The 72,089-nt window shown below is 44.1% G+C and overlaps 1 protein-coding gene across 9 annotated transcripts; it reads left to right on the top strand.

Moving 5' to 3' along the window:
* Positions 1-25,246: 25,246 nt before the first annotated feature.
* Positions 25,247-53,356, top strand: LOC109731583 (putative elongation factor TypA-like SVR3, chloroplastic). Of its 9 annotated transcripts, none has more exons than XR_012187679.1 (14): positions 25,247-25,615; positions 26,299-26,405; positions 27,069-27,272; positions 27,507-27,683; positions 27,793-27,945; positions 29,192-29,281; positions 41,413-41,547; positions 41,633-41,749; positions 42,155-42,306; positions 42,389-42,473; positions 48,563-48,657; positions 48,862-49,027; positions 49,494-50,763; positions 52,937-53,356. XR_012187679.1 is itself a non-coding variant. In XM_020290758.4 (14 exons), exons 1-14 carry the CDS (start codon positions 25,411-25,413, stop codon positions 53,071-53,073), a joined length of 2,019 nt encoding a protein of 672 aa, XP_020146347.1. In that variant the 5' UTR covers positions 25,247-25,410; the 3' UTR covers positions 53,074-53,356. The 9 variants fall into 9 exon arrangements, 4 of the variants coding, with proteins under 4 accessions (XP_020146347.1, XP_020146346.1, XP_073357457.1 ...); XM_020290758.4 differs by having other exon boundaries at positions 50,568-50,763; XM_020290757.4 differs by having other exon boundaries at positions 26,296-26,405; positions 50,568-50,763.
* Positions 53,357-72,089: the final 18,733 nt, after the last annotated feature.

The raw sequence follows: 72,089 nt of genomic DNA, 5'->3' as shown, positions 1-72,089 counted from the left end.
CAAGTTCACACTTTGATCATATCCCTTTCATACCCAGTTTTTATGCATTAGTTTCACCGTCAAACATTGCATGGTTAGGAATTGATAACATGTGGGTATCGGGAAGTAGTTGATGAGGTAGGAACCTATTGCCCTGCATTCAAACCTTGGGAGTTACTATATGTTATGCTTATATTGCCATGCTATGCTCGTAGACGTGGATTGGGTTTGAGTGTATCCATGACAGATGTGAGATTGTTAATTAATGGTTCAACTTAAGGTGGCAACTTTAATACACATCTGGGTGGATTGAGGCACCTGGGGAACCCAGTGATTGCCTGTATTTTTTTGGAAATCCCAGGGTACCGTGTGATTCTCCTATGGACTGCCACCCAGGCTCAAAGGGATCATAAGATTTTTCATGCTAGAAACTTCCGTGTGCAGCCACGAGCTATTACGGGCTCTAGCATAGTTGATTAAGTCGGTTGAACTCTTACAGTAGTAGACTAGCAGATGTAGGGGATGTAGGTGTACCGGTCTACCCATCGTAAGGTGCTAACGCTTCTGAAAGACTGTGTCTCGGTCATCCGTTTCTCAAACACCTTGTAGTGCGAGAAATCCATCGGAGGAGATCGAGTCTTGTGGGGAAAAGTGCACAAACCTCTGCAGAGTGTACAAACTAATCATGATTAGCCGTGTCCCCGGTTATGGACATCTTGAGTATCTGGTTCTTGGATTATCATATTGATCTCATCACGTTACTTAAATAATTTGTTGGGTTGTTAATCATTACTTTTAATTGGGATTGAGAGGGGGTTTACCTTCTCAATATTTTCCAACCAACTTTGTAGTTAAACAAATTATATTCCTTTGCAGTAGGGAAAAATTGGCTTTTCGCAAAAATATTATAACCATAGAGCTTTTCCACCAGCCATATATGCATGTAGTGATAGCCATATTTCAGCATTGCTCTATGGTGTGAATTTTCCAGTACATTCAATGTACTGACCCTTTGTGGCTGCAATGTCTCATGTTGCAGGACTTCTTTCGACGAGTAAGTGATACGTTAGGGTTACGATTTTCTACACTCAACTTTGCCGTTGGTGTTGATGGGAATCCACAACCTTGTTACTTCCGCTATTTGGATTGAGGTAATAATATTTACGTTACTTTATACATGTGATTTACCTCTGTTATAAATCCTCGAGTACTGTGTGTGTCAGCATACCGATCCAGGGATGACACTTAAGCACAGAGACTTGACCGTCTGAGGTCGGGTCGCTATAGGAAATAAGCTAACAACAGAAATTAGTTGTCAACTATTTGTGAATAAACAATATCAAAGACATAAATATGGTTGAGAAACTCACATAATGGTATAACTGGAGGCATCTGCACATCGACCCAGATGTCGATATTACCTTCAATATCATCTTCTGGACGAATATCAAAAGTGATAACCATATGAGGCTCAAATGCATAAGTCTTGCATAGTGTTTGCCAAGTTTTGCATCCAAAATAGGTGTAGTCGTCTGCGTTTTATAATTTTGCGTGGAAAATACAACCATGCTCGGCTTTAAGTAAACTCTCTTTACCTCCATAGTACGACTGAAACCTATCTTATCCAAGACAAAAACTCTTGCATGGCAGGGGATACGCTAGTAGAATAGTAAAAAAATTTAAATTATAAGTTGAAGCAAATGAAGCACATGTCATGCTTAATTACAAAAAGACTTGTCGTTGTGACTTACTGTATCCACTTCGAAGTTCTCGTCCAGCTTGATGCTGAAGCGCCTATCATCATCTAGGAAGATTCCGTCGCACAGGCCGTGCTCGTCTTCGCAGTATTTGCAAATACCGAAATCCTTTTCGTCGTCAGACATTTCCTATGTTCATAGTTGAAACATTAATTGAAAATCGATCGAAGACAACTACCAGGATACTCAACACAAAAATCCGGGGCACCTAATATTTCCTACATATTCTGGCACTAGTCATGCCAAAATTCATGGAAAAATCCGGCATGACCTTTGCTAAAATAGGACATATCGAGCGCCTGAAATTTGCTGGAACGGAAATGAATCAACACTCCGGCAAAACATAGGCCACTCGGAGGTGTAACCTGCAAACATGACCGGCCACTTGGGCAAGCACATATCCATTTCAAAATATCTTATAGGACTCATATTGACATGAGCATTCAATAAGCAAAACCAAATCATAAAATAAATAAGTATTCAAATTGGCATGCATTCAATAAGCAAAAGTAAATCATCTCATGCGTCTGTACATCATCGAATAGTATCACTAATACATCCCGAATAGTATCATACATATAACATCACTAATACAACTAAAACCCTAGCGCACGATGGGTATCGGCGCGGGCGGTGGACACCCAAAGAGAAGGAACCATCACAGGATCATAGCTCCAGTGAGATCCCTCGAGAACCTGCCAGGTATTGGAGAACATGTGCTCCAACGCAAACAAGTAGCGACGGACATGCACGTCCTCCTCGCTGACACGGTGATGTACCACCTCCGCGGGGTCCTCAAGCCTCTGCACCATCACTGGCCCACGCGACCGCCACCAAAGAAGGTTCGGGTCAACGATGGGCTGGCTCCTCACCAAGCTGCGCCCCCCGGTAGGTAGCGCCTCCCAGTACCAGCCCGGCGGAGCCCAGTCCCGGACATGGCCCATCTGGTCAAGTAGGTGTCCTCCGCCGAGTCGACGACGAGGATGCGGGATAGGCATCGTCGACGTCGATGCGGGAAAAATTGCTTTAACTAAAAAAATAACAACAAGTTCTTACTAACTAGTTCTATTAATTCAACTAGTTCTTACTAAAAATAAACTTACTATACATAAAAATAAACTAGTACCTAATTAGTACCTAGTTCTTACTAACTAATTACTACCTAGGAACTACTGCCCTAATTACCATCTAATTCGATGAACCTAGGGGTGGAAAGTGGTAGCGGATATTCCAATTATCCAACTTAAAAGTGAAATAAGTGGTCAAATTTTACTCGTTTTATTATGCATTACAATAGTGTTTATTCATCATCTAAGAAAACATCCGAGCCGCATCTGTATCCGATAACATCCACATCTGATTCATTTCCACCCATAGATGAACCCTAACTAATTTGATGCAACTAAAATTTGAAGAACCCTAGCTAGGCAGAGGTAGGCGAGTGCCTGCGGCGAGGGAGGGGCAGGCGGCATCGAGATCGGGGTCAAGGCTCGGGCGCGCGGCGGAGGGCGGCGTCAAGGTCGGGGTCGGGAGCGGGGTCGGGGGCGGCGTCGAATCCGGGATCGGGGCGGCGTCGAGGGTGTGCGAAGAGCGACGGGAGAGCGCGCGGCGGCGGCGACAGCGGAGGAGTTGGATTTGGGGGAAGTGGCCGTGGAGAAGAACGACCGTGCGGTTAAGTCAGAAGTTGCAGTAGCGCGTTCCAGGAAGTGCGCTGCTGCTAAGCTAGCTACAGCGTTTTCCTCGATACGCGCTACTGCTATTCCTTTCTCTTTTCCCCCCTTTTTCATTTATTTTTCTTCACATTTTATTTTTTTCCTTTCACCTTTTTCATTTTCATTTACTTTTCTATTTGCTTTCCATTTAATTTTATTTCCTTTAGCAGCAGCGCATTTCATCGTAAACGCGCTGCTACAAAGCAAGTAGCGGTAGCGCGGTTCTACGTAGATCGCTACTACTATGTGTAGCCTATCGGCTAGGCCGTGGGAAATTTAGTAGTAGCGCTTTTATCTTCAGGCGCGCTGCTGCTACAATTGTATCTGTAGCATAGTTTACACCAGCGCGCTACTGCTACTTAGCACCAGCGTGCTTTTTTAACACGCGCTACAGCTAAAGTTCTGTCTATAAGGTTTTCCCTAGTGGTGGCATAAACTCAAGTAATATGATATAAACCCCATCTTTTTATCCTCGATGGCAACAATACAATACGTGCCTTGCTTCCCCTGCTGTCACTAGGAAAGGACACTACAAGATTAAACCCAAAGCTAAGCACTTCTCCCATTGCAAGAAAGATCAATCTAGTAGGCCAAACCAAACTGATAATTCGAAGAGACTTGCAAAGATAATAAATCATACATAAAATAATTCGGAGGAGATTCAAATATTGTTCATAGATAATCTTGATCATAAACCCACAATTCATCGGATCTCGGCAAACACACCGCAAAAAGAATTACATCGAATAGATCTCCAAGAAGATCGAGGAGAACTTTGTATTGAGATCCAAAGAGAGAGAAGAAGCCATCTAGCTAATAACTATGGACCCGAAGATCTATGGTAAACTACTCACACATCATCGGAGAGGCTATGATGTTGATGTAGAAGCCCTCCGTGATCGATTCCCCCTCTGGCGGAGCGCCAGAAAAGGCCCCAAGATGGGATCTCACGGGCACAGAAGGTTGCGGCGGTGGAAATAGGGTTTCGTGGTGCTCCTGGATGCTTTTGGGGTATATGGATATATATAGGAGGAAGAAGTAGGTCGGTGGAGCTGCGAGGGGCCCACGAGGGTGTGGGGGCGCGCCCAGGGGGCAGGCGCGCCTCCCTGCCTCGTGGCCTCCTCGCTTCTTTCATGACATACACTCCAAGTCCTCTAGATCATGTTTGTTCCAAAAATAACTCTCCCGAAGGTTTCATTCCGTTTGGACTCCGTTTGATATTCCTTTTCTGCAAAACACTGAAATAGACAAAAAAACAGCAATTTGCACTGGGCCTTCGATTAATAGGTTAGTCCCAAAAATAATATAAAAGTGCTTAGTAAAGCCCATTAAACATCCAAAACAGATAATATAATAGCATGGAACAATCAAAAATTATAGATACATTGGAGACGTATCAAGCATCCCCAAGCTTAATTCCTGCTCGTCCTCGAGTAGGTAAATGATAAAAATAGAATTTTTGATGTGGAATGCTACCTAGCATATTTCTCTAAGTAATTCTTTTATTGTGGCATGAATGTTCATACCCGAGAGATTCAAAATAAAAGTTTAATATTGACATGAAAATAATAATACTTCAAGCATACTAACAAAGCAATCATGTCTTCTCAAAATAACATGGCCAAAGAAAGTTATCCCTACAAAATCATATATTCTGGCTATGCTCTATCTTCATCACACAAAATATTTAAATCATGCAAAACCCCGATGATAAGCCAAGCAATTGTTTCATACTTTTGATGTTCTCAAACTTTTTCAATCTTCACGCAATACATGAGCGTGAGCCATGGACATAGCACTATATGTGGAATAGAATGGTGGTTGTGGAGAAGACAAAAAGGAGAAGATAGTCTCACATCAACTAGGCGTATTAACGGGCTATGGAGATGCCCATCAATAGATATCAATGTGAGTGGGTAGGGATTGCCATGCAACGGATGCACTAGAGCTATAAGTGTATGAAAGGTCAACAAAAGAAACTAAGTGGGTGTGCATCCAACTCGCTTGCTCACGAAGACCTAGGGCATTTTGAGGAAGCCCATCATTGGAATATACAAGCCAAGTTCTATAATGTAAAATTCTCACTAGTATATGAAAGTGACAACATAGGAGACTCTCTATCATGAAGATCATGGTGCTGCTTTGAAGCACAAGTGTGGCAAAAGGATAGTAGCATTGTCCCTTCTCTCTTTTTCTCTCATTTTTTTGTTTGGGCCTTTTTCTCTCTTTTTTTATGGCCTCTTTTTTTTCTTTTTTTCGTCCGGAGTCTCATCCCGACTTGTGGGGGAATCATAGTCTCCATCATCCTTTCCTCACTTGGGACAATGCTCTATTAATGATGATCATCACACTTTTATTTACTTATAACTCAAAAATTACAACTCAATACTTGGAACAAAATATGACTCTATGTGAATGCCTTCGGTGATGTACCGGGATATGCAATGAATCAAGAGTGACATGTATGAAAGAATTATGAACGGTGGCTTTGCCTCAAATATGATGTCAACTACATGATCATGCAAAGCAATATGACAATGATGGAGCGTGTCATAATAAACGGAATGGTGGTAAGTTGCATGGCAATATATCTCGGAATGGCTATGGAAATGCCATAATAGGTAGGTATGGTGGCTGTTTTGAGGAAGGTATATGGTGGGTGTATGATACCGGCGAAAGGTGCGCGGTATTAGAAAGGCTAGCAATGGCGGAAGGGTGAGAGTGCGTATAATCCATGGACTCAACATTAGTCATAAAGAACTCACATACTTATTGCAAAAATCTATTAGTTATCGAAACGAAGTACTACGCGCATGCTCCTAGGGGGATAGATTGGTAGGAAAAGACCATCGCTCGTCCCCGACCGCCACTCATAAGGAAGACAATCAATAAATAAATCATGCTCCGACTTCATCACATAACGGTTCACCATACGTGCATGCTACGGGAATCACAAACTTTAGAACAAGTATTTCTCAAATTCACAACTACTCAACTAGCATTACTCTAATATCACCATCTTCATATCTCAAAACAATTATCAAGTATCAAACTTCTCATAGTATTCAATGCACTTTATATGATAGTTTTTATTATACCCATCTTGGATGTTCATCATATTAGGACTAATTTTATAGCCAAAGCAAACTACCATGCTGTTCTAAAAGACTCTCAAAATGATATAAGTGAAGCATGAGAGATCAATTATTTCTATAAAATAAAACCACCGCCGTGCTCTTAAAAGATATAAGTGAAGCACTAGAGCAAAATTATCTAGCTCAAAAGATATAAGTGAAGCACATAGAGTATTCTAATAAATTCCGATTCATGTGTGTCTCTCCCAAAAGGTGTGTACAGCAAGGATTATTGTGGTAAACTAAAAAGCAAAGACTCAAACCATACAAGACGCTCAAGCAAAACACATATCATGTGGTGAATAAAAATATAGCCTCAAGTAAAGTTACCGATAGACGAAGACGAAAGAGGGGATACCTTCTGGGGCATCCCCTAGCTTAGGCTTTTGGTTGTCCTTGAATTTTACCTTGGAGTGCCTTGGGCATCCCCAAGCTTAGGCTCTTGCCACTCCTTGTTCCAAAATCCATCAAATCTTTACCCAAAACTTGAAAACTTCACAACACAAAACTCAACAGAAAATCTTATGAGCTCCGTTAGTATAAGAAAACAAACCACCACTTCAAGGTACAGTAATCAACTCATTATTTATTTATATTGCTGTTAAACCTACTGTATTCCAACTTCTCTATGGTTCATACCCTCCGATACTATCCCTAGATTCATCAAAATAAGCAAACAACACACGAAAAACAGAATCTGTCAAAAACAGAACAATCTGTAGTAATCAGATTTGTTCGAATACTTCCGAACTCCAAAAATTCTGAAAAACTAGAAAACCTGGAAAATTTGTACATTGATCTATTTCAAAAATAATTGATATTTTATCACGTCCTGTTTAATTTTAACAATTATTTTCGTGAGCACAAAGTTTCTGTCCTTTTTAGCAAGATCAAACAACTATCACCCAAGAAGGTCCTATTGGTTCTACTTGGCACAAACACTAATTAAAACATGAAAACACATCTAAACAGAGGCTAGATGAATTATTTATTACTAAACAGAACCAAAAAGGAAGAAAGAAAAATAAAATTGGGCTGCCTCCCAACAAGCGCTATCGTTTAATGCCCCTAGATAGGCATAAAGGCAAGAATAGATCTAGGTATTATCATCTTTGGTATGCAATCCATAAGTGGCTCTCATAATAGATTCATAAGTCAATTTAATTTTATTTCTAGGAAAGTGTTCCATGCCTTTCCTTAACAGAAATTGGAATCTAATATTCCCTTCTTTCATATTAATAATTGCACCAATCATTCTATGGAAAGGTCTACCAAGAATAATAGGACATGTAGGATTGCAATCTATATCAAGAACAATGAAATCTACGGGCACATAATTCATATTTGCAACAATAAGAACATCATTAATCCTTCCCGTAGGTTTCTTAATGGTGCAATCCGCAAGATGCAAGTTTAAGGAACAATCATCAAATTCACGGAAACCTAACACATCACACAAAGTTTTTGGAATCATGGAAACACTAGCACCCATATCACACAAATCATAGCATTCATGATCTTTAATCTTAATTTAATAGTAGGTTCCCACTCATCATAAAGTTTTCTAGGGATAGAAACTTCTAATTCAAGCTTTTCTTCATAAGATTGCATTAAAGCATCAACGATATGTTTAGTAAAAGCTTTATTTTGATTATAAGCATGAGGAGAATTTAGCACAGATTGCAACAAGAAATACAATCTATTAAAGAACAATTATCATAATTAAATTCCTTGAAATCCAAAATAGTGGGTTCATTGCTATGTAAAGTTTTGACCTCTTCAATCCCACTTTTACCAATTTTTGCATCAAGATCTAAAAACTCCAAATCATTGGGACGCCTTTTAACTAAAGTTGACTCATCTTCAGTCCCATCATTATCAAGATTCATATTTCAAAAAAAATATTTAATAGGAGACACATCAATCACTTTTAGAACTTCATCCCTATTATCATGAAAACTAGAAGAACACGCTTTTACAAAGCAATCTTTCTTAGCACGGATCCTAGCGGTTCTTTCTTTGCACTCATCAATGGAAATTCTCATGGCTTTGAGAGACTCATTGATATCATGCTTAGGTGGAATAGATCTAAGTTTCAAAGAATCAACCTCAAGAGAAATTCTATTCACGTCCTAGCCAACTCATCAATCTTAGGCAATTTTTCTTCAAGCAAAGCATTGAAATTCTTTTATGAAATCATAAGTTCTTTAACACTAGTCTCAAAATCAGAGGGCATCTTATTAAAATTTCGATAAGAGTTGTTGTAGGAATTACCATAATTATTAGAAGAATTACTAGGAAACGGCCTAGGATTAAAGTTTCCTCTATAAGCGTTGTTACCAAAATTGTTCCTACCAACAAAATTAACATCCATAGATTTATTATTATTCTCAATCAAAGTGGACAAAGGCATAACATTAGGATCAATAGGAGCACTCTTATTAGCAAACAATTTCATAAGTTCATCCATCTTTCCACTCAAAACATTAATCTCTTCTATCGCATGAACCTTTTTACTAGTAGATCTTTCGGTGTGCCATTGAGAATAATTAACCATAATATTATCTAGGACTTTAGTAGCTTCTCATAAAGTGATTTCCATAAAACTGCCTCCTGCGGCCGAATCTAAAAGATTTCTAGAAGCAAAATTCAATCCGGCATAAAAATTTTGTATAATCATCCATAAATTCAAACCATGTGTAGGGCAATTACGTATCATTAATTTCATCCTCTCCCAAGCTTGCGCAACATGTTCATGATCAAGTTGCTTAAAATTCATAATATCGTTTCTAAGAGAGATGATCTTAGCGGGAGGAAAATTCTTAGAGATAAAAGCATCTTTGCACTTATTCCATGAGTCAATACTATTTTTAGGCAAAGACGAAAACCAAGTTTTAGCACGATCTCTAAGCGAAAAAGGAAATAGCTTCAATTTAACAATATCGTTATCCACATCTTTATTCTTTTGCATATCACACAAATCAATAAAGTTGTTTAGATGGGTAGCGGCATCTTCACTAGGAAGGCCAAAGAATTGATCTTTCATGACAAGATTCAGCAAAGCAGCATTAATTTCACAAGATTCAGCATCGGTAAGAGGAGCAATTGGAGTGCTAAGAAAATCATTATTGTTGGTATTGGAAAAGTCACACAATTTAGTATTGTCTTGAGCCATCGTGACAAACGATCCAACACACAAGCACACAAGAAGCAAGCGAAAAGAGGCGAACGGAAAAAGAGGGCGAATAAAATGGCAAGGGTGAAGTGGGGGAGAGGAAAACGAGAGGCAAATGGCAAATAATGTAATGCGAGGGATAAGAGTTGTGATCGGTACTTGGTATGTCTTGACTTGACTTGACTTGGCGTAGATCTCCCCGGCAACGGCGCCAGAAATCCTTCTTGCTACCTCTTGAGCACTGCGTTGGTTTTCCCTTGAAGAGGAAAGGGTGATGCAGCAAAGTAGCGTAAGTATTTCCCTTAGTTTTTGAGAACCAAGGTATCAATCCAGTAGGAGACTACACGCAAGTCGCCTCGTACCTACACAAACAAATAAGAACCTTGCAACCAACGCGATAAAGGGGTTGTCAATCCCTTCACGGCCACTTGCAAAAGTGAGATTCGATAGAGATAATAAGATAAATATTTTTGGTATTTTTATGATATAGATTGAAAAGTAAAGATTGCAAAATAAAATAGATTGGAAACTTATATGATGGAAAATAGACCCGGGGGCCATAGGTTTCACTAGTGGCTTGTCTCAAGATAGCATAAGTATTACGGTGGTGAACAAATTACTGTCGACCAATTGATAGAAAAGTGCATAGTTATGAGAATATCTAGGCATGATCATGTATATAGGCATCACGTCCGCGACAAGTAGACCGAAACGATTCTGCATCTACTACTATTACTCCACACATCGACCGCTGTCCAGCATGCATCTAGAGTATTAAGTTCATAAGAACAGAGTAACACATTAGGCAAGATGACATGATGTAGAGGGATAAACTCAAGTAATATGATATAAACCCCATCTTTTTATCCTCGATGGCAACAATACAATACGTGCCTTGCTGCCCCTGCTGTCACTGGGAAAGGACACCGCAAGATTGAACCAAAAGCTAAGCACTTCTCCCATTGCAAGAAATATCAATCTAGTATACCAAACCAAACTGATAATTCGAAGAGACTTGCAAAGATAACAAATCATACATAAAATAATTCAGAGGAGATTCAAATATTGTTCATAGATAATCTTGATCATAAACCCACAATTCATTGGATCTCGACAAACACACCGCAAAAAGAATTACATCGAATAGATCTCCAAGAAGATCGAGGAGAACTTTGTATTGAGATCCAAAGAGAGAAGAAGTCATCTAGCTAATAACTATGGACCCGAAGGTCTGTGGTAAACTACTCACACATCATCGGAGAGGCTATGGTGTTGATGTAGAAGCCCTCCGTGATCGATTCCCCCTCCGGTGAAGCGTCAGAAAAGGCCCCAAGATGGGATCTCACGGGTACAGAAGGTTGCGGCGGTGGAAATAGGGTTTCGTGGTGCTCCTGGATGTTTTTGGGGTATATGGATATATATAGGAGGAAGAAGTAGGTCGGTGGAGCTGCGAGGGGCCCACGAGGGTGGGGGCGCGCCCAGGGGGGCAGGCGCGCCTCCTGCCTCGTGGCCTCCTCGCTTCTTTCTTGACGTCCACTTCAAGTCCTCTGGATCATGTTTTTTCCAAAAATAACTCTCCCGAAGGTTTCATTCCGTTTGGACTCCGTTTGATATTCCTTTTCTGTAAAACACTAAAATAGGCAAAAAAACAACAATTTGCACTAGGCCTCCGGTTAGTAGGTTAGTCCCAAAAATAATATAAAAGTGCTTAGTAGAGCCCATTAAACATCCAAAACAGATAATATAATAGCATGGAACAATCAAAAATTATAGATACGTTGGAGACGTATCAGACACAAGAGACTCTTTGTTATTTGGTTGTAGGGTTGCTTGAGAGAGACCATCTTCAACCTACGCCTCCCACAGATTGATAAACCTTAGGTCATCCACTTGAGGGAAATTTGCTACTGTCCTACAAACCTCTGCACTTGGAGGCCCAACAACGTCTACAAGAAGAAGGTTGTGTAGTAGACATCAGATGTTCCGCGATGTCTCACGCTTCGCCAATCGGTGCTCTACATGCCGCAAAGCTAAGTCACAATCTCAATCCCATGGTTTACATATGCCTCTTCCTATTCCACATCAACCATGGGAAGATATTAGCATGGATTTTGTGCTTGGATTCCCTAGGACTCAAAATGGCAAGGATTCCGTATTTGTTGTTGTGGACCGATTCTCTAAAATGGCTCATTTTATCCCATGCAATAAGATAGAGGATGCTTCACATGTTGCAAATATTGTTTGTAGGGAAATCTTGAGGTTACACGGAGTGCCAAAGACAATTGTGTCGGACCGAGACGTCAAGTTCTTAAGCTACTTTTGGAAGACGTTATGCGCCAAGCTCAGAATCAAGCTACTCTTCTCCACGACATATCACCCTCAAACCGATGGCCAAACGGAAGTCACCAACCGGACGCTCGCTACTCTCCTACGCATGTTGATCAAGAAGAACATCAAGGAGTGGGAGGACTGCTTACCCATCATCGAGTACACCTACAACCGCCGCAACTCACTCTACTACCGGCAGGTCCCCCTTCGAGGTTGTCTACGACTTCAACCCTTTGTCGCCGTTGGACATCCTTCCTCTACCGCTACAAGAACGAGCGAACATGGACGCTAGCGCAAGAGCCACCTACCTCAAGAAGATGCATGAAGAAACAAGGTCCACGATCGGGCGTCAAGTACACCGCCTCGCCTCCAAGCTCAACATCAACAAGTCACCCATGGTGTTCCAACCGGGCAATCTTGTATGGTTACATCTCCACAAGGACCGCTTCCCCAAGGAGCGCAAGTCCAAGCTACTTCCGAGAGTCGATGGACCATTCAAGGTGCTCGCATGCTACAACGACAATGCCTACATGATCGACATTCCACGTGACAAGTACAACGTAAGCGACATCTTCAACATCAAAGACTTGGCCAAGTTCCATGGTGATGAAGATCACGATCCGCGGACGGATCTCTCCCAAGGGGGGGAGATGATGCGGAGCACCACTCGACCATCCCCATGGACACGCCATCACCACCGCAAGCACTAAGAGGACCAATGATGAGAGCCCGCGCACGTGCCATCAAAACCGAGGTTAACTCCTTCCTCTTCGAGCCCCAATCGAATTCACACGAGAGTTGGGTCCTACCTCAAACGAAAGTGTTATGCACGCTCAGGTATCAAGAACAAGACCGTGAAGAGGCAAGGACGGAGGTACAAGCAGCTATGGAGGAGGGGAAGGAAGAAAGGGGCGAGAAGGACGAAGAAGGAGAGCTCCTGGACACACCGGGTGCCCGGCCACTTTGGCCTCGGGTGCCTGGCCTCAACCTGGGCGTCACCCTGGGCGTTTTTTCCCGAACCCGAAGCCCAAACCCGAAAAACCTGTAGCCCGAACCCGTATAACCCGAACCCAAAACCCGAATGCATTTCTCGGGTGGCTGGTATGAAAACCCGAAATTATTTTGGGAAATTCAGGTTTTTTGTCCCGGTACCCGAACAGGCCAAAGCCCGAATAGCAAAAGACAGATCCCACTCCCTAGCCCATTTACCTTGGCCCAGTTTTGGCCTTCCTAGTTCCACATGCCACAGCGAAGCCAACTCCTCCCTAGTCGGCCAGTCCCCACGTTCCCCACTCACCCTTCCCCAGTCCCCCCTTCCCCGAGCCCGATGGCACTGTTCCTACCCTAGCCGCCACAAGCCACACTGCCCTGCCGGCTGCCCGCCTGCTCCTCGTCGGTCGCCACTGCAAGCCCACCGGTCTCAATCGCCGCTCGGCCGTCCCGTCGCCCTCCGTCCCGCCATCTGCTCTCCCGCCGTCCCGCCGATCATCGTCCCGCCGTCCGCCGTCCCACCATCCACCATCCCGTTCCGCCGTCCCCCGTCCCGCCGTCCCGGACTCCTGGTCGCTGGCCCACATCCCCGTCCCTGGTGTTGCATGGTTGGCGCGAAGGATCTTGGTCCCTGGCCATCGAAGCAGCGAAGGATCTTGCAAGTTGCAAGGTATATGTCGTTCTTGTACATATGTTCCTAATCCTCTGAAGTCTGAACTTGAAGCAGTGAAGGATGTTGGTGTTCTATTGTTTTTGACTTGTTGTTAAAAGCTTACTTTGCAGTCTGCACAATTGTTGTTATGCATGAATGTTGTTGTTGTTGGCTTGTTAAAATGATCCTGATGTTGCACGATTGTTGTTGTATGAAGTTAAGAAAACCTGTTCCAGATTTAAATGTGACTGAAACCTTGAAATATTTACATCTTCTTGTATGTTAGTGCAATTTTTTGGAGTTCACAATCTGTGACTGTGTGTTTACAATTATACCAAAGTGAGTGATGTTGCTGCTTTTTTTTCTTATAGATGACTCAACTTGATGATGATCAACACATAAAGATGGAGGAAGTGGGAACTAGTCATATGGCCACTCATAGCACAATTGTATCTGCTGAATGTTCTGGTTCACAGCCATCTTCCAAGGAGCAAGTTTGTGGTTCAGAACCAACTTCTCAAGAGAAATCGCCACTGGGGTCGTTGATTTGGAGAATGAGAAGGATAGTAACAAATTTCAGGGAAGGAGGGAGATGGCACCACGATCAAAGATGTGGGACCATTTCGACAAGATTAAGGATAAGAATAATGTGGTGAAGGCTGGTAAATGCAAATATTGCAAACGTGAATTGAAGGCCGACACAAAGGATCATGGTACTTCATCCTTGATCAGACACTTTGATGTGTGCAAGCGCAGCCCTCACAAGCTGGCCAAAGATCCGAAGCAGTCCACTTTGCAAGTAACTCAAGGAGAAGGTGTTGGGACCTGGAGGTTTGATCCTGATGATCTTAAGGAAGCTTTTGCTTAAATGGTCATTCAAGATGAGTTGCCCTTTTGTTTTGGTGAGAAGCCGGGCTTTAGGAAATTTATGTCCAAAGATTGCCCATGTTTCAAACCACCATCTAGAAGAACCTGGAGCAGAGACACTATGCACCTATTCTTTCGAGAGAAGGCGAAGCTAAAGAAATTCTTCAAGGATTCTTGTCAGCGAATTTGCCTAACAACAGATTGTTGGACTTCTCAGCAGCTAGATGGATATATGACTGTAACAGCAAGTTTTATTGATGAATCTTGGAGTCTCCATAAGAAAATCATTGGTTTTTTCTTAATGGGCATAAGGGAGATGACATCGGGAAAAACTTGGTTTGATGCTTGACTGAATGGGGTTTGGAGAGAGTAATGACTGTAACTATTGACAATGCAAGCAACAATGATGGTGGCATTTCTTATTTGAGGAGGCAGCTAAACAAAACAAACATAGCTAATGGCAAGTTCTTACACATGAGGTGTGCTGCACACATAGTTAACCTGATTGTTCAAGATGGCATAAAAGAAGTGGATGTCTCTGTGAAGCGTGTTAGAGCTGTTGTTAGGTATATTAGGAATGGTGGTTCAAGAGTGGTCAAGTTTAAGGAGATTGGCGAGGAAGAAAAGATGATCAGCAAGGCATCTCTGAAGATTGACGTCCCAACCAGATGGAACTCAACTTTCCTCATGCTCAAAGCTGCAAACATTTATGAGAAGGTGGTCATAAGGTTAGCCGAAGAGGATATCATTTACATTGATGATCTTTCCGAAGAGAATGCAAGCTTTGGTTGCCCTGAAGAGTCAAATTGGGAGAATGCAAAGAAGTTAGAAGTTTTTTTGGAACATTTTCATGACCTTACTGTTCATGTCTCTGCTACTCTTCATGTCACTTCAAACAGATTTGTTCATGAGATTGGAGAAGTGCGTTTGTTGATTCAAGCTTGGATAAACAGTCCTGATACTTTGCAAGCAGCAATGGGAAAAAGAATGAAAGATAAATTTGACAAGTACTGGGGACTTTGGCACACAAAAGAGCAGGACATGAATGACACAGAGAATGAAAAGGGGAAGGGGAAGGGAAGGGGTAAGGAGAAGAAGGAAAATGAGAATGTCAATTTACTGATTTTTGTTGCTGCAGTTATTGATCCAAGATACAAGATATCTCTGTTCACAAATGCTATTGTTGATGAAATATTTGGTGAGGAAAAGGGCCATCAAGTTTGGGAAGCTCTTAAAGCTTGTGTCCATGACTTATTTGATGAATATAGGGATCTTTATGCTCCAACTAAATTACCAAATCAAGTACCTGAACCAAGACAATCAAAGGGAGGCATAGGAGCCTTGCTCATTGATGTTATAAAAAAGAAGTTGAAGATGAACAATGGTTCGAGTATGTATGTCAAGTTAGAACTTGACAAATATCTTGCTGAAGATACCGAGGATATAGAGAGAGCAATGTTGACATTCTAGCTTGGTGGAAGAACAATGCCGCTCGATTTCCAATATTGGCACGCTTGGCCCGTGATGTACTTGCTATACCCATCTCAACAGTAGCATCAGAGTCTGCTTTCAGCACAAGTGGGCGTATTTTAGATGAATTTCGTACATCCCTTACTCCATTCATGTTGGAAACTCTGGTGTGTGCACAAGATTGGCTGAGAATGGGAACACCTATTGACATTCAAGAAAATATGGAGGAGTTGACGATGATCGAAAAAGGTATAACATTGTTGGTCTTTTTGGAAACACAATAGTGATTTCTTCATAGTTTCTTTATGCGAAAGATTTGCTCGGATTTCTAAATGCGCTAGTTGTTGTCTTCTTGGTCTCATGGTCTTGGAGTTGTTATAATTTCATTTACTTGACATCATATTAGATCGTGAACTACATGCTTGCATTGCTTCTTTTGCAGAGTTAATTGAAGAATTCAGGCCCAAAGAAAAACGTCAAGATAAAAGTGACAAAAGCATGTCTTCCACTTCCACATCACAAGCAAGCAAGTTCAACTCCACCATTGAAACATCTACTTAAAGGTATACCATTTTAAGTTTTGACATGCAAGTTGACAACTGACATATCCTCATTATAATGTATGATAATGCAATGAACTCACACTTGTATTGCAGCATGAGCTTGTGTTGACTGGTGTTGGAGAGTTGCTGATGGTATGGTTGATTCAGGTGTTGGCTAAAGAAGTGCTTCATTTTGGCCTGCTGGTCGTTGGTGTTGGAGAGTTTTGAGTGTTTGGTGGCTACTAAATGTCAAAACTGAACTATTTTGTGTTATGCTATGTTTTGTGGCTGGTGCCTCGTAGCCTACTGTTTGATTGTTTGTCATGAAGTACTTGTGGGTTATGGTGGTGTAACACCCCGGATGTAACTTTCCATATTTGTAACTCCAACTCTTGCCATTTTCGGCTATGTGTTATGATATTCCCTCTGTGGACGGGTTTTGCCTTTCGTTTTGCATTTTGTTCATGTCATGCATTTCATATCATGTCATCATGTGCATTGCATTTGCATACGTGTTCGTCTCAAGCATCCGAGCATTTTCCCCGTTGTCCGTTTTGCAATCCGGCGCTCCCATCTCCTCCGGCGCCCCCTTTTGTTTTTCTTTCGTGAGCGGGTGTCAAACATTCTCGGAATGGACCGAGGCTTGTCAAGTGGCCTTGGTATACCACCAGTAGACCACCGGTCAAGTTTCGTTCCATTTGGAGGTCGTTTGGTACTCCAACGGTTAACCGGGTAACCGCAAAGTCCATTTGTGTGTTCCAGCAAAACCCCCCTCAAAACCAGCCCAAAACTCCCCAAACTCTCTTCCATGCTCTAGGTCGTTCGATCACGATCGTGTGGGCGAAAACCGCACCTCATTTGGACTCTCCTAGCTCCCTCCACCTATATATTTGCATCCCCTCCCGTATACAATGGCAGATGAAACCCTAACCACCTTCCTCTCCGCGGCCGGACGCGTCCAGCCGCCGCCGGACGAAAACCCGCCGCCGCCCGCAGCCAGTAGGGGCGCGCCACGTCACCCCCGGGCGCCCCACTTCGCCGCCCCTCCTGCGGCCCGCCGAAGCCCACGGGAGGCCCTCCCGGGCCCGAGCGCCCCGCGCGACCCGCCGCCGCCGGTCCCCGCCGCCTCGCCGGCCGGCGACCTCGCCGTGCCCCGCCGCCGCCGCCAGCCCCGCCGCCGCGCCACTGCGCCGCCTCTGCCGTCTGCCGCGCCGCCCTCTCCTCTCCCGTCGTCGGCGAGCACCGCGCCGCCCTCTCCTCTCCTGTCGCCGGCGAGCAGGGCCCCGAGCCCGAGCTCCTTCGCCAGATCCGATAGAGCACCCGTGCATTGACTTTTTCCCGTACCCCGAAATTTCTCCAAGTCTTCAATATTTTACAGCATGTGCACATATTCATCTTGGCATAACTCTCTGCATATAGCTCCGTTTCACGCGTGCAATATATCGAAATGTTCGCCTCGTGATGCTCTTCATTTTATTCAATTGCACCATGTTCATTAGAGTCCATCTTGATACCCAAATCTCTGGTGCAAGAGTGCTAGTTGCTGTTATCTGCTGGTTCATAACAGAACTTGGAGATTTGTTATTTTTGTATCACTTAATCTGTGCATCTTATGGGCATGAGCTCTACATGTGTTTTGTTGTATGCCATGCCATCTTTCCAAGGGTGTATGCCATGTATTTTTGTGATCTCTGTGGTGACTAGCACAAGCATGCAAACTAGGCTTCATAATGTTTCTGATTTCAGGGACTTGGTGATTTCTCCAAGTCTTTGTCTGCTGTTATTTTGTTGCCATGTAAACTTGATGCTACAGAGAGATCCATGCATATTTTGGAGATGTTCAGTAAGGATGTTTTGTAGATATTGTTGTAATTGATCTATTCCTGCCCTTGTTTGCAATTATGGAAGCATGACTCAATCTTGCTCTACTTTTGCTATAAAATATTTCTGGCAGATTGTTTACGTGTTATTCAATTTTGCCAAGCTTGTTGTAGTTGTTTCATTCATGCTATGTATTTGCTCTTGCTATGGATAGCTTCATAAACGTGCCATATTGCTGTAGGTATGCTTGTCTTGTAATGCATTGCTTTGTGGTGAGTGCATCAAGCTCACCAAGATACCTTCATATTATTGTTTCTGCCATGCTCTGTTTTCTGCCAAGTCTGTAACCTGTTAACGAAACTTGCTATGTTTACATGGTTGCCATCATATCTTCTGTTCCTTTTTGGCTTATGGTCAGTAAGGGACTTTTGTCATATGCATTTAGTAGAATACTGCCATGCCTTATTTTGCCATGTTAAGTTCCTGTAGCATGTCGTTTTCGTGCTCTGAACATTGCTACCTGATGCTGTTTTCTGCCATGTCCAGTAATTTCACTGTCTGTGAACCTGTTATCTTTTGCTCTTTTGCCATGCTTGTTTGAGCTTGTTGTGTTGTGATCTAGCCATAGCTCAGTGTTCATCTTTTGTCAAGCATCTCCTGTAGATTACTGCCATATGCTTTGTTGCTATGTTGGAGTGTTGTAGCATTATTACTTGTTGCATTCTAAGTGCTATTATGCTGTTAATCGCATATTCGTGTCATTCTTGTTTTGCTTGCCATTTGCAAACCGTGCGTCCGTTTCCGGTGATCTTTATATCGATTTCGACCGAAATCATCTCATCTTTCCAGTGGCATGCTTGGTTTGCCAAGTTAATGCCTTGTTCATCATTTTCCTTCCGGAGCACGCATATGCATCGCATATCATATCTCGCATATCATACATGTTTTGCATCATGTTGCTTGTGCATTTCTCGTGATTGATTGTGGTTCCGTTGCTTGTGTTCTTGTCTTGGGTAGAGCCGGGAGACGAGTTCGTGAACGAGGAACCTGTTGAGTACGCTTACGAGGATCAAGCTTTCGACAACTCTGAGAACCTTGCAGGCAAGATGACCACCCCTCGAAATCACTTCTATCTTTGCTTTGCTAGTTGTTCATTCTATTTCCATGCTGCGCTACCTACCATTTGCTATATCATGCCTCCCACATTGCCATGTCAGCCTCTAACCATCGTTTCCTAGCAAACCGTTGTTTGGCTAAGTTACCGCTTTTGCTCAGCCCTTCTTATAGCGTTGCTAGTTGCAGGTGAAGTTAAAGTTTGTTCCATGTCGGAACATAGATATGTTGGGATATCACAATATCTCTTATTTAATTAATGCATCTATATTTTTGGTAAAGGGTGGAAGGCTCGACCTTATGCCTGGTGTTTTGTTCCACTCTTGCCGCCCTAGTTTCTGTCATACCGGTATTATGTTCCTTGAGTTTGCGTTCCTTATGCGGTCGGGTGATTTATGGGTCCCCCTTGACAGTTCGCCTTGAATAAAACTCCTCCAGCAAGGCCCAACCTTGGTTTTACCATTTGCCACCTAAGCCTTTTCCCCCGGGTTTTCGCGAGCCCGAGGGTCATCTTTATTTAAACCCCCGGGCCAGTGTTCCTCTGAGTGCTGGTCCAAACTAGAGCCACTTGCAGCGCCACCTTGGGGAAACTCGAGGATTGGTTTTAGTTGTACATAGTGTTCATCTGGTGTGCCCTGAGAACGAGATATGTGCAGCTCCTATCGGGATTTGTCGGCACATTCGGGCGGCTTTGCTGGTCTTGTTTTACCATTGTCGAAATGTCTTGTAAACCGGGATTCCGAGACTGATCGGGTCTTTCCGGGAGAAGGTTTATCCTTCGTTGACCGTGAGAGCTTATGATGGGCTAAGTTGGGACACCCCTGCAGGGTATTATCTTTCGAAAGCCATGCCCGTGGTTATGAGGCAGATGGGAATTTGTTTATGTCCGGTTGTAGAGAACTTGTCACTTGACCCAATTAAAATACATCAACTGTGTGTGTAGCCTTGATGGTCTCTTCTCGGCGGAGACCGGGAAGTGAACACGGCTTGAGTTATGAATGACGTAAGTAGGAGTTCAGGATCACTTCTTGGTCATTTCTAGATGACGACCGTTCCGTTGCTTCTCTTCTCGCTCTCTTTTGCGTATGTTAGCCACCATATATGCTTATTGCCTGCTGCAGCTCCACCTCATTACACCATCCTTTCCTATAAGCTTAAATAGTCTTGATCTCGCGGGTGTGAGATTGCTGAGTCCTCGTGACTCACAGATTCTACCAAAAACAGTTGCAGGTGCCGACGATGCCAGTGCAGATGATGGGATCGATCTCAAGTGGGAGTTCGATGAGGAACGTGGTCGTTACTATGTGTCTTTTCCTGATGATCAGTAGTGGAGCCCAGTTGGGACGATCGGGGATCTAGCATTTGGGGTTATCTTATTTTCATTTGGATCTTGACCGTAGACGGTCTATGTGTGTATTTTGGATGATGTATGAATTATATTTATGTATTGTGTGAAGTGGCGATTGTAAGCCAACTCTTTATCCCATTCTTGTTCATTACATGGGATTGTGTGAAGATGACCCTTCTTGCGACAAAACCACAATGCGGTTATGCCTCTAAGTCGTGCCTCGACACGTGGGAGATATAGCCGCATCGTGGGCGTTACAGGTGGACACTTGTGCTACTGTTTGCTGAGAAGTGAAACTATGTACTCATGTTAAAGTTATGCTATTGATTATTGAATATTGCCATGCAATGTGTTGTTGCAAACTACTATTCCTCATGTTGTTATGTTGCTGCAAATGTCATGCTGTTATGCACTTATGTTGTTCAAAACTATCATTTTGCATATTGTTATGCTGCTGACTTACATTTGTCATGCTGAGTTATCCTGCTAAAAATTGACATTTTCCATGCTACATTATTCTGCTACACAGATGTACTCTGTTTTTGGAACTTGGAAGTGTGTGGCCCTGTTTCTATCTCACTTCAAATAGAACATGGATGACAATAAGTCTAAATGCCACTAACCCACTGTTTCGATCTCACTTCAAATAGAATATGGAGCATCAGTAAGTATAAATCAATCATCATTCATATAGACTAATAAATAGAAGAGGGAAAATAATCACATCACTAAGTACCTTTGTTCATTGTTTGGGAAATTTGGGACTACCCGAACCCGAACCCGAAAATTCGGGTACCCGATATTTCGGGCGTTATTTTTTCCAGAGATATTTCGGGAGTTGTTTCTGAAAACCCGAATTTTAAAAAACCCGAAATACCCGACCCGAAAATTCGGGTAAACCTGAACGCTCAGGGTGACCTGGGCGCGGCCCCTGCCCACCCCTGGTGCCCGGCCATGAGGGGCCCGGGTGCCCAGCCCCTCCCTGGGCGCTGCCCCAGCCGACCCCGGGTGCCCGGCCCTCCCGCCTAGTGCCGCCAGCCACGCCCCGGGTGCCCGGGCCTTGGACCCCCGGGTGCCCGGCCTCCTTCCCCCAGCCGCCCAACGCCACTCCGGGTGCTCGGGCTTGGAACCCCCGAGTGCCCGGCCTCCCTACAGCCGGCCACTGACTGGTCCGGGTGCCCGGACCCCTCCGAGAGTGCCTGCGTGCACTATGGGCTTTTGACCCTTGTATCCCTCTCTCCCTCACATTCCGTCCTTAGCCTTTAAGTACTCATCTCCTAGCTCATGAGAGAGGATAGCAAAGTATTTGATAGACACTAGAGAGCTTTGCTCCTTGTATCCCCTCCTCTTGGAGATCAAGCCCCCATCTTGGGAAGAATCCTTGTGGATTATCAAGGCCTCCTCTTGGAGAAGATCAACATCAAGACCACATCTCCTAGGAGTGGGAAGAACTTTTACCCTAGTGCTATTTTCCTTGAATTGTCCTTGTATACTTTTGGATCTCATGTATGCTACTCTAGTGGATGTGTTATTTGGGTTTGTTTGAGTGATTTCCTCCTTGTGTTCTTGTGTGTTCTTCCTTTCCCCCCTCCAAGTGTGAAAAGATCCCCTCTAGGGTTTCACCCTACAACAAATACCCTCACATTCCCTGAACCATACATGAAGCTATCCTCTCTATAATTTGTTGGGTAGGCAACCGCTTGAAAGTTCACCCAAGGAATCCTGATGCAGCCTCGTCTCTCGTGTAGTCGACATGCCAGGTCGTGCCGCTGCATAGTTGTCGCTGTCTCGCACCGCCGCTCCACTGTATGCCTGTCTCGTGCAAGTTTGACCACACCACCATGCCGACTCAGGCCTACGCCCCGCTATTGGCCTGCGCCATTCCGCCTCTCCACGTGCCCACGCCGCCCAGCCGCTGGCCGTCCCGCCTCCCAACACGGCCACACCATGCCTCCCCGCGTCGCCGCCGCTAGGAGCTCACCACGGGTCACCCCAACTCGCGGAAGTGGATCCTCTGAGTTGCAGGAGGGAAGTCAGGGTGCTACAGTATTCTCCTTTAGTGAAATAGAGAAGGCAAGTCAGAGACCTAGCACGATGAACAAACTACTGTAGACAACCAACTACTGTGAATCAATTACTGTTGTGAAATCGTTGTATTATAGCACTGTTCATGAAACTGCTGAAGGAAAGCCAGATTCATGTTTCTTCCTTGACTTCCCTTAGTAAGTCTGAGGATTCACTTCCACAACTCGCATGGCAACGGTGTTAGACAACATCGTCCAGTGATTTACGGGTCCTAAGCTTGTTTAATGAAAAACAAAAAATAAAGAATTTTAAGTGAAAAAATTACGGAACCGAGAAAAGTTGTTGTCTGACATCTGACAACTTCATGAAAGATTTTTACACTGGCTATTGGAGTTGCTCTTGATATCTAGTGTGTGTTAGGCAGGCCTCCGCTCCGCAGCTCAGCTCCTGGAGCGGCCGGTGTAGTTGCGGAGTGGCAACGAACGCGTTGGCTCCATGCCTTCCATAGCGGAGTGGCTTGTATGCCATTTTTCCGGAGTTGCAAAAATGATGCTCCGCACACTCTGCATGTAGATGGAGCTTGGAGTTGAAAAGTGGGGAGTAATTTACGCGGACGATGTCGTGCTGTTTGTCAATCCCACAGAGGTGGATTTAAGGTTCGTGAAGAAAGCTCTGCAGGCGTTTGCGGATGCATCAGGGCTGAGCATAAACTACCATAAATCGCTCGCAATTTTGATACATGGCGATGAGGCGGATAGAGACCGAGTGCAGACCTTGCTGAATTGCAACTTGGGAAGTTTCCCGTGTACATATTTGGGTCTGCAGCTCGTGATCAAGCAACTAAGTAGGGCCGAGTGGCAGCCCATGGTGGACCAGGCGAAAAAATGCGCCCCAGCGTGGCAAAGGGGACTCCTCCAACGTTCTGGTCGGCTCGTGTTAGTTAAGTCAGTGATCGCGGCAAAACCTTGACATCACTTCATGATAGGGGAGGCACCAGCTTGGGTGTTGGAGGAAATAAATCAATGGATGCGAGCTTTTTTTGGGTTGGCAAAGAGAAAGTGAACGGTGGGCAGTGTTTGGTGGCGTGGAGCACGGTGTGTCGTCCTACTTCGTTGGGCGGATTGGGAGTGCGAAACTTGGAGCTTCAAGGCCTTGCTCTTAGGGTCCGATGGGAATGGCTAAAAAGAACGGACACACAGAGACCATGGCAGGGGCTGGCCATGACAGAGGACAGAGAGGCACGAGCGGTGTTCGATAGCTTGGTCAAGATCGAAGTGGGGGACGGGAATAAGGTGCTTTTTTGGAGGGACAGATGGATACATGGCTTTGCGGTGAAGGATATCGCTCCTCTGATTCACGGTATGGTGGAAACTCGCACTAGAAACAGGCGTACGGTGAGCGAGGGTTTGGAGAATGCGAGATGGCTGCAGGATGTGAGCGGAGATCTCACTTTTGTGGGGCACATGCAGCTGATTCACCTCAACCTGGTTATTAGTACGGCGCAGCGTGACACCCAAAGGGCTGATAGTTTCTCTTGGCCGGCGGACCCGTCTGGGAAGTACACCGCGAGGTCCACGTATACTCGCTTGTGTCTCGGAATCCAAAGGGTTTCGTATGCATCTTGCATTTGGAAGAGTTGGGCTCTGCTGAAGTGCAAATCTTTGTCTGGTTGGCAGTTCAACACCGTATTTGGACGTCGGATTGGAGAGCGAAACACGGGCTGCAAGACCGGCCGTCTCCTTGCTTCACCTGCCTACAGGAGGAAGATAACGCCGAGCACATCTTGACTCAATGCGTGTACGCCAGGGAAGTGTGGCATTGATATATGCAGGATCTTAACTTGAACATAGAGAGGCCAAGGGTGAACGACAACCTGTTAGATTGGTGGCTCACGGTGAGGAAGGGCATCGATAAGGAACTCAAACGGGGGTTTGACACCTTCGTCATCGTGGTGTCGTGGCCGCTATAGAAACAGCGCAATGCACGTGTATTCAACAGGACAACGCAACAAAAGACGACTCAACAACTAGTGGAGTTCATCCTAAGAGAGATTAAGGAATGGAGAGAGGCTGGCGTAGGAGTAGGAGGGTTGTCACGTTTTGTGAGAGAGTAGGCTTTAGTTAGAATGGGGTGTAATGGGTGTGGCTAACGAGGGATGTGTGCATCTTCTCCTAGGCCTCTCTTGTAAATTGTTTCTCCCTCTTCTATAAAGATAAGGTATGTCATTGGCGTACTCTTAAAAAAAGTGAGGAGTGAAGACCTGCCGAACAGGGGCCTTACTTGTAGTCTAGTTTTTTTTAGGGGCACTCGTAGTCTAGTAGTAGTAGTATATTTTCCGGGCGGACGACGTGGCCCGCCTCGCAGCGCACACAGCCGCAGCCACCAATGCCATGGCCGTTATCCTCCAGGGCTCCGCCGCCTTCCTCCCGCCCTACAAAACCCCCCAAACCCACCCAAGCCACCCGCCGCGGCAGCATCCATTCGCCTAGTCAAGCAGATGCAGACCATCACCCTCCGCGCCGGCCCCACCGCCCACCGCCTCGCGCCACCACCAGCGTCGGCCAGCTCCTCGAACCTCTCCGCCGGCCGATGCTTCCTCCTGCGGCCTCCCCACTCCCGCTGCCGGCGGCCCCGCTCCCTCAGGGCCTCAGCTTCCCTTGAGCAGGAGGTCAAGGAGCGCGCCGACTCCCCGTCTCCGTCTGGTAAGTGAAATCTTTGCTTGCTTCCTTCTTCCTCGGCACGATTGGAAACCCGGAATTTAGATTCAGGGACGAAACGGTGGCATGATACTGGGAACAAACTGAGGTGGTTCAGTGCGCGAGGCTGTTGAGTGCCTTGTAAATGATTTCTTTTAGGGGACCCTGTAAGTGATTTCGCAGAGCGTGTCAATGATGATTTTCATGTGCCCACCAGTTTGGTGATACGGACTGAAATGAGCCTGTAATGTGCAAGAGATGGTTAACTTTGTCTGCATGGCTCCAGTGTTTTCTGGTCATGTAATAAGTGGAGGAGTGAGCACCCTGTTGCTTTAGAATTGAAGAGGAGATGCTCATTTGTGTCAGCGCACAGATGTGGCGATCGTGGCTTTACACACCGATAGCTCCTAAGCACTAACCAATGACGGTGCAAGGTTCTGATATTTTTTCTGATGTTAGATTGAGTTTGTTGAAATAGTAATTTATGTAAAATACACGCACACTTGGGCCTTTCTACGTTGAAATTCATCTTCATCTGGATACTTGGTACTTTAGTAAAACAAAACAGTTTGACTTGCTATCATCAGAACCCACTGCTTATGCATTCGCCATGAAATTTTCCTACGTATATTGACTTCATTTCTTTTTGGATGATGCTAATTTATATACTTCACTGGATTATTTAGCAGGGACGAGTAGTCAAGCAACTAGAAGAGATGTGAGAAATATTGCAATTGTTGCTCATGTTGATCATGGGAAGACAACTTTGGTGGATTCAATGTTAAGACAATCCAAGGTACATCCCAGAAGTACTATGTTTTGCTCTGTGAGGCTAATTTACTTCAAGTGAGTTGGCTGCGAATTAAATTTCTCAGTGATGGAAGCTTTATTTAGAAGGCAAGCACCCTTTGCAAATATAAGACAAGCTCTTCCCACATATTGCCATACTATTGTTCCGTTTGATTCCTTGATATTTGATCTTGTTTGGTTTGTTAGTATAATAGAACTGATTTTTTGGTCTGGTCTTGGCGGGTTGCTTTCACATTGTTTGTATGGGCTCTAAATTATTGCTCTTTACTCTTTGTTCAGTCTGGTAGGTTCATAGAACTGGTGTGGGTGATCACAAACATGGTGTTGTTTAGAGTCCCATAGGTGCTGTGGAGGCTACTCCTATACCCACCTGAAACTGTTGTGCATACTTATTTACTTTTGGTTGTGTGGGTTTTCTCCACAAAATATCTGCGTAACTTTTGTTTGCTGTGTCATTCTTCAGTTTACCTCCTATCCTGTATTGTGACACAAAATTGCAGGCTTTAGTAATATTAAGAGCTGTGCTCAGATATATTTTATTTTTGTGTGACTTATTTCTGTTGAATCACCATGTTGTAGCACAAATCTAGAGTGTATTTACTATGAAATTTTCAATCGTCTTATTACCCTGAATGTTTACCTTATGCAGGTTTTCCGAGACAATCAAGTTGTGCAGGAAAGGATAATGGACTCTAATGATCTGGAGAGGGAAAGAGGAATTACTATACTGAGCAAAAATACATCAATAACCTATAAGGGTACTAAAATCAATATAATTGATACTCCTGGGCATTCAGATTTTGGTGGGGAGGTGGAACGTGTTCTCAACATGGTGGAAGGAATTCTCCTAGTGGTACTATGCTACTAGCTACTGTTTTGTTTTTATTAAATGGCATGTTTCTTATTTAATGCCTATGACCTTTTTGAGGACACATATTTGAATTCCTATGAGCATTACTGTAGCTGTTCAATCTTCCACTGCATGTCTCCCTAGATCCCGTCGAACATATTTTCCAAATAGTGTCTAGTGTCACTTGAGGCAACATGTGAACGACCATCCGATTCATTAAGCCTTTCTCCTATGTAGGTTGATTCTGTGGAGGGACCTATGCCACAAACAAGATTTGTTCTGAAGAAAGCTCTAGAATTTGGACATGCTGTTGTGGTAGTTGTAAACAAGGTTGACAGACCTATTGCTCGTCCAGAGTTTGTAGTTAATTCAACGTTTGAGCTATTTATCGAATTAAATGCAACAGATGAACAGGTGAGGAGCTATGCCTGGAATGTTATTCATTTAACTTATTCTTTTTTGAGTATTAGGTTTTAACACTGGTCATATCCTAGTACTCATGTTTTTTTTTTGCCAACAATAGTGTGATTTCCAAACAGTCTATGCAATTGGCCTCAAAGGAAAGGCTGGGATCTCCGCAGATAATCTGGCTGATGATCTTGGACCCCTTTTTGAGGCTATTCTTAGATGTATACCTGAACCACGCATTGAGAAAGATGGTGCCCTCCAAATGCTTGTGAGTTATAAAGTTTGTCGTTTAGTCCCTCCATTCCTAAATATTTGTCTTTCTAGAGTTTTCAACAAGTGACTACATACGGAGCAAAATGAGTGAATCTACACTCTAAAATATGTCTATATACATCCGTATGTGGTAGTCCATTTGAAATCTCTAAAAAGACCAATATTTAGGAACGGAGGGAGTATATGTCAAATTTTCATGTATCATCTGCAATGCTTGATTTTCTATGATTATGCTGGATTACATTTACACAATACCTCCTAAGCTATAATACTATAAATTGGGTCTCAACTATAGTTGTATTTTCATATATTATGAAGCATACATTTGAGATGCTCCAATCCATTCTATGGGAAGGAATACATTTATTCTAAGATGCTCAAAGCCATGTTATGGAAATTAAGTTATGCATGTTTGAGATAGCTGAAATTTTACATTCTCAATGAAGAAAAAAAATCTTTGTACTCATGGAGAGCTAATGTCGCTTGTACCATAATTCATGTTTAAGTTCAGGTCAACATGATTGATATCACATGCACATTTACATAATTCTGTTACAAGTATGCCATTGCTATTTTGAAGTCGGAGAAACTTACCATGCACACTATGTCAGTACCTTCCTTTGAAATATTCCGGAGAGAATATAGAGCAGCTTTCATAGTCATGAATTATGCTCTATATTCCCTATTCACTGACTTATTTCTGTTGAAACTTACCATGCATTATTTCACGCATTGCTTCCTTTTTTTTGACAATCAAAGGTATCTCTTTATTTATTGGAAAATAAGGTTACATCATTGACTAAAAGAGATACAATTGAGGGAGGAGGAGCATCTATCCATGTGCTAGAATCATTATACTTAGCAAGCTGGGAAAGTGTTCATGAGCAATCGTATTTGCCTCTCGGTTCTCATGTTCGAAGGAAACTTTCACAAACTCTCTGGGCATGAAGTAGCAATCATTGAAGATTGCTGCTTCATTAGCCGCAGCATGCATGTCACTCTTCATGGCCTCAATCACTTCAGTGCTATCAGAACTAATAGTCAACCTGCTGCATCCCAACCCTTCGGCCAGCAAGAGACCCTCCTTCTTTCTTTGTTAACATGGTCGAGCTATCTTCCTTTGAAATATCTCACCAAAATTGGTTTCATGAATTCCCAGCATATTTCGATGGTCATGAGTAATATCAGTAGTTATATTTCACTGCTTCCAATTCTGCACTCAATTGCTCATTTATATACAGGTAACTAGTACCGAATATGATGAACATAAAGGAAGGATAGCAATTGGACGACTGCATGCAGGAGAACTAAAACGAGGCATGGAAGTGAAGGTATGATTTTGATCAATTCGTTCTTCTGCATGATAGCATAAACAACAATATTCCAACACCTATAAGGAAGAGTGTCCCACCATGGGCAGGGACAAGTTTAGGGATAAATAAACTAATCCTGGCACAACAGAAAATGAAAGGGTAAAGTTTCTACGTGCCATCACAATTGTTGCGGAGTTGCGAATCACCATTGATAATAAGTTTGCCTTCAGTTGCATATACCCAATGTTCAAAAATTTACCCTTACTGAAAGGTTGTCGCCCAGCTCTTGGCGATTAAAACATAGGAAATAGAGGAGAATTAAGTCCTAGTTTTTTTTGTTTGCATTGTTCTCTCCTGAGCAGGCTTATTCCTCACCGGAGAATGCCTATTTCTCACTGTGGTTGTCGATTCTTTGCCGGAGAATGCCTAATTACCTATTCCTCACCGGGGTTGTCAATTCCTCGCCGAAGGACTACCACTCAGTCCTCATCTGAGAAGGCCGATTTCTCACCGGCGAAGACCAATTTCTCACAGAAGTACCTCGTTGTCCCCCCAATGCTTCCCCTAGGCCAAAGCGAGGCATTTTATCATCGCTCAGCGCTTATAAGCAAGCTAAAGCGTACACTCCAGACTGTTTTGTTGTTAATGCCAATAATAAAGATTAAAGATACATTTTCTGGAATGACAAATTTTCTTCCTGCCGTTCTTGTTATCGGGACCGGGCCTCATTCCTTGTGATGTATTCCAAGGTTGAAGGTTGACACAGCATAGCTGTGATGATTCTGTCAAATGGCATGGTAGGAGTTGAAGCAATAGCCGCCACCAAAATAAAGACTTAAAGAAGCTTATTGAGTAACATGCGGGTGTTGCGAAAGGACATAGCAGGAGGGGGAGGAGACGGAACTCATTGCTGTCGTGGTACATGCTATGCCACACTCCACATTTCTTGGAGGACTTGGGAGTGCCGTGAGCAAGTATTGCAAGATAAAGAGCAGACGAATCCTGTGGCAGCTCTGCGCTTGTGCAGATGCGACTCTAGGAGAGAGCTAGGCAGCTCTATCTCCCTCTTTTGGCTACCGCATTCTGGCTGTAGACTCCCTTTCCATGTTTGTTTGGCCGTGAATTTCTTCTGAAAATCTTGTTTTATTCCCTTTCCATCTTTCCATTCTGAGGCTTGCAGAAAAATGGCAACCCAGTGCACGTAGCTCCTGCTTGCCAGGGCCGGCCCTAGGATTTTGGGTGCCCAGGGCGAAACTACAACTCGAGGCCCTTTAGTATAAAAACATCACTATAGTAATCAATATGCATATGTATCCAATAAGAACTTTAATGCATCCAAAATCAACATTTATGTCAAATAATTTATTGATATTATCGTAAAGTTTTCTTTTAAATGTTTTGATCCATAAACAACGACTATTGCCAACTCATCAATCGAAGTACCGGTGTTACTCTTGATATTTTTTGTCAATAGCTTCTCAATGTGTTTCTATCAAGTCATCCATACAGTATTTTCTTTTTCTATTATGCACATGTAATAACACAGTGCTAAATTTAAATAAAAAGATGCACCAAAAGTTTGTAAGCTATGCATAGTGTATGTGAAGATAAATTACTTAATTACCAATACTCATATGAATATAGACAATAATAAATTAGTAATACTGTATACCTTCGGTCGGTCAAATCTTTGTCGATGATCAAGCGTCGGGCCATGTGGATCGGTGGAAGAAGGCGCTCGGTGATGTGCATGTCCATCTAGCGCCTGAAGAGTGGAGACTGGAGAAGGAGTTCATCGGTGTGCGTACTATGGCCTGACGGCAGCGCTGACTCGCCTCGCGATGGAGGCTCGAGATTAGGGATTGTCGTGACCCGCGACCGGAAGGATATGTGCGATCGCAACTTCTCGTGATCGGACGTCGTTTATTCCTTCCTGGGCTACCTATGTCGCAGCGTCTGGGTGGTAATGGGATGCATATGCATGCGAACGTTGCTGTCAACTAGTACATGGCCCGTTCCTCATGGCCACAGGCATTTGCGTCCAGCGTTCTTGCTTCCCTTGGCCTGTAGGTCATGGGCTATATACGTACGTGGCAGGTCCCCTTGGATTTTGGGGGCCCTGGGAGGCCGCCCCCTTCCCCTCCCCAGGCCCGGCCCTGCCGCTTGCGCAGGGTTGAGGGAAGGGTCCGACCACTTTGGGTCTTTTGTACCTAAAGTTCTGAAAAAATACTCTTCACTATCTTTACATGTGTTAGCACACAGTCATGTCACCGCTACCTCCAACGCTGAGGGTGATGCACCGCAGCTCACGTCAAAGGAGACCTGTCTGGAAGCGTGGTGCGCAAGCAATCCGGCAGGTGCTTTTGTAGACTCGAAACCCCACACGCCCGGGAGGACCCCGTGAGGGCGTGCGACGGCTATGGGCTTCCCTAGGTCGACCTGATCGCCCCTAGAGCCTCGAGGTTCGCCGCCCTGCAACAAGAAGAACGAACAAAGAACGAGGAAGAAGAAGACCAAAGGGAGAAGATAAAAATAAAGGTAAACGTGGTATATTGATTGTTCGATTTTGTGTTCTTCAATCGGCCGTCACCTCTCATCTATTTATGAGGCGTCTGGACTTCCCGTACAAGAAAAAGACTCCAAATCCCATCCAAAATCTTTCCAAAATTAACCGAGCTCGGATTTAGGCAAGTCTGAGATAGCAGTTCGGTTTTTGGGTCTCACAATCCACAAACAACCTCAGATGAAGATGCACCCAAAAGGAAATTTAACCGTTTCAACGAGACGAACAATTTTCGTGTTGAACGTTTTTTGATTCGGGGTCATCTTGAAGACGTAACCCTCTCAACGATGTGCCACATCGGAACCCGGGTGTGGTGGAAAATGGGCAAGGGCCGGGCCGCCACCCCCCTGGTGGTGCGTCGTATCTTGATCCGGATACGGTGGCAAGTGAGCGAGGATCGGGTGGTCGCATCCTTAGTGGCGCGCTACATCGGCGCCCGGATGTAGTGGAAAATGAGCAAGGGTCTTTGCATTTGACTCGACGAGTGCGAAGGGTAAGGAAGCTAGCCGAGCCTAGGAGGATTCGCTTAGGTAGCTGGAACGTAGGATCTCTGACAGGGAAGCTTCGGGAGCTAGTGGATGCAGTGGTGAGGAGAGGTGTCGATATCCTTTGCGTCTAAGAAACCAAATGGAGGGGACAGAAGGCGAAGGAGGTGGAGGATACCGGCTTCAAGCTGTGGTACACGGGGACGGCTGCAAACAAAAATGGCGTAGGCATCTTGATCAACAAGAGCCTCAAGTTTGGAGTGGTAGACGTCAAGAGACGTGGGGACCGGATTATCCTGGTCAAGCTGGTAGTTGGGGACTTAGTTCTCAATGTTATCAGCGCGTATGCCCTGCAAGTAGGCCACAATGAGAACACCAAGAGGGAGTTCTGGGAAGGCCTGGAAGACATGGTTAGGAGTGTACCGGTTGGCGAGAAGCTCTTCATAGGAGGAGACCTCAATGGCCACATGGGTACATCTAACACAGGTTTTGAAGGGGCACATGGGGGCTTTGGCTATGGCATCAGGAATCAAGAAGGAGAAGATGTCTTAAGCTTTGCTCCTACAACATGATTGTAGCTAACACGCTCTTTAGAAAGAGAGAATCACATCTGGTGACTTTTAGTAGTGGCCAACACTCTAGCCAGATTGATTTCATCCTCTCGAGAAGAGAAGATAGGCGTGCGTGCCTAGACTGTAAGGTGATACCTGGAGAGAGTGTTGTACCTCGGCATAAGCTGGTGGTTGCTGACTTCCGCTTTCGGATTCGTGTCCAGCGGGATAAGCACGCCAAAGTCGCTGGAACGAAGTGGTGGAAGCTCAAGGGGGAGGTAGCTCAGGCGTTCAAGGAGAGGGTCATTAAGGAGGGCCCTTGGGAGGAAGGAGGGGATGCGGACAATGTGTAGATGAAGATGGCGACTTGCATTCGTAAGGTGGCCTCGCGGGAGTTTGGAGTGTCCAAGGGGAGAAGAAGCGAAGATAAGGATACCCGGTGGTGGAATGATGTTGTCCAGAAGGCGATTAAAGAGAAGAAAGATTGCTTCAAACGCCTATACCTAGATAGGAGTGCGGACAACATAGAGAAGTACAAGATGGCGAAGAAGGCCGCAAAGCGAGCTGTCAGTGAAGCGAGGGGTCGGGCATATGAGGACCTCTACCAACGGTCAGGCACGAAGGAAGGCGAAAGGGACATCTATAAGATGGCCCAGATCCGAGAGAGGAAGACGAGGGATATTGGCCAAGTCAAATGCATCAAGGACGGAGCGGACCAACTCTTGGTGAAGGACGAGGAGATTAAGCATAGATGGCGGAAGTACTTTGATAAGCTGTTCAATGAGGAGAATGAGAGCTCTACCATTGAACTGGACGACTCCTTTGATGAGACCAGCATGCGTTTTGTGCGGCGAATCCAGGAGTCTGAGGTCAAGGAGGCTTTAAAAAAGATGAAAGGAGGCAAGGCGATGGGCCCTGATTGTATCCCCATTGAGGTGTGGAAAGGCCTCGGGGACATAGCGATAGTATGGCTAACCAAGCTTTTTAACCTCATTTTTCGGGCAAACAAGATGCCAGAAGAATGGAGATGGAGTATATTAGTACCAATCTTCAAGAACAAGGGAGATGTTTAGAGTTGTACTAATTACCGTGGAATTAAGCTGATGAGCCATACAATGAAGCTATGGGAGAGAGTCATTGAGCACCGCTTAAGAAGAATGACAAGCGTGACCAAAAATCAGTTTGGTTTCATGCCTGTGAGGTCGACCATGGAAGCCATTTTCTTGGTACGACAACTTATGGAGAGATACAGGGAGCAAAAGAAGGACTTGCATATGGTGTTCATTGACTTGGAGAAGGCCTATGATAAGATACCGCGGAATGTCATGTGGTGGGCCTTGGAGAAACACAGAGTCCCAGCGAAGTACATTACCCTCATCAAGGACATGTACGATAATGTCGTGACAAGTGTTCGAACAAGTGATGTCGACACTGATGACTTCCCGGTTAAGATAGGACTGCATCAGGGGTCAGCTTTGAGCCCTTATCTTTTTGCCTTGGTGATGGATGAGGTCACAAGGGATATACAAGGAGATATCTCATGGTGTGTGCTCTTTGCGGATGATGTGGTGCTAGTTGACGATAGTCGGACGGGGGTAAATAGGAAGTTGAGTTATGGAGACAAACCTTGGAATCGAAAGGGTTTAGGCTTAGTAGGACTAAAACCGAGTACATGATGTGCGGTTTCAGTACTACTAGGTGTGAGGAGGAGGTTAGCCTTGATGGGCAGGTGGTACCTCAGAAGGACACCTTTCGATATTTGGGGTCAATGTTGCAGGAGGATGGGGGTATTGATGAATATGTGAACCATCGAATCAAAGCCGGATGGATGAAGTGGTGCCAAGCTTCTGGCATTCTCTGTGACAAGAGAGTGCCACAAAAGCTAAAAGGCAAGTTCTACAGGCCGGCTGTTTGACCCGCAATGTTGTATGGCGCTGAGTATTGGCCGACTAAAAGGCAACATGTGCAACAGTTAGGTGTCGCGGAGATGCGTATGTTGAGATGGATGTGTGGCCACACGAGGAAGGATAGAGTCCGGAATGATGATATACGGGATAGAGTTGGGGTAGCACCAATCAAAGAGAAGCTTGTCCAACATCGTCTGAGATGGTTTGGGCATATTCAGCCCTGGCCTCCAGAAGCTCCAGTGCATAGCGGACTGCTAAAGCGTGCAGAGAATGTCAAGAGAGGTCGGGGTAGAGCGAATTTGACATGGGAGGAGTCCGTTAAGAGAGACTTGAAGGATTGGAGTATCACCAAAGAACTAGCTATGGACAGGGGTGCGTGGAAGCTTGCTATCCATGTGCTTATTTTTTACATGAGAGTCGCGAGATCTTATGGGTTTCACCTCTAGCCTACCCCAACTTGTTTGGGACTAAAGGCTTTGTTGTTGTTGTTGGTCATCTTGAAGACCTAATCGCCCCCGCAATCGCCAGATTCGTGGAGATACACAATTTTGTTTTGGACCAGACTCTCCGCTCGACTGGACCAGAATGTCCAGTCACAACAGAAGGTTTTGACGTATTTCTCGACCTAGACCGGACAGTCTGGTCCCAATTACCGGGCAGTCCGGTAGCAACATGAGGTTTTGGGCGTTTGGCCATCTTCATGATTTTTGCAACATTGCACGTTTTTGGCTCTAACTTTTGCATACGATCTCGGATTAAGACGATTTATATATTAAAATCATCTCTTTCGACGAGACAACAAACTTTCATGTTGAAACTCTTTCCATCCGAGATCATCTTAATTGGGTTTTGTATCATGCCAAAATTTGGTGTTAACACATGCCCCCCTGTTTTTCGGCAAAGCTTGCGCGCCGAAAAATAACTTGCAATACTTTGGTGTAAGGACGATGTCAACACTCCATCGGCCATTTATATGTGCTTAGGGCGATAATGATATATCGGCCATGTATTTGCTTAGGGCGATAGTTATATAGGCCACTTCGATTAGCAACAAAATACAGCTAATCGAATGTATGGTGATGTGGTAAAACCCTTGCATGATGTAAGAAGTTATATTGCGTCCATGGATCAAAATAAGTCCTTGGAGGGTAACCAATCATACCCGAGGATGAATTCCATGGCATCAACATCAATAGCATAGTTGGAGAATGTGGATAATATGTGGACCAAAGATGTTGAAACCTTCGGCTTGGTCGTTCATAGTTTCCATTCTTTTCCTTCTTCACCTTTGCCGCACTTCTTGCGATGGAATCTTGCACACCATTCTTGTTTGGAGTACTTTGGGAACCCATGCCATGTTCCTCTTTTCAATTTCTTGTGCACTAAGTTTGTGTAATTTCTTCTTTTGCCAATACGATAAGCCGAGTGGGCGCCCCGGCTGTGATTTTGTTTAAAATAATGACAAGTCTTGTTTTACCTTGTGCACTTTCAACTTCTTCTCTTGAGATTTGGCACTTAATTGACTCATCTCATTGTCTTTAGTAGCCAATGTCAACACTTTAATTTTATCCTTTAAGATCAAATTTGAAGTAGCACACTTACAACCATCTTTTTTAACGCGATAGACTTGCTCAACCACCTCCTTATTCTTCCTTGTGCTCCGGACCGATTCTTTTGGAGTGAAGCGGTCTTTAACATATGATTGTTTATTGAACGTGGGCCTTTTTGGAGTTGCATGATCTTTGTGAGATGGTCTAAAATAAGATGAAGAATGTGCACTTAAATCAGTGCCTGTCCCATGGTGAATATGAATAAAAATTAGCATAGGGAGGTATCCATGGCATTGGCATTGACGGCCCAAAATATGGATATGAATATGATTCATTGAAATTTCCCCTTTGCCAATGCCGGTCCTTAGATTTGCGCCCGCGGAATGATCTTGATGCTTTTAAATTACTTGGCCGATAAGTAATCATCTCCTCACTTATCTTCTGATATTTTTCCAATAGCTGCGCGAAAGTGACTTTTGGCCTTTTACCTTTGCGCTTACCTCGGCCTTTGCTCTCTTTTGGTTGTGCTTGCATCGATCTTTGGATTTTCTTGTTGCCCCCTAGTACTTGGCGTCTTCATTGCAACTTTGTTGGAATTTTCACCCTCAAGAATATTATCATTGTGCTCTCGAACAACTTCCTTACTTGAAAGCTTGATCCCAATATCCGAAGTTTTTACCTTCTCATGTTTAAATGGATCAGCTTGAAGCATCCGATGCAAAAACCGTTTGCCATCAGAACCAATCGGAATAGACCGGTCATCTCTCGGTGTCTCAACAAATTTCAGTTGTCCTTTATCAATGGCCGATTTAACTATTTGACGAAACATATTGCAATCCTCAAAATTATGTTTGAACGAATGATGCAACCTACAATACATTTGTCCTTGAATTGATGGCTTGACATGGTGATCAAGAATTCTTATGTAATTATTTTTCAGCAACAAATCAAATATTTGATCACACATGCTTGAATTGAATGTAAATTTTTATTTTCTAGCCGATCTTGTTGTGAGAACGGCTTTGGAGTTAAGCAAACGAATGGTTCAGATTTTACGTCACTCCATTCGGCTATGCATTGTGTTTTGCACTTTATGTCCGATGTCTTTGAAAAACAAATTATACTATCATCGGTTTTCTCAATAGAGTATAACCTTGGCTTTAAATTTCTGAAATCAAAATAATTATAACATACGTGTCTCAATTGAGACCATGCGTAAGCCAAGTATGAAGCAAGCAAAGCTACCCAATTAAATATGAACTTCAAATAAAGCAATGCGAAAAGCTTTGGCTGCAATAATAAGTCACTATCGGTCTCTTTGAATGGTACAATGTATTGACCGATATGCTTTGTAACAATTTTATTGCTAACAAGTAAATTAACCTTCATCATTGGTCTTTCAAAATTATTTATAAGATTTTTCGTAATAGATGCATCAACAATAAAGTTGTGACCAAATCTGAAAATAGGTAAATCACTTGCTAGACATACCTCTTCATACACACTGGGAGAGCATGATGGTTGTATCACTTGAATAATACTTTGCTCCACTTTTGAATGAGTCTCTAATGCCTTGGCATCCTCTTTTTCTTCAATAGATTCGGTACACATGCTATTTGATTCGGCTTTTTCAATAACTGAATTTTCTTTGTTACCTGAATCAATACTTTTATATTTTTGAATTTGCATGGCTTCTCGCTCTTGTCTAATTAGCCCATATCTCAGTTTGGCGACCTTTAAACTTTTTCATCGCAATTTCCATCAACTCCTCATAAATTGCCCCCAAATACTTTGAGGTTCTTTCAGCAATGAGGTGCCGAAACTTTGCAATTGTTTAGGGGGTACACTGGATGGTACAACATTGGTCGAATGCATCATTTGCACAACTCTAGCTTTTACAACAGTGAAGTCATGAGGCCTCCGCCTTCTATTAGTTCCTGGCGAATATAGTTGCACAAATCCCAGGAGAATGTAAGCTTGTTCTCAATTACCCAGTCTGGATATAGTTGCCCCCCGATGCTTTTAGACTCTTTCGGCAATGAGATGTTGCCGAAATTCTGTAGTTGTGTAGGGGGAACATGATATTCCATGGTAGTAGGTGAAGGCATTTGTGCTCCTGCAAAAGTTTCACTTATTTGGCCATAACCCTGAAGGTGCGGAGCCGAATTATGGATATCAACAGTTGCATATGGTGCCAAACAATTAGTAGCATGAGGTGTAGCATATGATGTTTGAGTGTAATTGACCGAATAACTAGTAGTAGTATGGCCAATTCCCCTATCCACCGGCATGTTTGGATTAACATACTGCAATATTTGCCGACGAATAAAAAGTTGGAACACTTTGTTGCATACTTTGGAAGTTCCTACATGGGGTGTCTCAACTTGATTAACCGAACTCATCATGTTCATCGGCATATAGATTTGTGGGGTTGCCGATGCATGGGAGTTGGGATACATATGTTGCATGTTGCTAAAATTATATGAAGTTGGAGCATGAAGATTATTTTGAATCGGCTGTTGCGCATAATTAGATGCATGATTGATAAAACTAGGGCTAGCCGACACATTATGCTCATTAAACGATCTAGCAACAACATATGCATTATTTGCATCTACATAGTGAATTGGGTATTCATATTACCTTTGTAGATTACAAACCCTAGATGACGATCTCTTCGTAGCAAGGACGGGCTGGAGACCGCTCAAAGCTTCGTCCCCAGCGGAGTCGCCAATAAGTGTGTTCGCACATGAACACGTCACCGTGTACCTCCAACGCCGAGGGTGATGCACCGCAGCTCACGTCGAAGAAGACCCGTCTAGAAGTGCGGTGCGCAAGCAATCCGACGGGTGCTTTTGTAGACCCGAAACTCCACACGCCCGGGAGAGACCCCGTCTGGGCATGCGGCAGCGATGGGCTGCCATAGGTCGACCTGATCACCCCCAGGGCCTCGAGGTTCGCCGCCCTGCAACAAGAAGAATGAACGAAGAACGAGGAAGAAGAAGAACAAAGGGAGAATAAAGTAAAGGTAAAAGTGGTAGATTGATTGTTCGATTGTGTGTTGTTCAATCGGCCGTCACCTCTCATCTATTTATGAACTCGGATTTAGGCAAGTCTGAGATAGCAGTTCGGTTTTTGGGTCTCACAAGCCACAAACGACCTCGGATGAAGATGCACCCAAAAGCAAATTTAATCGTTTCGACGAGACGAATAACTTTCGTGTTGAACGTTTTTTGATTTGAGGTCATCTTGAAGGCCTAATCGCCACAGCAAGCATCAGATTCGTGGAGATACACAATTTCGGTTCGGACCGTACTGTCCGCTCGACCGGACCAGACTGTCCGGTCACCACAGAAGGTTTTGACGTATTTCTTGACCCAGACCGTACAGTTTGGTCCCAATTACCGGACTGTCCGGTAGCAACAGGAGGTTTTGGGCATCCGGCCATCTCCATGATTTATGCAACATTGTGCGTTTTTGGCAACTTTTGCATACGATCTCGGATTAAGATGATTTATATATTAAAATCATCTGTTTCGACGAGACGAAGAACTTTCATGTTGAAACTTTTTCCATCCGAGATCATCTTAATTGGGTTTTGTATCATGACAAAATCTGGTGTCAACAACATGTAAAAGGAACCCACACATTTTAAGAATCAAATTTGATTGACAATCAGTGAAATAATATGTGGGGTATGGAATGGAAGTGGTATCATTGGATTTATATTTATAAGCATTTTCCAGTGATATCACTTTTTGTTTCACACGTAAGGCGCATATTGCTCTGATTATTAGTCAAACTTGGATCTGTAGATGTGCGGCGTATTACGTAAAACAAAAGGCGGGAGTACCAAATACCAAACCAAGAATGTTTAAGGTTAGTTCCTAACTAGCACAACTGAGCACACATCCAGGAAAAGTGTACTATTGGGTGAGAAAGATGTATAGTTTGAGCTCTAACTGACGTGCATAGGCTACACAAGTGACCACTAGAGTTGAAAAAATGCAGAGTGGAGCTTATTGGAGAGGGTCATTTTACATGCAACTAGTTGAAAAGTGGATGGCGTCGGCGATGCCATATTCTCGAATATTGGGCCTTTCAAATAGCATTGTGAAATCAACCTTCTTTGTCATGCTATTTTCCAACTCAAGCCAATTGTGATGGCACTGAGTGAATTTGTGGAAAATAAATAAATTATAATAAGGCGGTAGGTATACACTGTCTCAGTAGATGTATTTTATGGAAAAATGTTACCTAATTGATGCCTCAAAGCAGCTTTTATCAGTACCAACATGTCTCAGTCTTATATTTACGGTTACCTTCTTTTTATCCATATTAAGGTTTGTGGAGGTATTAAGAGAATACATCAACTATATAAGATCATGCAACCACTTTAGTATTTCCAGTTCTGAGTAAGCTCTAGATCTCTTTGGAAGCTCAGTTAAATGTTAGTGCAACCCTTTCTCATTGGCTCCCCGTATGTTGCATATATGTGAGCAACTATTAAATATCTCGGTTAATGAAAAAATCATTCCACTCTATACTTTTCTAAAACTAAATATGTTATGGCCTCTTTGATTTCCAGGATTTTAATGCCGTAGGAATAGGAAAACCATAGGATTGCAGTGTCATGCCCATTTGAATCCTACATGATTTTTGTTTGTTTGATTGCATCACACAAAGGATTCTTTCCAAGTGGTTTGAATGGATGCTAAAATTCCTATGGAATGATTGTACAGAGGAATCCTTAGGAAAAAATCCTATAGGATTCAATCCTATGTCTCAAACGCCCAACATAGGAAAAATTCCTAACGATTCTAATCCTCCAAATACCTATGGAAATCCTTATAATCAAAGAGACCCTTAATAATGATGGTAGACTAGCTATTGGCGGTACTTGAAATTTATTTTTCTCTGCCAAAGGTGCTTGTAATCTTAATAATCAGAAACCATCATAATAATCTCATACCTAGCCATGTTATCTCATTTGTTTTCTTTGTTGGCCCGTAACTGCTGCGTATCTTGCTAGGCCTTGTTTGAGAAAAAAAGCAAATCAATATATAGCTTCTACTGATTAAGATGTTGGGCAGGTGTGTACACCAGATGATGCCTGTAGAATTGGCAAAATAGGTGAGCTTTTTGTGTACGAGAACTTCGGACGCGTTCCAGTTGAATCTGTTAGTGCTGGTGACATTTGTGCTGTATGTGGAATCAATGATATCATGGTTGGTGCTCTTCATGTTCATTCATATATTTAGTATATATTTACCCTTATAACATGTTCTTAATTTTTTTGTTTAAACTTTGCAGATTGGGGAAACTATAGCTGATAAAGTTTCTGGAACAGCGTTGCCCACTATCAAAATTGAGGAACCAACAGTTAGAATGTCTTTCTCCATCAACACTTCACCTTTTGTTGGAAAAGAGGTGTCTCAAAAGTTAACTTTAACTTACAACATTGTATCCCTACTTTTTAGGATCTTCTGCTGGAATAAAGAGATTTGAAAACTGGCTAAGAGAATCTTAATTATAACGCTTTTGGTCCAAATGAGACTAATGCTTGTACTGCACATTGTATGCCCATGTAGGTAAGCTAAATAGAAGTAGTACTACGCTTTCCTGAAACTGAAATGCTTAGGAAGTTGAAGTCAGTGTATTGCACGGATGTAAAGCTTTACTCCATTGTGTTCCAATGTGGTGGAAAATGATCCATTAATTATTAAAGCTCTTCTGTCAAGAATGGCCTATTCTAATTCAATAGTTTATAATTACAGTAGTTGAGTTTCTTCTTTCTTAGTGCTGAAACTATGTCTCTCTTTGGCTTTATCCCAGGGGAAATTTGTCACTAGCCGAAATCTTCGTGATAGGCTATATCGTGAGCTTGAAAGGAACTTGGCTATGAAAGTAGAAGATGGGGAAACTGCTGATACATTTCTTGTTAGTGGCAGAGGCACACTGCACCTCACCATATTGATAGAGAACATGTAAGAACTTCTAACCTTTCGACATTATCAGCCACTTGGTATGTTCTCTAATTTTGGTATTCTCGTTAATAATTGCTTACAGGCGGAGGGAAGGATATGAGTTTATGATTGGACCTCCAAAGGTCATAAACAAGACAGTAAATGGAAAGCTATTGGAGCCATATGAGGTATTTCCCTCCCTAAATGACAAAACTGAAATTTTGTATATTTTTTATTTGATAGGTATGTCCCCATGCGTTGCCACGGGAGCCAATTTTTTTTAATGTATAAAGGCTAGGTCTGTGTTAAGGTGGAAGGGGGCGTAATTCCACCTTATATGGCATGGGGCAGGAAGGAAGCACTAAGGGTTAGAATTTTGATTTTGGCGCCATTATAATTTGGTAGCCTAGGTCATGCATGCTAAGTCAATTAATGTGATTGAGCGGCGTACGGGAAGGTGTGGTAAAATATGGCGCGGAATTGAGCGGCTTAATTCCATGTTATTGCGAAAGGTAAGTCAATTAAGGTGGAGTTGATGTAGTGCTGCAAAAGGCAAGTAAATTAATGTGATTTGAGTGGCGTACTGGGAAGGTGCGGCCAAATATGACGTAGTGAAAAAAAAACGGCTGGATGAAAAAAATAAGTGGAGGGATGTGGTGGGAGGGGTGGAACCGGTTGACGAAGAGTTCTGCCTCGCAGGAAAAGGAACGCTACTTATTTTTTAAGTAGTAGAGATAGAGAGGTTCTGGGAGTGCCTAAACTTGCGCTCGATGGACACCCCCACAGAGGTGCTGCCCACACAGTGTCCTTGTACAGTCCCATGAAGCACATGGTCACAAAGCTTGGCAGCCTCCTCGGCGACCTCCGCGCCAACACCCCGCTGCAATGCTGCGTCTGGCTCGTGGCCACAACCAGGTACCAGGCCTACAATATAAGAGGCCCCGGGTAACAATGTATCGATGAGATAAGGCCTCTAGGTTATACGAAGCATACATATAACACAAACCGATGGTAGCACAGTGCCTATACACTAAGGGCCTGTTTGGTTGCCTGTATCCAGCCCAACCAGGCCCTGGCAGTGCAAAATTGGCCCGTTTGGTTGCTTGGGCTGCATTAGTTTCCTGGCCCACACAAACCATAAAGCAATCTTGGGCTAGGTTGAGCGGGAATGGCCAAATCGGCCGTTTTTTTCCAGAGCTACGTGTGGCTCTCGCCTGCATGCCTGGGAAGTGTAGGAGACGGATGGGAAGTCCCACCCCTCTCGCCTCACCGCCCAAACGCATTCACACCTCACTATTTCACCACCCCTTTGGTGTCTCCGATGACTTCTCCACCTCCATGCCGCCCCACACCCATTCCCACCGGCCCCGAGAACCGCAACCACTGGGTCGACGGCTTGCCCGACGGGAGGGGGGGGGGGGGGGGGTTGACCACGGTCAGTTGCTTAGGGCTCTGAAGGCCCTGACCCCCTTCCGCACGAGGCCGCGGTCCGCGGCCGTCGACCACCTGTCACCGTTTCTTCCTGTGCCTGCGGCGGCAGCGTCGATGGGTGCTGCTGGTGCATGCACCTTGAGTGCGGCCGGAGCAGGGATTTTGACTCCCCTGCAAGGATTTTCTTCCCTTGCTCTGGCCCCAATCCGATGGTATCCCAGCCGGTACCTCGACTGCGGTGCCAATGACGAGGGCCGGGGTAATGACGGGGTCATCGGCTGCGGTTCCGGCATATCCGCCGCGGCGGGCCATTGTTCCTGCCAGGGTTTGGTTTGTTGCTATTTGCTCCACCTCCACTTTGACGGCACCCTCTCCAGCACATACGAACGCGCTAAGTACACATCTCTCTTTTGCATATTTGACTTTTGGACCGGTTAGGTTTTCTTTGGGTAGTTGCTTCGATTCGATTTGATTCGCCTCCAATCGATTTGATCCAAGCGGCGATAACTATGAGTAGTGTACCATTGTTAGTACTTCTAGGATTGGTAGGATTACTATGATTGCTATCATGAGTGTAGGATTGCTTGCCTAGAATGTGTGCATGCTATGTAGGATTGACAGGATTGCTCGAGTAGAATGTGCATGCTATGCTTGCCTAGAATGTGTGCTTGCTACATGTGCATACTATGTGTTTGCTATGTGTGCATGTATAATGTGCACACTGATCAAGGCAATGTGATTGCTATGATGAGTGCATTGACCTAGGCAATGCACATTGCTATGATCGGTGCATTGATCATACCAACACCCATTGCTCAAATCATAGCTGTGGTCCTCTCTCCTCCTTGCGTCGTCCCCGCGGGCGGCCGGGGGGAGCCCCAGATCTGCCGCCCCTCGCCTCTCCCCCCTCCTCCGCCCCTCCTCGCCGCCGCCGGCACAGGTCTCCGGGCAAAGCCCGCTCGGCCTGAGCGGCGGCACGGCGGCGAGCGTGGGGCGTGGCGGCACGACGGCACGGGCTGGCGGCGGTGACTGTTGGGCGTGTGGTGCGCGTGGACGGCTACGTGACGGCGGCCCCTCCGGGGCCGGCGACGGGGTCTGGTATTGGGCTCTCCGGCGGCACAACTGGGCATGGCTCGGGCGGCCCTGCTCCTCAGGCGCGTCGAGGCTGCAGGCTGCTGCTCGTGCACAGGGACGACGGCCAGTGGTGGTGCGGACGGGCTGGGTTTCAGCCAGATCCGGCCGGATCTGTGGCCGGGCGGCCAGCTGGTGGCGCAGAGAAGTGGTGGGGGTCCTTCTGTGCTTCCTGGTGGGTGGATGTGGCGGTGTGGGCTGTGCATCTCGCCTCGTGCGGTGTTGGCGGCGCGGGGTGGTGGTGGTTGCCTCCTTTTTTGGGGTTTGGATCGACGGAGGTCCAGATCTAGGGTTCGTGCCTAGGCGAGCCAGCTTAGGGCCCGGAGCTGATCAGAGCTTGAGCTTGGGGTAGGAGAGGTCAGGCTTGGCCCAGGATGTGCTCGCGTGTGGTGCTCGTTCTCCCCTCGCGGGTATGGTGATCGGGTCTCCGTTATCCTGTCGGGCAGATCGGCACCGGTGACCACGGGTGAGGCGTCGCGCGAGCGGGCTCGGCGGCGGCCATCGGTAGTCACGGGGTTGTGTTCCCCCGGTCCGCCGGGACTAGCTGGGGACGCACGTGTGGACGCCCCCTACTGTGGGGTCATCGACCCAAATCTCGTGACTGATGCCGGGCTAGGAATGAAAGAAGACCCTTTTTCCTCCTTCTGAGGTTGGTGTTCCGTCATGCGGACGGATGGTGGCGGCTTGGACGTGGATGCCGGAGCGGCGGCTTCGGATGGCGGTCTGCATAGTTGGCTCTCCGGCGGGCACCATGTTGGTGGTGGTGGCTCTCCCTCTTGGTCGTGTGGGCGGCGAGAGGGTAGCGGTGGGTGGCTTGGGCGTTCTCCCTGTCTTTGGCAGTGGCGTTGCCTCGACCCGAACCTCGGATGCCGAACTCGCTGCTCCTGTCCTGAAGACCTCGTGGTGGCACGGGGGAGATGCCGAGTGAAAACTCCGCGCTTTGTCGCCGACGATGGCGACGCTTGCGGGCGCCGTTATCTTCCTGAAGACGCCGTCCTGGCGCTCCTCTTCGTGCCAGAGTTCCGGGTGAAGACCCTTGTCCCTTCTGGACTCGGCAACGGCGACGCTCTGCGGCGTTCTCCCTCCCGGGGGCGTTGTCGTGGAGCTTAGGTGTTTAGGACATTGCGTAGCATCGTACTCGGTTTTCCCAATGCTTTCTTTCGGTAGCGTAGTCGTGTTCTGCGTGATCCGATTATCTTGGGATTGACATTGTATAAGAGCTAAGTCACCATCTTGTATCGTTCGGCCGTGTACTTGGTTCGGTGATTGCTTTATATATAAAGCGGGGAAAGCCTGTTTCGAGAGAATCATAGTTGTGCAATTCTCACCCGTGTGTTGTTAACTGACAAGGTGATAAAGAAGGTGTGGAGTCGAGTTAGTGGTGGGGTCTTTTTCGTAGAAGGCACGGAGGACATCATCCCTGAAAACCATTGGTGAGCAAAGATTGCAGTGCCGGGGAGGAGGTAGGCAGTTGTGTGGAGGACATCATCCCTGAAAACCGCGGGCAAGCAAAGATCACAGTGCCGGGGAGGAGGGAGGCGGGTGCGATGCCTTTGCTGATGGTTGGCCGCAGGCCGAGGCTTGAGCAGGAGCCAGCAGAACTAGCGTCGGTTCTATGCGCAGATCGTCAACGAAGACGATCTAGCCTTCCTCATCATCCCCAGGGCTTTCCAGCAGTGATGCGAAGGTGGATCTAGATCCGCCGTCTGTGACATCCCAGCTTAATAGGAATGATAGATTACTCATATCGAAAGGAACCTCAAAGTTAAGTGTGCTCGGCTTGGAGAAATTTAAGGATGGGTGATCGACTGGGAAGTTGTTGCACACAAGTGAGGACAAATACGCATGAAAGACTAGTGTTGGTCTGTGGGGCCAATCTAGATCCCAGGCGCAACGGTCAGGTACCGGTGGGTTTGGTCGGGGAGTTACAATTGGTATCAGAGTCGACCCTCGCGGCGTGCCAAGAGGGTACGTCCTATTGGGCCGACGGGGACGCCGGTTCCTTTGAGATGGGGGGGGGGAGGGTATATGTGACATCCCGGCTTACTATGAATGGTAGACTACTCATATCAACAAAGTGCACCTTCTTTCCCGGGAGCCCATCCGAAAGGAACCTCAAAGTTAAGCGTGCTCGGCTCGGATCAATTTAAGGATGGGTGGTTGACTGGGAAGTTGTTCCTAGGTGCGCACGAGTGAGGACAAAGTGTGCAAGAAAAACTAGTGTTGATCTGTGGGTCCAGTCTAGATCCCACATGCAACGGCTAGGAACTGGTGGGTTTGGTCGGGGTGTTACACCTTCAATGCGTCGTGTTGCTCTCTGCTAGCAGGTGGTGCCACTTTTTTGTGCAGGTCCAGGAGTTTGGCGGCGAGCTAGAGGGGCTGGCAATATTTCTGCCGGAAGCACAAGGTGTGGCCCGGCGACATTGTTGTCCTGAAGCCCTCCAACCTCGGCCTGAAGGTCCAGATCTACGATAGGAAAACCTCCACGAAAGCGTGTCTGCGGAGGGCCCTATGACCAGGCCATCTGATGTTCTGAACTAGTAGTAGTACTGGTGTAGTATGAACGGTGTCTTTGCTTTTGCTGCTAAACTGTCTATATTTTGTTCAAGGAACAACACACCCTGATCAAATTGTGCAGGGGCATGGGATGCCCCTGATGTCTTACAACTCTACCCCTCTACTAATGTACTCCCTCCGTTCCAAATAACTCGTCGCCAAAATGCATGTATCTAGAACTAAAATACATCTAGATACATCCATACCTGCGACCAGTAATTCGGAACGGAGGGAGTAGGTACTGCACGCTTGCTAATGCCAGTGTTAATTGTGTGTCCTGTTCATCTGTTGTGTGCTTGCTAGTGTGAAGTTCATATGCTGAGTGCTTGCGAGTGTGGCGCAAAGTGGTTGAAAGGTCATCACTTTTGAAAGGGGTGAGCAGAACAGCACATTGCACACAACCAAACAGCTGTGATTTGTATCTGCTCACCGCTAAACCACACATGCAGGCGTCCAAACATCAGGCACAAAACTGCTCAGCAGTGCGATGCAGACAACCTCACGGCTAAACCACACATGCAGGCGTCCATATATCAGGCACAAAACTGCTCAGCGGTGCAATGCAGACAACCAAACTAGTTGCACAACGTGGCTCAGAGGCTGTTTCCACTCAGCCAGGCCCAACCGAGCCACATATGCAAAAGGCCAAAAAACGACACAGGTAACCAAACAGGCCCTAAGTGACCTGACGTCTGAATCCTGGCACATTTTTCTCGGGTTCGATTTATTTCTCTGTTCAACTGACAAGGGGGACCAACACGTTGCACTGAGATACAATGATTTATTATTCTAATATATGCTGACAAGTGGGACCCACATGCCACATAGGCAGGTTTAACGGCTACGAACAGAATATGCGCCACGTAGGCAGAGGTTAAGGGCTACAGACAGAAAGGGCAGTTGCACTGTATTTGCACGTTGGAGTAAGTTTGAGCGAAACGTGTATTTTACAACTTTAGGTACCAAAGTGACCATTGAGGGCAAGTTTAGGCACTCCCAGTGTAATTACCGAGAAAGGGTTTCCCCCCGCTACTCCCAGTGTATTTACATCGTTTGATTTCTAAGGACTTCTGTGACATTAAAATTGCTCTTGGTACACCTGGAACTCCTTTATTCTCAGTTTTCATGTTACTAACCTGTTATTATTACTACGATACAGATCGCTGCTATAGAGGTTCCAGAGGAATATATGGGATCAGTTGTCGAGCTATTGGGGAAAAGGCGCGGACAAATGCTTGACATGGAAGCTAGTGGGTTCGTGCTGTACTCTAGATTATCCTCACTCGAAAAATCTTTTGCATTTTTCTTTGATACAGAAGAGAAAGAAACTAAGGCTTGTTGCCAACAAAGTTACTTATGTTCCAACTCAACTATATTGCATGCATCGTTGCCAGTCTACTAAAAATTGCTTGTTCCTGATATTGACTTGTTGCCATAACGAGACCTTTCAAATGGCAGGCCAGAGGGAACTTCATTGCTGAAATACAAGGTTCCAACCAGAGGCCTCATTGGGCTCCGGAATGCAATTCTAACAGCTTCTAGGGGCAGAGCTATACTTAACACAATCTTTGACAGCTATGGCCCGTGGGCTGGAGATATTAGTTCACGTGATCAAGGCTCATTGGTACGAATAAATGCCAACTTGAATATGAACTAGGCGACGATTATGTACATCCAGTTTGATCAAGTAAATATTATGACAGACTAATAATGGTAGCTAAGATTCATTCAAGTAAATAATTTGATAGACAAATAAGTAGGTAAGATACATTCAACAATGTGACATTACAACAGCGCACGTATATTGAAAGAGAAAAATAGTTAATCACTTAATTATCTTGCCACTCTAGCCATCCTATTGGAGGGAATTATTTATATTTACTTGCAAGTACGAACGCAATATGAGAAATTCACCTATAGATATGATGGAGAAGCTGTAAAAATACTCCCTCCGTTCATAAATATAAGATGTTCTAACTTTTTTCTGAATCGGATGTATATAGACATGTTTTAGTGTGTTTGTTCACTCATTTCAGTCCGTATGTAGTCCATATTGAAATATCCAAAACATCTTATCTTTTTTACTTCAGGGTGTAGATATTTGCGCTATTCGAGTTGTGGATCATCCCATTCCCAAAATCAAACAAGCTGAACTTCTCTTTGAACCAGTTCATTTGAATTAAAGGAGGCTATATTAGGCCTATAGGCTAATATTAACGATTTGGCATCACTTGGTTTATGAAAAAGATTACCACGGGAATTTACTTTGATCCAACGCATGGATAAGAGTGATAAAGAATGATAACTCTTTATGACGTGGAATGATAATTCTGTATGACATGGAATGATAATTCTTTATGGCGTGGAATGATAATTCAGATAGCAGCATCCTAATTTGAAGATCAATACAATTGAAAATCTGCCAATAGACTACTACATTATGCAATACTAAAGGTAATGCACTGACATAGATTTGAAGGTGTTTCACGTAGACTATGAATTTCTTTTGTGCTATTACAGAGATGACGTACACCGGGCTTGCCTTGGTGCAGTGTTAAAGTTGTTGCCTTGGTGCAGTGGTAAAGCTGTTGCCTTGGAGCTACATGCACCGGGCTGCCCTTTTTTATTACAGCGATGACGTACACATGAACACCCACATGACATGCAAACACAAGTCCGCCTTCACTGGCTGGATCTAAGGAATCCTAAAAGTAAATCCGTGGATCTCACAAGATCTGTATATATTTTATCTTGTATGAAAGACGTTTACATTTTAGCAAGTATATACATAGTAAAATTAGACTACCGAGTTTGCACTGACAACTTTGAAATCCTATAGCATATCATTTCAAATTTTATGCATAATATAAACAGGTGCATGATAAACCTATCTCCAGTACAACATATCTCTGCATAGGCCAAACATGCTCTAGAAATTGCATGGTTAATTACATGTCATTTGTTCGTTTGGTCCTTCCAAATATTGAAAATTACGAAATTGTCAACACATCAGCTATATCTTAAACATGGTTCTTTTAGGGAACGCCAACTAATTTTACTCACTGACTTTTTACAAACTTATCTGCCTACCTATTGCGCGGAACTTATTTACCTAATTTGGCTTACAGTTTTCTTCAATATCTAACATAGTGGGAATGATCCAGGTGGCATTCGAAGGTGGAAGTACTACTTCTTATGCTTGCGTTAATGCACAAGAAAGAGGTATACTATTTGTCAAACCAGGGCAGGATATTTACAAAGGCCAGATAGTTGGTATCCATCAGCGTCCAGGTGATTTAGCACTTAATGTGTGCAAGAAAAAGGCTGCAACAAATGTCCGTTCCAACAAGGAAACTACAGGTGAAATTTCATAAGCATTCAATGCTTTGATGATATTATTTTCTAGAAAGAACTTGGAACAAACTTTAATTACCCTAGCCCTAACAGAAAGTAAATACTCTGGATTCTCATGGTTTATTGATCGTGGGAGAAGCCCATTATATAGGAGGGATACCTTGGGCTGTGAAGATGACTTAGAGGAAATACGATCTGACTCTGAAACAGATTCTAATCTGGACTCTGCACCAGTGGCGGATCCAGGAATTTGAAACAGGGTGGTCCACCTTATAATATTTTTTTGCAACTAATATGACATGCCAAAGTAGTAGTACAGATTTTGTTTTTTGACAAAGACTAGTATAAAATTAATTTATCAATAGAGCAATAGAAATAGATCAGTCTAGTCTTATAATTCTACAATGAAAACATACATTCTACAACTAATCCTTCAGCAATTCTAGAATAAAAAACTGCATTCTATCAATCATAATTGGACATAGCAAAAGCTAATTATTAATTAATCAATCAATATTAACACATCAGACCCAATTTTCTACATTCTATCAATTTGGAAACTTGGAAATAACAAATCTGGCTAGGCACTTTGCGGTGAGGCAGCAAGTATTCTAGTAGAGGGACTCGAAGAAAATCAGGAGACGGAAACATCACTGTGCAGTATTTTTTAGAGGAAGAAGCGGCTGCACGTGCCTGTGTGGGGTTGGTAGTAGGCCCGTAGGCTGTGGCCAGTGCTTGTTGGGCTATTTTTGCTCTCGGCAGGCCCATCTGCTCATGTGGTATACAGGCTGAGCCAAAATCTCAGGGTGGGCCGCGGCCCACCCTGTCCACCATGTAGATCCGCCCCTGCTCTGCACCTAATACGAATCTGAACCTAATGAAATACTCCCTCCGTACCAAAATATAAGATGTTTTTGTAGTTCAAATTGAACTGCAAAAACGACTTTTATTTTGATACAGCGGTAGTAGCTTATATTAGTATGGGAATCCTAGCCACTTTGGGCTGGATCAGGGGGCGGTGTGGCCAGGGCTGGGGCCCTCCGACCATATGTGGCTCCATGCATAACAGCTCTCCCTTCCTCTACAAACAGCTTGTCCTCGAGCTGAAACGAGCGAAAACGAGCAATGTGTTAGATGAGCAAGTTGGATGTATTGTATATCCCAAGGGGCAAATATATAGTACAAATGACTGGGCATACAAGTAAGGACATCTAGACTAATATGAATATGTAAGGGGACCTAAACTGATACCACTACTCCTTAAGAACCCTCCTCAAATGCAAAGCGTTTGCAATAACATTACATTTGAACAAGTATAACACTAAATCAAAAAGTAGTGAAAATCCAAAATTTGCATCTCGAGAGTGTCTTCATAGCATGGAGTCTTTGAAACCTGTTGAGTCAAGCCAAAGAGGGATAGAAGAAGCATGTCGCAAAGATCACAGCACAAGAAGTCTGTGGCAAAAAATACTCGGCAGCAAGAGAATGTCCATAGATCAACGACAATGCAAAGGATCACCATACGACCATCCTCAATGGCGGGAAGTACAGCAGGGGTGGCCGGCGGGTCACCATGAAGCTTTTTGAGGAGACATACATGTTACGCATCATGGAGCCGAGTTTTAGGATACTCCTTGTGTCCTGGGCACGCTCGAGCTATCCATTGTTTTGCAGCCTGGTATTTCTATCGGGTCTCTTGGGCTCCGAAATTCTTTCCGGGCGTAACAGAAACAAAATGGGCGGAAACAACAACAACAACAACAACAACAACAACAACAACAACAACAACAACAAAGCCTTTAGTCCCAAACAAATTGGGGCAGGCTAGAGCTGAAACCCATAAGATCTCACAACCAACTCATGGTTATGGCACATGGATAGCAAGCTTCCACGCATCCCATGTCAAGCACTGTTTTTGAGACGGGTTGGTTTTTCTTTGTGCTCCGTAAAATACCGGGGTATTCGGCCCTAATCCGCTGAACCAATTGGGGCATTGGCATATTAAAAATGTTGACATGTCACTGGGCATACTTAAAACTTGATTATGCCTTCAGAGAAGTGATGAGTGGTCCAATACCCTATTGCAGCGATGTGTCCTTGTGCACTTAGATTCATATTAACTGAAAACTTATTTTTATCAAGTGTGGTTAATTCAAATAATTTGTTCTTTTCTTTGCAGTGGTTCTGGATGAACCTTTAAGCTACAGTCTGGATGACTGCATAGAGTATATTCAAGAAGATGAGCTAGTCGAGGTTACACCTGAGAGCATCCGCATGTCCAAGAACCCAAAAATTTCGAAGAAGAAGAACAACTAGGCCTTCTGGAAGGATAAAAGAAGAAATACACTATTGGATCATTTCATTCTGGAAGCATCGGTTTCAGATAGAAGACCTGGACTTGGTTTGATAATGACTAGTATATGACGAGAGATACCATGAGTCAGTCAGCAAGCTATTTTTGGTGGTCTACACTTTTCAGATTAGGTTTATACTCAATTTTGGCAATGAAGCTGTTATAGTCATCAAACTCGGGCTGTTACATATTTGTAATTCACATAGTTGTTGTACATTCTTGCAGTACAGCTGTTACTGATACCTATACTGCAGGTCGTACACACGCTTGTCTAAGCGTGCGGCGGCAAGCTCGTGCGTTGGATCTTTTAGGACGGGTGTGACATATCGGGTTAAGTAAGCGCGGGAATATATTCTCTGCACCTACACTATGTAGCATACCTTTATAGCGCGCTTGCATAGGAGGTTGTTATAGTACCTTCTTTTTTGGAAGTCACACGGCTGAGTTTTTGCTCTGGTACAACCCCCTAAAATTTTAAATCCTCGTATTAGCTCGCAGATCGAACATATTGAATACTAGATTGATTTAAACATAAAAGACTATTACCTTTTTGATTGAAGGCTCCACCTCTTTGTTTGAATGTTAGCAGAAAAAACTGCTAAGTTCGTTGAATAGATAGAAGGTTGGTCCAGTTTACGAGGGAACCGGACCCAAAAACCACACAGGCGACGCTTTTCGGCAAACAACAAACAACACACACGCTTGCGAGCCATGCCTCCACCTTTTATCCTGCATTTGGAACTTGTAAACGTTTCTTTTTAGGCATGGGGGTGTACCGAAGCAAAGTTCGTTCAATTTTAGGTAGCCACATCTTATGGACCTGAATATCCAACGAACGTTAGATTTTTAGGCATGGCAAATTGAATGTTTTTCATTTTGTTTTTCTCACGCAAATCAATTAAGAGAAGATGGAGCATTATGATAACCTCAGGAAGAAACGATGTTAAGCACTTGGACCTATGCAAAAGGCCCATCAACCAATGCACGAGGGAGTTTAGTTATTAAACAATTACATGAGAGAAGCTTAGCTACAAAAAGCTAATAAGCACTTGTGCATTGGAAAGATTAGTTGCTAACGTTTTTAATGCACTTAGCATCTCAAGCACCAATGCACTTGGTACCTCACTTTTTTTGTTGGACTTAGTACCTCACCTTAGCACTAGTGCCATGCATGTGACACTCTATGTTAGTAGTTTTATAGTCTAAAGTATCATAAATGACTTCATTTATTAACTTGTAGACGCATTTTGCTTGAAAAACACAATGTGATGGTAACATAATATAATATAGTTAAATACACTCGAGGTCCTAAAAGTTTCTACACGATGTCACTTTAGGCCTATTTCTTCTAAAATGCATCTTTATGTCCTTATTCTATACTGAGTGGTTCGCCTCAGGCCCCCTTTTGCATGAGCCTTAGCTGACCTGCTCGCGTGGTATGTTAACCCATGCCGTGTTGACATGGGACAAGAATTAAGCAAATAAGAAATGGGCACTTGTAGAACACCCGTACAAGGTTAGCACTTGTATTCGACTGAAGCCTAATGGTGGTACGGATGCGGCAACAAGGACACACCACCAACAACATACTCGACAAAGGAGGTTGCGGAGGTAGCGCCGCTGATGATGATCCGATGCTCCTCTTCCTCACCTGCTTCCCCGTCGAGGATCTTGTTGTCCCATCCATGGTGGCGGTGTGGGGATGAGAGAGAGAGAGAGAGAGTGTGTGTGTGTGAGAGAGAGAGAGAGAGAGTGATATAGGCATGGTCCCATTGATTGTGGATACTACCTAAGCTGAGCCAATTAAGGTGTCAAGCCATGAAAAAACAGTGGAAAATAATACTATGCACGTAGCTCGATTTCATCGAGGAAACGATGGTCATCTGCGTCAATTATGTGGGCCGAGAATCAATTATGTGATAAGCGAACCAAAGACCAATTATATGACCCGTTTATTGAATTCGGGAGACATGTTTGGAACGTCAGTGTATGGTCGTGTACACATGAAGTCTAAAAGTGTACGAGTATGTTTGATAAAAGAAATGATGCAAGGGAAGTCATGTACAGATAAGATGGCAAGAGATTTTGTTCGACCACGTTACAAGAAAATATAGGAGATTAAGAAGGAACCAGCGCCAGCTTCCGTGGAACCGAATTTCCGTACGCCTCCATGTTATGTTGTGAAGGCAGAATTCAAGTAGTACAAGTTTGTTAGGATTCTTATTTTTGTTTTTGTCAACCGGCTAGCTAACTAGTATGGTACGTGAGTTGTTTTCCTTTCTAATTAGGATTTCTTTATTTGTCAAGTTAGGATTTGACGTGGGTGGTTAGGAGTCTAGGTTAGATTAAGCCATATAAAAGATAACGCTTGGTCGATGTACGAGAGATCAGTTTTGAGTTTTATTCGTGAGTTATGAACAAGGTTCAGAAAATGTCCAGTTTTTGGGCGATCCAAACTTGAGTATTTTCTGTGATTTTCCTTTGAGGGAATCTATTAGCGACGAAGGGTTGATCATCATATCGACGCCTACGTGCTGATCCGAGGGGGTCACTATCTTTGTTCGCGTACTGTTCATGCACGGGTAGAGATTGCTATTGGAGGTTGGGAGGAGGAACACGGGAAAAGAACTGCTGATCTTGCATCGCCGTGAAAGGTCAGGCCGTCTACACGCACGAATTAGCGTCTCGCTAGTCTGTGCCACATCAAGTGGTATTCAGAGCAAAGGTTAGTCACGGCGATAGGCGAGCATCAACATGTTGAGCAAGAACATATTGATGCAGGAGGAAGGCATTGGCGAGGTCACTCTTTTTCACACTCGTTGAACGAACGACGTGTCAATCTGACGATCGATGAGAGTACCGCAGTCAACATGGTGAGCATTGATGTGGTGGAAAAATTGGGGCTGAAGATGGCATCTCTTGAAAGACAATACACGTTGAAGTGGATCAAAGGTGACATCAAAATTACTCATCGGATTTTGCTAATTTTTGATATGGGAAAATATTGTTGTGCGGAATTTTTTCATGTTTGTCCTGTGTCCATGGTGTCATGCCATCTTCTACTTGGGGACCCATGGTGCAAACGTGTTGGGGCTGTTCGAAATTGCAAGAAAAATAGTTACTCTCTATCATGGAAGGGCCAACAAATCTGTTCTGTTCCCATGCGAACGGATGTGCTCCAGCCAGATTGGAAAAATCATTTGCTAAAAAGAGAAGAACAACAGGAAGAAAGAAAGGAAGAAGTTGATGCACCAACAGAGGGGCTGAATCTTTTGGTGGAGAAGGTACATATTGATGGTGGTGCAAAGGGACAACGTTGGAGTGTTTTTAAAACACAATGCATGATCAAGGATCGTGCATGCAAGATGATAATTGATGGCGGCAGCTTTACAAACGCTATTAGTAAACATATTGTGCATGCATTGGGTTTGTCCATGTGGCGGCATCCAAAACCGCACGATGTGGGGTGGCTATACAACTCCGGAAAATTAAAGATTACACATAAGGTGCATGTGCCATTTGCTGTTGGAGATTATATCGACAATGTGGATTGTGATGTCTTGCCGATGGACGCTTGTCAGTTGCTATTAGGAAGACCGTGGCAGTTCAATCATGATGCTGTGCATGCTGGAAGATCGAACACATACATATTCATGCATGGTGGGAGGAAGCACGTGCTAAAGCCAATGGTGGACAATGCAACCACCAGAGAGCAGCAAGTTTCGGAGAGGAAGATCATGTTAAGAGCTGACTCGAAACCGAGGACGGTTTCGTTTGAAGGGAGGAAGGATGATATAGGCATGGTCCCATTGATTGTGGATACTACCGAAGCTGAGCCAATTAAGGTGTCAAGCCATGAAAAAACAGTGGAAAATAATACCATGCATGTAGCTCGATTCCATCAAGGAAACGATGGTCATGTGCGTCAATTATGTGGACCCAGAATCAATTTTGTGATGAGCGAACCAAAGACCAATTATATGATCCGTTTATTGAATTCAGGAGACATGTTTGGAACATCAGTGTATGGTCGTGTACACATGAAGTCTAAAAGTGTACGAGCATGTGTGATAAAAGAAATGATGCAAGGGAAGTCATGTACAAATAAGATGGCAAGAGATTTTGTTCGGCCACGTTATAAGAAAATACAGGAGATTAAGAAGGAATCAGTGCCAGGTTCCGTGGAGCCGAATTTCCGTACGCCTCCATGTTATGTTGTGAAGGCAGAATTCAAGTAGTACAGGTTTGTAGGATTCTTATTTTGTTTTTGTCAACCGGCTAGCTAACTAGTATGGTACGTGAGTTGTTTTCCTTTTGAATTAGAATTTCTTTATTTGTCAAGTTAGGATTTGATGTGGGTGGTTAGGAGTCTAGGTTAGATTAAGCCATATAAAAGATAATGCTTGGTCGATGTACGAGAGATCGGTTTTGAGTTTTATTCGTGAGTTATGAACAAGGTTCAGAAAACATCCAGTTTTTGAGGTGATTCAATCTTGAGTATTTTCTGTGATTTTTTTTGAGGGAATCTATTAGCGACGAAGGGTTGATCATCACATCGACGCCTACGTGCTGATCCGAGGGAGTCATTATCTTTGTTTGCGTACTGTTTGTGCACGGGTAAAGATTGCTATTGGAGGTTGGGAGGAGGAACATGGGAAAAGAAAGAACTGTTGATCTTGCATCGCCGTGAAAAGTCGGGCCGTCTACACGCACGAATTAGCGTCTCACTAGTCTGTGCCCATGCCGAGAGAGAGATGGATTTAAGTAGGGATTGGGAAATGTGAAGCTGAGGGTTTGCAAGCGGCTTTCTGTAAAAAAGAAGAGCAGCTGAAGAGGCTCCTAAGTCGACGTGGCGTGGGTCAATGCACCACGTGTGCAGGCCAGTGAGTGCTCATGCAAAAAGGGACTTCGGGTAAACTGCTTATTATAGAATTATGACCTAAAGGTGCATTTTGAAAGAAATAGGGCGAAAGTGACACTGTGCATAAACTTTTACGACCTTCAATGTATTTAAATCTATAATATGTCACTATCCCATCTTTTTCGTCATTTAATACTATGCCATGTCACTAGTATGCCTAATTGCCATTGCTTGAGTATGCATGTTACTCCCACTATGACTTTGTGCCACGTCTTGGTTTGTTAACACGTGGGCCTGGCTTTTTTAATTTGCTTGTGGTATACGAATGTCAATAAAAATATATATTAAATACTCTAGACAAGATATACATGCTTCCATGTATATGTGTACAACACAAATCTTGGCAAGACGTGCCGCATGGATACCATCCCCGCTTGGCACCATGATTTATTGGGCATTTTCGCACATCTCTATGACTAACTACTATACAAGTTGGATATTAAATTGGCTATAGATGACATGCAACTGGCTTTATTTTGCAAGAAAATGTCTAATATATCATCATCTATCATCGCAGTACACGAAACACTGAAAATAACAAAAAAATGCATCCATGTTGTAGACCACCTAGCGGTGACTACAAGCATTGGAGCGAGGCATGATGACCCAAAGGTATAAGGGAACACAACAATTTTTGAGGGAAGTATGTCAACCCAAATATATTAATTCGACATAAGGGGAGTCAAAGAATATTTATAAGCCTTAGTAGTTGAGTTGTCAATTCAACCACACCTGGAGAGATAATTTGCTCACGATAATTTATTATTAGCACAGTAATATGATAAGAGTAATGATAGAGAAATAGTAGCAGAAATAGTAACAAGTTTGTAGAGTAGTAGCAGAGTAAGGCAGTAGTTGTTGTAACAGATGTAATAGTAGTAGGAGAACGTAAGTATGGAGTAAGCGATGGGTTGTTCAGGTGAAATTGAATATGCAATGGTCATAACCTAGAGCGGTAACAAATTAGCTCCAATTCATCAATTATATGTAGGCATGCATTTCATAAATAGTCATGCGTGCTTGCAATAAGAACTTGCATAACATCTTTTGTCCTGCCCTCATGTGGTAGCGGGGTCCTAATGGAAAATAAAGGTAATTAAGGCACCCCGTTTTTCCTTTTAATAGAGAACCGGAGCAACGCATTAACACATAGTGAATACATGTAATCCTCAAGTTAAAGTCATCCCCGTCGATATCCCAATTATTGTTACCATGGGGTCTAGGGTTCAGAACGATAGCATGTGCATACAACTTGCAAGTAATATCAAGAACACAAATATATTCATTCAAACATAGAGGGCTCAGATCAGAAATCACGGCACTCGGGCCCTAGTGACAAGCATTAAGCATAGCAAAGTCATAGCAACATCAATCTCGGAACATAATGGTTACATAAGAAATCTCATCCAATTCTCATCCACCTCCATAATGCCCGATGAGTGTTATTTTTACACTCCTCTAACCCGAGTTTAAACTAATATATTTCATTAAAACCGAGATACTCGCTCTGATATTGCCACTAATGACTATTGAATGGATATGATTCCAAAATTCCTTTCTTTATTTTGTTTCGAGAGGAAATGGGCTATTTATGAACGAAATCAAGCCATAACAAGGAAATGAGTAAAGGAGGAGATAGAAGAAATCAAGTGGAGGTGCACCAGAAGAAACAAAGTAAAAGATGGTGTTCCATGCGACCGAGCCCGCTCGCATGAGCGGTCGTATGGCTTGGAAATCGATGCTTCTCGTCCACCTGAACATACTTTATAAAGGGGTCGAGGCCGAAATGTTAATAGAGGAGCCGCAAAACCACAAAACAGAGATGCATCTTCATCCCATATTCATCAAACCTAACCACCGCCATTTCCCATACCCATAGCCACCATCTCCATCTCCACATAGTTATTCCTCCTCTAGTCATACTAGAGTCATCTTCATCCCATCTTCATCAACCCTAACCACTGCCATTTCCCATCTCCATAGCCACCATCTCCATCTCCACCATAATTCTTCCTCCTCTAGTCATACTTGTAATCCTGTATCACACACGTCATCCATTGTAAGACATATTATCAATCAATCTACCTTCATGATGCGTTCTTCGTGTGATCTGATCTCCATGTGTGAGTAGACCGGTAAGGAATGGGTTGAGGCAAGGGCCTTGCAACCCGATGTATTTGTTGGGGGCGATCAATGGAAGTGCTTTGAATGAACGTCTATATGTGTGAAATAAATTTTTTCTGCAGTTGTCTCTTATCTCGTTCGGGTTCTTCATCCCTGCAGGTACCCAGGATCATGGAGAACGAGCCATGGAGAGGCTAAGGGCAGGGAGGTCGTGAAATGTTATTCCAAACACTAGTGACAGAAAGGTTTAGTACAGTAACATAGATCATATCTATGGGAATTCAAGAGGTGTAGTCATTAGACACCCAATGCTTTTGTCCGATTATCGTAATCTTAATTATCGAGGTAACCCCGGGAGATGGATAGGTCCTTCGGTTGGACAACTGGCTCTTGATGCAGGATGTATGCCAGTCAAGACATAATTTGGACACATCCCACGCTTCGGTGTGTAACAATCACATCTCGATGGGTGACTTCCAGCGCATATATTAAGATCATATCTGGCCCCTCCACAAATATATGGTTGTAAGGATTAACACCTCATACACGTACCTATTTTTATTATAAGTGTTTGTAGTTTCAATTTTGATCTATGATCCGGTCAAAAGCTAGAATTAATCCTTAGCAAAAGTTTGTCTGAGACCCTAGCTTAAAGTGCATCATCCTCCCGTGGGTTCGATAACCCAGGCTGACCTCTGGGAAAAAGGCGTGAATCCTTTCTGCTCCATTTTTGGATCACCAAAGGAAGTAATCAAACTTTTTTCTGGCGCCGTTGCTGAGGAGGCTTTGTGTGCCTAGTCTTTGTGTTTAGAGTTTTCGTTAAAAGTTTAGTTTCAGTTTTTGTTCTAGATTTTAGATTTTCTTTTTGTTGCGAGTCTCGTCAGTTGAAATCTCAAAAAGATTACCATGGCTCATAATCTTGGAAGTTTTTCTACTCCTAGAAATACCTTTATGCATGAACCTATAGCACAACCTAATGTTGTTGGCCGTGAGTATGAGATAAAATCGAACCTAGTCTCTATGGTTCAACATGACCAATTTGGAGGCTCTGCTTCTGAAGATGCCGATATGCACTTGCATAATTTTACTGAATTGTGCAACATGGCTGACGTGGCTAGACTGCGTTGGTATTTCCCTAAAGAGGAAGGGATGATGCAGCACAGCTATGGTAAGTATTTCCCCCAGTTGTGAAACCAAGGTATCAATCTAGTAGGAGAACCAAGCAACACTATGTAAAAATGGTACCTGCACACAAAGAACAAATACTTGCAACCCGACGCGTAAGAGGGGTTGTCAATCCCTCCTCGGGAAAAAGATAGATTGGTTTTTATGAGTTTGGGTAAATAGATCCCGCAAAAACACAAAATAAAATAAGTAAAGAAAAATTGCAGTAATGTATTTTTGGGTTTTTGGAATAATAGATCTGAAAACAAATGCGGCAAAAATAGGTCGGAAAGCAAATATGATAAAAGATAGACCCGGGGGCCGTAGATTTCACTAGTGGCTTATCTCGAGAAATAGCGCACGGTGGGTAAACAAATTACTGTTGGGCAATTGATAGAAGAACAAATAATTATGACGATATCCAAGGCAATGATCAATATATTGGCATCACGTCCAAGATTAGTAGACCGACTCCTGCCTGCATCTACTACTATTACTCCACACATCGGCCGCTATCCAGCATGCATCTAGTGTATTAAGTTTATGGAGAAACGGAGTAATGCAATAAGAATGTTGACATGATGTAGACAAGATCTATTCATGTAGGAATAGCCCCCATCCTGTTATCCTTAATAGCAATGATACATGCGTGCCTCGCTACCCCTTCTGTCACTAGGAGAGGACACCGCAAGATCGAACTGATCACAAAGCACCTCTTCCCATTGCAAGAAAAAAATCTAGTTGGCCTAACTAAACCAAAGATTCGGAGAAGAAATACGAGGCTATAAATAATCATGCATATAAGAGATCAAAGAAGACTCAAATAATATTCATGGATAAAAATCTGATCATAAACTCGAACTTCATTGGATCCCAACAAACACATCACAAAATTCATTACATCAAATAGATCTCCAAGAGACCATTGTATTGAGAATCAAAAAGAGAGAAGAAGCCATCTAGCTACTACCTACGGACCCGTAGGTCTATGGTGAAGTACTCACGCATCATCGGAGGAGCACCAATGAGGATGATGAACCCCTCCATGATCATGTTCCCCTCCGGCAGAGTGCCGCAATAGGGCTCTAGATTGGATCTCATGGTTTTGGAACTTGCGGCGGCTGTAATTGTTTTTCGTCGAATCCCCTAGGGTTTCTGGAATATTTGGGTGTTTATAGAACTGAGAGGCGGTGGAGGAGACCCCCGTGGGCCCCACAACCCACCGGGGCACGCCTGGGTTCCTGGGCGCACCCCGGTGTCTTGTTGTCCCCATGGGCCTCCCCCTAGGTGCTTCCTTGGCTCCCAAGTTGTCTTCTGGTCCAAAAAAATCTTCAAAAAGTTTCGCTGTGTTTGGACTCCGTTTGATAGGGATATTCTGCGAAGTAAAAAAAAGCAAAAAATAGCAACTGGCACTGGGCACTATGTCAATAGGTTAGTCCCAAAAAATAATATAAAGTTGCTATAAAATGATTGTAAAACATCCAAGATTGATAATATAACAACATGGAACAAAAAAAATTATAGATACGTTGGAGATGTATCAACATCCCAAGCTTAATTCCTGCTCGTCCTCGAGTAGGTAATGATAAAACAGAATTTTTGATGTGGAATGCTGCCTAACATGTTCATCGCATATTCTTTTCTTTTGTAGCATGGCCATTTGGACTTTTATATGGTTCAAAGAAATAGTCTATTTTTGACATGAAGATTTCAATACTCAAACATATTAATAAGCAACCATGTCTTTCAAAATATCAACACTAAAGAAAGTTATCCCTAGCCCATCATGCTCAATCATTGATCCATTCACGAAACACAATCGCATATTAGCTACATCCAATGCTCAAGTATGATCATAATGCTCCCTAGTTGGGCTTTATAAGAGAAGATGGAGACTCAAATAAAAAAAGTGCATAAAGTAAATAGATAGTCCCTTCACAGAGGGAAGCAAAGATTTGTAGAGGTGCGAGAGCTCAAAGCTTAAATTGAGAGATAAAAATATTTTGGGAGGCATACTTTTCCCATCAATGAAATCGACCGAGTAATTACCAACACTTTCCATGCTAGATATATCATAGGTGGTTCCCAAACATAAAATAAAGTTTATTCCTTTTTCCACCATACTTTCACATTCCACGGCTAGCCGTATCCATGGGCACTGTCCATACCAACACTTTCCAAGGAGTTTATTATTTGACAACATAAAGTAAATTTCTTTTTCATTTCGGGATGGGCATCCCTATTACCGCCGTACTCTCGTGCAATGACAAGTGAATAAACACTCATCTTGAGAATAACACATCTAGCACAGAAAATATTGGCCACCCCTCCCGCTTCATGAGCAGTACGAGCACACAAAAAGGAAATTCATTTTAAAAATTTAGAGATGACACATACAAATTTACTTAGAACGGCACAGAAATACCGCATATAGGTAGGTATGGTGGACTCATATGGCAAAACTGGGTTTAAAGATTTTGGATGCACAAGCAGTATTCCCACTTAGTACAAATGAAGGCTAGCAAATAGATTGAGAAGCATCCAACCAAGAAAAGAAAATTCACATAAGCGAGCATTGAGTATAACTAACACCGAATAATGCACCACAAGTAGGATACAATTTCATTGCATAACTATGGACTTTCGTGCTTGCATAGGGAATCACAAACCTTAACACCAATATTCTTACTAAAGCATAATTATTCACCAACATGACTCACATCACATCCCCCGTGCCTTGGTACTCCCACAAGGGCTTCGAGTGCGACTGGAGTGGCGTGAGGCGCTGCGTCAGGAACTCCTTCACAATCATCGCCCCCGTCAGCTGCTCCGCCTTCATGTGCGAGTCTACCTTCTCCAGGACATGCCTCGCTCGAGGGTCGGTGAGCTTTGTGGAGCCCCACTCGGGGGCGTGCACAGGCAGCGCCGCCGGGGGTGCCAAGAGCGGGTCGAAACCGTGGGCGTCCAAGAAGCCCCAGCGGTGCCGAAAGCCTTCCACCTTCTTCCCGGCTTTCAAGAGCAAATTTCTGCTCTGAACTGTGATGAAGGAGATGCACGCGGATCGCTGGGTCCGGACATGGAATCACAAGCTGAAGTAGTGGCGGAAGAGCGCCACCGAGGGTTTACGCCCACGAAGGCCTTGCAGTAGAAGGCGTATATGGACAAGAGGAGAATGGAGTTAGGCTGGAGATGGAGGGCATGGATCTTATAGTGCCTGAGGATGGCGTAGAAGAACTTCGAGAAGGGCGGGATGAGACCTGCGAAGACGTTGTGGAAGAAGAAGGGGCAAGACGACTTCGCCAGGGTGCTCGGCTCCGCGGAGCCAGGCCAGATCAGAGTCTCGGCCCACTCGTTCATGTCTCCCGCCGTTAGCGGGAGCACCGGGCCTAGGTCCTCCTCCTTGGCGACGAAGGAGGCTGCGAGCGCTGGCGCAAGGGAGGAGGAACCCGCGACCTGGGCTACGGGCTTCGATTTCTCGCCGGGCGCCATCTGAGGAATCCTTGGCAGTGGAGGACTAGAAAGAGGGGCGACTCCTCGTCTGGATCTGGAGGAGCTTCTCGCAAGGGAAGGGGATCGCGACAGGATGAGGAGAAGGAGCATTGATGGCCTCGCAGCATGCGCGCCAGGCTTTTTGTCATCCTGGGCAGTTTCCGAGGCAACGTGGGGAAGTGGGGGCGTCCGCGTCCCTTGTCACGTCAAGCCTGGCCAGCAGGCAGTGAGGGCCCACGTTGCTTCGCCCTCCCTTTGTTGCCTTTGCCTCGAAGCCTGGCCGAGCGCGCCGTGGGCCCAAGGGCTACTGTCGGTGTTCTGGGACCGGGGGTACCCAGACCCGTCTTCCTACGACCCAGCACGTGGCTCCATCGATGGCCCGGCGCGGCCCAACCCCAAGGTGTAGGATCAAAAGTAGGTCTAGAGGGGGGGGGGGTGATTAGACTACTTGACCAAATAAAAATCTAACCTTTTCCCAATTTTAAGTCTTGGTAGATTTTAGCAAATTAGCACAGGTCAAGCAATCAACCTACACATGCAATTCTAAGAGTGTAGCAGCAGAAAGTAAAACATTGCATATGAAGGTAAAGGGAAGGGTTTGGAGAGGGCAAACACAATGTAGACACGGAGATTTTTGGCGTGGTTCCGATAGGTGGTGCTATCGTACGCCCACGTTGATGGAGACTTCAACTCACAAAGGGTAACCCTTGCGCGAGTCAACGGAGGGCTCCATCCACGAAGGGTCCATGAAGAAGCAACCTTGTCTATCCCACCATGGCCATCGCCCACAATGGACTTGCCTCACTCGGGTAGATCTTCACGAAGTAGGCGATCTCCTTGCCCTTACAAACTCCTTGGTTCAACTCCACAATCTTGTCGGAGGCTCCCAAGTGACACCTAACCAATCTAGGAGACACCACTATCTAAAAGGTAATAGATGTTGTGATGATGATGAACTCCTTGCTCTTGTGCTTCAAATGATAGTCTCCCCAATACTCAACTCTCTCTCACAGATTTGGCTATGGTGGAAAGATGATTTGAGTGGAAAGCAACTTGGGGAAGGCTAGAGATAATGATTCTTGTGGTTGGATTGGAATGTCTTCGCCTCAACACATGAGTAGGTGGTTCTCTCTCAGAAAATGAGTAGTGGAAGTGTAGGCACGTTCTGATGGCTCTCTCTCGAATGGAGACTGGGTGGAGGGGCATATTAGCCTCCACATAAAATCCAACAGTTACACACATTTGACCCAACTCGGTCAGACTGAATAGAAGAACTCGGTGAGACCGATTCAGTTCAAAATGTGAACGTTAGGAATCTCGATGGGACCGACATGATTAACTCGGTGGGACCGATGTGCTAGGGTTACGGTAAAACCTCATCTCGGTGAGACCGATTGCATGAACTCGGTGAGACTGATTTCAGCAACGAGCAAACAGAGAGTTGGTCAAGCAAACTTGGTGGGACCGATTGCACATTTTGGTGAGTCAAAAATAATGACAACAGGCAACAAAGAGTTTGCAAGGCCATCCCGGTGAGATCAAATTGTCTAGGGTTTCTGGCAGTGGCCAGGTCAAGTGAACTCAATGGCGCCGGATAGATCAAATCGGTGGGACCGAGTTTGACTTTATTTGGAATGTGGAAATGAGAAAGTGGCTGAGGGTTTTGGAGCAATATCACTAAATACTTTGAGCAAGTAGACCATTAAGAAACACCTCATCCCCTTTTAATAGTATTGGCTTTCCTATGGACTCAATGTTATCTTGGATCACTAAAATGAAATGAAGAGTCTCGAGCCTTTCTTTGTCCTTAGCATTTTGAGGGGCCCACATCTCTAGTCCATGCCATGCCAATCATTGAACTTTCTGAAATATTTAACTTGAATGGATATTAGTTCAATGGGCTATATGTTGTTATGAATTAACAAAACCACCCGGGGATTAGTTGCACTTTCAATCTCCACCTTTTTGGTAATTGATGACAACATATAGATCAAAGTTTCAACAAATGATAATATGAATGAAATAATCGTCGCTTTGAGAAGTATGTGATAAGCAAGAGCTCCCTCTAAATTTGTGCATTATTTAAAATTTGCTTTTGAATGCAAATGCACAATTGATTAGGATCATAGGTCACTCTTCCATGTCACATACATCTTGGTGGAGCACTCAAAATGATAAACTATAAAGAACATGCACTCATCACCAAGGGAAAACATGATTGATCATACACAAGTGATGATCACAACAGTATCTAAAAAACAAGCACAAATATTGTAGCACAGGAATCAAACGAGCAAACGATCAAAGTAGAAAGAGAGACAACAAAAGGAAAAACTCTCTCTCTCTCTCTCAAAGCCTAATGATCCATACACTTTCTCCCCCTTTGGCAACAAGTTACCAAAAAACTTGAAAATGCATAGTGCTATGCGACACTCTAGGCACGATCTCCGGGAGCTCTTGAAGTGGTCTTCTGGCCGGTTTCTCCGGTGTGCGTAGATGGCATGGAGAGGAGTCCGTTTGCAAAAGCTTCAGCTGACGTCTATGGAGCTGGAGGAGTTGAAACTGGAGGTATGACTGAGGCAGTTGCTGCAGGTGCTGAAATGGTAGTCTTGGAGTCTTTGGCACAACTGTAGACCTTTGTGCCCTTGGCACTCTCTGAAAAGCATCAGTGGTTGGTCTGTCACTCCTATCCTCGACCTCTTCCTAGAGCTTCTCCACAGTAGTCTGGATCTCTGTAACCTTCACATCTAGATCATGGAATTTGGTCTCAATGATCCTCTCAAGACTTTCTTGATTCGGAGTTAGGGTGGCCAAGCCCTTCTCAATCCTCACAGTAGCCTCAAGCAGATAACTCAGTTGATCTTGCTTCGTCTTGAGAATCACTTGTGAAGCATCTGGTACACTAGCTTCTTTTGCTGCTTTTGCAGCCTTAGCTCTCTCTCTCTCTCTCTCTCTCTCTCTCTTCTCCTGGGCTTCAGCACATGTTGGATGTGATGCATCCAGGACAATCTCATTGTCCTCAAATTCTGGCCTCGAGGGAAGATGCTCTTTATCAAGAAGATATGTCCCTGTTCCCATCTTGGAGTTGATTAGCCTCTGTATGTGGGGGGCATATCCACATGATCTCTTCTGATCAGCTGCAGTTCTCTTCACTGTCTCAACAATTAGAGTAATCACTTTTGAACTTCTGTGGCACATCAAACATATGGAGCAAGTTGATGGAGTGACCACGGATCATCCTATGATCTCCTGACTTGGGCAACAAAGTGTGCCTCAAGATGGTGTTGATGGTGGTCAATCCTGACAGCAGATAATATATGGACCCAAGCTTGTGAGTCTCCAAGGCATCATCTGGAATGGTCTTGTACATGTTTGCCATGGAGTTGTGATCTTTCCGAGGCTTGGCATATACATCAATGCCATTTTCATCTTCCTTGGGGGCATTGATCAAATTTGCCCATTCAGAAATCAAAGATTGATATTTGGTTCCTTCTGTTATCTAGATAATCTTGCCATCTGGATAGAAATGAGAAGTGGAGTAGAATTGCATAATCATTTCATCATTCCACTTTGTCAACTTATGAGCAACAAACTTATCGACTTCATTCATCCTGAAGCTCTCATGCACACCTAGGAAGTAGTCCTCATCGTCATCGATGTATGTCCAATCAACCCATCTCATATATCTGACAATAGGCTTGTTGTCTAGCAAGACAATCTCATAGAAGTCCTACTGTTCCTTGGTGTGGAAACAATAATCTACAACAGTCCTTCTCCTGGTGGCATAGGAATCAGTCTGTCTCCACAGTCTCAGACCTGCATCCTTTCTTTCCTTCATGTTCTCAGCAACAGGATGATCATCACTATGATCTGGAATCTTTGGCTTCAACTTTCTGAGCACTTGGGATTCTTCCTCTTCTTGAACCTCTGGCACTGGGGCCTTGTTCTTCTCAGCAGCAGAAATGTTCCTAGTGGATCTCTTGGGTGCAAAAGGTTTTGGAGCTTGAGCTTGAGTTGGAGGCTTGGGGGCTATCTTGGGCTTAGATGGAGCAGCCCCAGACTTTATGGCATCCCCCATGAGCTTCCTAGTCTTTGGAGGTGGTGCAGCTGGCTCTTCCTCCTCCTCCTCCTCATCTGAATCTCTCATCATAGATGATCTGCCAATGACTCTGGCTACAGTCTTCATCACTCTCTCCTTCCTTTTTATTTCCTCCGGCAGCCTCTTATTCTCTTGGCTCAAGAGTTAACTCCATAGTTTCCTGAGTGGAGGCTCTGCCTTTTGACATGGGCTTCCTCTTAGCAGGAGCTTTCTTTTGCATGCCAGGCTTTCTGGCAGCAGCAGCAGCAACATACTCCTTCTTGAGCACTTTCTTCTTTGAGGTCACCTCCTCATCAACAACAAAGTCCTCATCCTCAGATTCTGATGTTCTCTTCTTCCTTTGCCTAGTAGCAGCCTTAGGCAAGTTGCTTGGAGAGCTTCTGCTACCATCTTCATAACTGCTATTGGAGGGACTAGTGCCGTCACTGAGATTCACCTGCTCCTCAGACCTATTCTGGCTGTCACTGCCCTCTCTGAAACTGACCCTGTGAATAAATAGGTATAGGTAGAGTGGATGAGCATCACAAAGCACAACTATTTTGCAAAACATATTGAGAAAAAAACTTATCTTTAGTTTTCTGCAGAAAGCATTTCGGAGCTACCGATATGACAAACTCAGTGACACCAAAGCATTAACAGAATCTAAACATGCAGTTTCGGTCAGACCAAAATGTAGTTCGGTGACTCCGAGATTCTAGGGTTTCACAGAGTAAGTGATTTCGGTCACACCGATTAGTACGCTTCAGTCTGACCGACTTGTACTTGTGCAATGGCATGAGCCAAATCGGTGAGATCGAGATCCTCAGATCGGTCGGTCCGAGATGAGTTCGGCGGAAACCTAACCCTATGTTTTTGCATCAAATCTATTCTAATGGAAATTTTAGGTGGATAGATTGATCTCATTCATGGTAAGAATAATGGCAATGAACCTTGTGCAAGAATCGGATTAAGAGAAAGCACAAAGGGGTCGAGCTCATACCCTAACTTGGCGACGAACTCGCTACGGCGACAACGACGGTGATATTTCCATTGACGGCGACAGAGACCAGCGGCAGGAGGACGCTGGCGACGACGGAGATGATCCGGAGACCAAGGGGGTGGCAGAGCTGGGAGGCGCGGACGAGTGGTTTGGAGGAATTTCCAAAATTTCAACCTGCGGTATATATACCTATGCATTGTCGATGTGACCGAGTGGAACAACTCGGTGGCACCGAGATGCAAAACTGCAAGCAGTTACAGCAACTCGGTGTGACCATTGTTCAAATCGGTTGCACCGAGATGAAAACCTAGATCAACTTAATGAATTCGGTGAGACCGAGTGTGATGAGTTGGTCTGACCGAGATGCATTAAGAGGTTTTGGAAGTTTAAGCCCTTGACGGATTGGTGGCTCTGAGTGCTCCTCACCCGGAGGGTCCGAATTCGACTTGTTCAAGCTTTGTGATGTAGCATGAATAGAGTTTGAGACGAGAAAAAAACATAGATAGCTAGAGGGAGTACTTAGGCATTCTTGTCCATCCATTTGGCAACAGAAAAACCAAACAATAAAGCAACAAATGGATGTCCTCGAATGGAGAAAATTATGCAACCAACATGCTCACGCAATAAGATAGCAAATAAAATATGTGGCAAAGCATGCACAAACACTCTAGCATCTATCAAGCAATTGGTGATGACTAGGTCATCTATATATGAGTATATTGACTGAGGAGTCAAATGAGAACATTTGATCGTAGGTCATACTCATCGTTTAAGCACAAGTGGGGTTACCACTTTTACATAAAGCATTGTTGTGTTCACATCATTAGAGTTGCTTTAACTCAATTCTCAGAGCAAAGCTCCTCCTAGATGTGATACCCCCCCCAAAGAGGGATGAACTAACCTTGGGTTTTGTCGATGTTCATGTAGATGTTGAAGATGTGGATGCTCAATGTTGATGTAGATCATTTGGAGCAATCCATTGGAGTGAGTTGCACTTTTAATAACTACATGGGTTAGCCCCACAAGGAAAACACAAGGATATCCATAGACATAGAGTGAAATACATATATGATGATGTCCATGGAAGCATTAGGTTACCTTGCCCCTTGTCTTACCAACAAGAGGATTTGTGACTCCTTGAACTAGTGCAAGATATGGAAGTTGATTGCACTTGTCCTTGCCAAAATGAGTATGAGTGAAGTATGTTGGCGGAGTCACCCTCAAGAACTCTCTAGTTCTTCTTCTTTGGGACCCACATCAACTTGATGGGGATCCTTGGAGTTGTAGTCGTACTTGATGAAGTAGAACTTGATGTAGTCTTGGGAACCCACTTGACCAAGGCCTTTGGAGCTTCTTCAAATGAAACAATCTCTTCTTGAAGCTTGTCCTTGCCTTTTAGCTTGTGGTCTTGTGGTGGAAGATCATCTTGAGCTTGTGTTCCCTTGAAAGAAGTGGGGTCATACTTCTCTTGTTGAGGAACAAACTTCATCTTGGGGTATTGATCTTCTTCCCACTCAACTCCATTGGCATTGAACTTGCGTTCAAAACCAATACCTTGATTCTTTCGGTGCCTTCCCTGCCTGCTTACAATTTCCTCAAATTGCTTACTTCCGGCAAGGCTCTTGTAAACACCTTTCTCTATAATTCCCTTCAATAAGCTATTTTCTTGCTCAAGTGTAACTTGGCTAAGAGAATCATTAGTGGAATCAAGAGAACTACCAGAAGCAACAATATTGGATTTAGCATGATTATTGTTACGACTAGAAGCAGAATCTTTCTTGCTCTTGTTGCTAGATTTTACTTGTGGCATGTAAGTAGACAAGAGTAAATGCTTGGCAATGTAAGAAGAACTTCTCTTACGAAGATCATCATTGATTGCTTTTAAGAACCCATGCTCTTGGTCTAAATTGAGCTTCTCAAAGCATAGCTTCTCACGAGTCTTTAAAAGCTCTCGATGATCCTCTAAAGTAGTTTTATGAGCTAACTTAAGAGTGTTTAGTTCTTTAGTTAGACGCTCAATCTCCTTCTTATCATTATCATTCGTTTTATCTTGATTAGCATGATTAATAACAAATTCATCATAGTTTTCATCACTAGTGTTTTCAAGAAGTAAATCATCATCACCTAGCAAATCATCTTCATCACTATTGAAATCAACATACTCGGGGTGTGATACCTTAGGGCCTTTAGCCATGAAGCATCT

Source organism: Aegilops tauschii, chromosome 6 (assembly GCF_002575655.3).
Source record: "Aegilops tauschii subsp. strangulata cultivar AL8/78 chromosome 6, Aet v6.0, whole genome shotgun sequence".
NCBI lineage: Eukaryota > Viridiplantae > Streptophyta > Magnoliopsida > Poales > Poaceae > Aegilops > Aegilops tauschii.
The sequence above is the reverse complement of the archived record's forward strand: the minus strand, read 5'-3'. Positions and strand labels throughout refer to the sequence as shown.

Coding starts and splice junctions, on each gene's coding strand:
- LOC109731583 (XM_020290757.4), top strand. CDS start 25,411: ATGCAGACCATCACCCTCCGCGCCGGCCCCACCGCCCACCGCCTCGCG. Junction 27,684..27,792: donor TAAATGCAACAGATGAACAG/GTGAGGAGCTAT, acceptor TGCCAACAATAG/TGTGATTTCCAAACAGTCTA. Junction 41,548..41,632: donor GTGGAATCAATGATATCATG/GTTGGTGCTCTT, acceptor TAAACTTTGCAG/ATTGGGGAAACTATAGCTGA.